The sequence below is a fragment of the Brassica napus genome, chromosome A7 (assembly GCF_020379485.1).
Source record: "Brassica napus cultivar Da-Ae chromosome A7, Da-Ae, whole genome shotgun sequence".
In the NCBI taxonomy this organism is placed as follows: Eukaryota; Viridiplantae; Streptophyta; class Magnoliopsida; order Brassicales; family Brassicaceae; genus Brassica; species Brassica napus.
Window position 1 is genome coordinate 22,074,599 of NC_063440.1, and position 50,752 is coordinate 22,125,350.

Below are 50,752 nucleotides of genomic sequence, written 5' to 3' on the forward strand. Positions count from 1 at the left end.
ACGACTATCATGTTATTAACTCATATCAATCAAACCATATCGATCGGCCTTTACTTTGAACCACTGATAACATATGTTGTTTTAAGATTGTGAGAGGCACGAGAGACGCCAATTGAAAAGAACTGTGAATTGATCAATAGGAAATAGAAGAATATGAACTCTTTAAGTTATATCCCATAAAGAACATTAAGTTTCTAGAATCATAAGTTAATCCAATCTAATGTTATAAATGCCATGAACATAAAGTATCTAATTAATGTTGAGTGTATGGCCGATTTGAAGTATACTTTATATATAAAAGTATAATGTTGAGTGTCATGTCGAGAAAATTAACATGACACTAAAATAACTTTTTTATTTATTTTAATTTAGCTGACCACTTAATATGGACTAATAATGTTATTGTTAGTGGATGACAAAAAAAAAATGTTGTTGTTAGTGGGTAGAGAAAATGTGTAGCTTGAATTGTTTGGGCATCACGCTACTAACTGGAGTGGGCCTGTGCTACACACTCTAGGGTTTCGGGTCCACGATTTTTTAGTCTTAACTCCTAACTTGTCATCAACTTACAGTTTTTTAAATAAAAAAAAGATAGACGCGCCAAAGATATAAATGGTAAACTTTCAAAGCAAAATATCCAATAAAAATATCCTCCAAAACTAAGAAAAAAAAAACCATAACCATCTTCAATGTCCTTCTGTTACTACTATGTACAACCATTTCTTTTAGTCAAAGACCAATGGTGATGTAAACCTAAATTATTTTTCTTTCCAAATACCTAAGAAAGATCAATACCAATAACTTTAGCTGGTTCTTCTCTTTCCATAACGTTATCACCAAGCTTCACCCCGAGCTGCCCTCTCCCGCCAGACCCAAACGCATATAATGTCCCTGACTCTGTCATTGCAAATGTATGACCAGTCCAGGGAAATGACACTGACTTTGTCAAACTCACATGAACCACACGCTCTTTTGTCTCCTTCAACGATGAAACCAGCCTCGGAGTAAGTGTATTCTCCTCCACATCCCCCTGCTAAAATCCAGATCATATCAAGACCATTGTCTCAAACCCTTATAACAAGAAAAAAAACAGACTTACCTGACCAAGATTGACTTCACCATAGCCGAATGAGTAAACCTGACCATCATCAGACACAACAAAGGTTGTGTACTCTCCAGCAGCTACGTGTACAGCTTTAATATCCTTTAATCCTTCAACGACCTTAGGAGCCAACTCCAACTCTTCTGTTCCGTGACCCAAGCAGCCATACCTTCCCCATCCCCAAGTGCACACTCTCCCATCTCTCCCAACTACAGCAGCATGCCATGCCCCTGCTGAGATCATAACCGGTTCCATCTTCAAAAGACTAAACTCCTCAATCAACCGAGGCTGTTTCTCACTAATTGTTGAGCCATGTCCAAGCTTCCCACCCAAACCGCATCCAACAGAGTACACCGACCTAAAAAAACAGAACAGTAAGCACATATTAAAAAACAAATGGGTGCAAACATTACAAGGAGACTCACATGCCAGTGGGGTGAAAAGCTAGAGCAAGAAGATAGCAAAAGCCAGCAGAAATTTGCACAACAGGGACGTTCTCCAAGTCCCCCAACAAAGGTTGAGGCAACAAACAGTTAAGGTCGGTTCCATGACCAAGTTTTTCATCCTTCCCCCATGATAATGTATACACTCTGCCTTCTCTAGACAAAATCGCTGTGAAGTGATATCCAATAGCAGCTTGAACCACGAAGATCTCCGTCAAGGACTTGACTCGCTGAGGAGTTGTGATGACCTTAGTTTGTTGAATCTCTAAACCAGGGTCGCTAAAACAATCTTTTCCAAAGGCATACACTTCACCTGCATCACTTATTAGCATTGTTCTATCAGCTCCAAGAGCTGCTTGAATGATTCTTATCCCATTAAGTGACCTGCAAAAACAATCAGGGCCGGATCTGAGAATTTAGGGACTAGAAACATTTCTAAAGAATTTTTTTAAAAGTCTAGTTAATTATGCTATTATATTGATGAGAAATATTACATAATCTGAAAACTTATGCTTATTACCGAACGGAAGAAGCATAAGAGAGATGAGTCACCTGATTGGTTGTGGCTGCCAAGTGTCTTCAACGGTTCCATGTCCGAGTTGTCCTGAACCGTTGGATCCGAATGAGTAAACAACGCCATTGGATGTGACGGCGATGCTATGACCAGGACCAGCAAGTGCCTGTGATTTTTCCCGCCTGTAACCAAATTCACCAGCTAGCAAGAACTTTAGAACCAGCTTCCACGAGCCTCCGCATTTCCTTTTGATTTCTTGGCGTTCTTCCTCTCCCATACGTTTAAATATCGCCCTCTTTTGGCAAATGTCAAGAGCTGCAACTTCGGAGATGGAGAGTTCAAGGTCTGGTGAGAAGTTTGCCGGTTTCCTAAAGAAGGAACATGTTGCCTGAAGAGAAATAAAAAACAATCAGAACAGCATCAACCACATGGGTTGAATGAAACATTAGTCTTGACGTCCATATATTAATTTTGAAGGTTTTTTACATATGTTGGCAAAATTAAGAAAAAAAATATTTTTATTAAAGTTTTTAAATAAATATTTATAGCCTCTAAAATCTCATATCAGAAGAAAAAAAGAGCATAGTTATCATCACTTGCCTCGAGTTTGGCAAGGTCACGAGGATCCAAGTCACATGTTGTGAGAACATGAAGGGCAATGGAAGGACAAGAAGCAAGGAAGAAGTCACCAGGAGCAGAGTTTCCAAGGAATTGTCGTTTCAGAGACACAAAGGAGGGCAACTCCATAGCTATTGTCGGATTCTCTGGGATGATGCTATGGAGTTGCAACGTAGCAGCAGGGCTAACACCATTTGATGTTGCAGTAGTAATAGTACTGTCCATTGGTCACTGCTCCAGTTTTGCAGAGCCCTAGCCAACTGTTTTAAACTCAATAAATATCAGTAAAAAAAAAATGATTATTGCTTATTAACTTCATTGCTCACCATTATTGGTTTGCTTTGGACTTAATCCTTAGGGGTTTTTTTAAAACTTTTTTTTTGTGACCCTTAAGAACATAATGGGGGTTTAATAGCAGATTCTGGTTCAATTAATTTGTAACCAAACCATCATTCTAGAAATGACATTTACATCTTTAGCAAAAAAAAAAAAAATCAAAAATCAATATGATCATTAAAATAGTGCATTGTTCAGTCAAATGATCTAAACTCCGTTTTATAACCAAATTCAAGATCAAAGTCACACTACCTTTGATGGTAAGTAGTGAAGAACACCGATCGTGAGAGAAATGCTGTTCATGTTTTTAAGACAATAATAAGATCACATAAACAGAAGATCATTACAAACACAACTGATTACAAAAGCAGTTTACAGTTACAACAAACCCAGATCATAACCACCAACGATGATCAAATAATATATTAAGCGATCAGTGAAAAAAAAAGACCAAACACAAACATAAAAGTTCTCTGTTCCTGGAGATCGTGATGATCGTGGAATATACAGAGAAGAGGGATCAGAAGGGACCCATCAAAAATTCACATGGATGGTTTCAGGGGACTCACAAGTTGGACCAAACAGATTGTGATTTATGCGGTGGAGTTTTCAGAGAGAGAGAGATAGAGAGGAGGAAAAGGAAGGGACTTGATGAATCTGTTGTTCGTTCTTCCGTGAATTTCTATAAAGAAAAGATTGTTACATTTTGGATTTTGGGTAAGCTTCAATCTTTTTATATATCTCTATACGTTTTCCTTAAATAAAGCGATTAGGTGTCAGCGTCAACAGATGGAATGGGATATGTAATACTTACAAGTCCACTTGTATACCAAAGCCCAAGTCCATTTTTTCTATCATTTGCCATTAATTACTTGGTGACAAAAAAAAAAGGTTTTGGTAAAAAAAAAAAATGGGCCACAGAAATGATCTTAGACACTTTTTGTTTATCAAAATGATCAACACGGAGTTCTTAGGATGGGGTTCTTAGCAGAAGTTAAGAAAATGTTTCTAAATTTTTAACTAAAAAGACTAAAAATCGGTTCTTAAATAAGAACTTTAAGAACCGGTTCTTAGTTTTTTTTAATTAAAAGTTAAGAAATAGTTTCTTAACTTCCGTTAAAAATTCCAGAACCCGAATTAATCATGTTCTTAGACAATTTAGTTGCGAATAAGACTTGAATTTTTCTCTAATAATATGAGAAATTTTCATTCTAGGACGGGTTTGAAATCCTACTTATTCAGGATAGTAAGATATTTTCTTCCGTGTTCTTAGGTTAGTTGGGGGTGATTAGAACAGATGGAACAAACGAAGGGCGTATGGTGGATGTTTATCATCTGGAGGTAAAGGAGCATGCATGCCCGTTTCTAAGCATGTGCATTTGCGTATGGCCAAAAAAGTTCTTTAAAAATTACTATTTTTTATACAACTATTTGGTTTGTTCTCATAAAACTAGAATTTGCTTAGGATCCACATAAACATTGAGACGTGCTTGATGAGAAGCATCTACTTATTCCAATAGTCGGAAATCCTTTTTCATTTGAAATCGTTCCCGGGATAGTTTTTTGTTCATGGTATCATGCTCATCCCATTGTTTTAGTGGATTCTATACAATTTTTTTATAAGAACAATTAAAAACAGGTTTGCCAAAAGTTATTAAAATTTCCAAAAAAAATATTCTAAATTTTAACCAAAAAAATTGTAAACTTTTGTATACCGTGCGCAAATGCACCTCTTGCACATGGAAAGAAATGGGCATGCATGGTATATTGTGAGTTCCACGAAAAAAGTAAGAAGTTTCTCTCAAGACTCTCTGATTCTTAGTTCAGGTTGATATAGTGAGAATAGTGTATTTGGGAAGTGAATATGGGTTGAGTGAAGAGCTTCTTTTTTTTTGGTCAAAGAGTAAAGAGCTTCTTATATGGACCAGAGCTCATACTTCTTGGGTCAGATTTAGCTGCAATAAGTTGGTCATAGAATCGTAAAATGAGTGAAACTGGAACTCTCTTTTCTACGTGATTTTATATTAGTGAAAGGAGTTCTTTTACCTTTTTACCTCTTCACGACGCTTCTTTGGGATCATTACTGCATGAAAAAACACTTAAATAGAGTGTGAAAAATTAGTAATCGGTTCATAAATTTTTCTTATTCGTGTAAACATGGATTTTTCTAATTTAAAAAAGAGAAATTTTATAATATAACACTTTTTTTTCTCATAAGTATACCACACAAAGATCAAAATAACCAAAATGTTTAATGTACTATAAGTAGCCAATATGTATTTCTTTGATGTATAAGCATTCACTTCCTATCACCGACTATTCCAAATAACATGACACAAATGCGGGTTTAGGTGAAGTAGCCTTTTTGGTTCAGTTACTAGATCATATGATCATTCAACGCTTAACAGATTTTTTGAGTCTGATGGTGTGACCACACCTCTTAGCTACAAAAGAATAGAGTCAAATGACCTTGTTCATGAAATTACTTAAACTAGTACATGTCTATATAATTATCTTTATAAGCAACCACCGCTAAATATGCATATAAAAATTATAAGTAATACTAAAAAAAATCGTGTATCTCCAACAAAAATATACTCAAAATATTACCTATTTATATTTGGACCGTATTATATTCCACAATAATCAAAATATTTCACCAAGTAGATATTTCACCAACATTAATTATTTCACCAATAGAAATATTATTATACTAGGTTAAGATCCGCGCCTTGCACGGGATAAATATTATATATAAATTATTTTCAAGTATTATATATTTTTTACATATTATGAAATAATAAATATATATTGAATAATTAAAAATTTAGTAACTATTACGTCTATAATTAAATTGGTACAAATACTTAAATAAATTTTATTTATCCAGACAAATATTTTTTGTATTTTATATATTATAAAATTGAGTTTAAATGATATTAACATAGATATATAGTATATTTTTAATATTGATATCTGTTAAAAATATTTTATACTCATATTATTTTTGATCGCTTATTTCTTTATAACAAAATTTTTAAATCAATGATAACAATAAAAAATTTATGAGATGTTTAATAGTTTTAGTAATTTATAATTTTAAGAACATTCAATGCAAAGTTTAAAATCTAAATATTAAATTGTCAATAATTGTTCAAAATGTTTATCAAAAAGTTTCAAATCAAATTCGAAATTAAAATACTTATGTATTTTATATGGTATATAATTTATTTTTTAAAAATATTAATATGCATATATATAATATTTATTAAATAAGACTTCCTAGTTCCTACTTATGTAATTTTGTAATCATTTGTATCTTGTTATAAGATAAATTTTAAACCATGGATCACAAAAATTTCAGTGTGAGATTTTTAACAACTTTAGTCATTTATATTTGTTTTTTAAAATTCAAAATATAACATATACGAAAAAATCTAAATTTTTATTATATAGTTAATGTTGTTGTTTAATTTATTTTAAAATGAATTAAAAATGATAGAGAATAGACTAATTTTTATCAAACCTTTATTATTCAAAATCATTAATTGTCATATATACTTTAGTCACATTAGGTAATTCCGTGATTTTTATATAAGGAAACAATGAAGAACATTTATGATTAATTTATGGTTTGTTTAATAAAAAATTTATTATATATTTATATGGACCAACATATTTTTTAAAAGATTCTAAGAATGATTGTGGTGATGACATGTGGTTACAAAAATATGTTGTAATGTTTCTCCTTTAATATATAGGGGATTAGCGGTGGTTAAAAAATTGTTAAAAGGAAATTCATCTTATTATTAATCATATGCTTATGGTTTACTCTTTTAAATATACTATTCATTATAACAAAAATACGTAATTAGTACGAATGTTGGCTCCATATTTTATTAAATAAATTTCATCCATATAGACACTATATAAACAAATTATATGACTCTTTTTAAAAAGTCAGAATAATAAAATAATATTATTAATATTATTGATTTAAAGGTGAAATGCAATAAGAATTACAGAAAAAAATGATTGACTAAAAGAAAAAATAAAGAAAATTAATTTAAAATTAACGTAAAATAGGGAAGATCAAAGTGATAAGACAGAGAAGCGTGGCATAGAATCAGTGGCTCAAATCTCACAAAAATCTCCAACTCTCCTCCTTGGATAAGAGAAGTATCCAGAAGCCTTTCACTTCCACTGATCCATCCTTCTAATATTCCCAAAACCATCTCACAAAACTCACTCCTCAACTCTCTCTCTCTCTCTCTCATCTCCAAGCCCCTCCGACCAATGGCGGCGACAATGGCAACATCAGCCACATGCATGTCCTTAAACCCATCTCCTCCTAAGTCCCCAAACCAAACCAAACCCATCTCCTCATCAAAACCCTTCATCACCCTCCCAACACCACCAAAACCCACCGTCTCTCTCGCCGTCACAAGCACCGCCCTCGCCGGCGCCGTATTCTCCACCCTCAGCTACTCCGAACCCGCCTTCGCTGCCCACCAGATCGCCGAGCTCGCGGCAGCGGCCGCGGGAGGTAGCGACAACCGAGGACTAGCTCTTCTCCTCCCGATCGTCCCGGCGATCGGATGGGTGCTCTTCAACATTCTCCAGCCAGCTCTCAACCAGATCAACAAGATGCGCGAGAGCAAAGGAGTCGTCGCGGGTCTTGGCATCGGCGGTGGTCTCGCTGCGTCAGGGCTTTTGACTATGCCTCCGGAGGCCTCTGCTAGTGTAGTTAACCAGATGGCGGCGGTGGCGGAAGCGGCTGCGAAAGGCGAAGACAACAGGGGACAGTTGTTGTTGTTCGTGGTTGCACCGGCTCTACTTTGGGTTCTTTACAATATATTGCAGCCTGCTTTGAACCAACTCAATAAAATGAGGTCTGAGTAATAATATATTATCATCGTTGGGATTCAAATGTAAAATTAATCCTTTGTTTTATGGACAGTTTTTTATGTTTAAAATTTTGGACATATCCTTTGTTATATATATCTCGCCTACTATATACTCGATGTCTTATAAGTTTTCAACCGCCATCACTAGTCCTTTATGCGATTTTGGTGTTTCAAATCCATCTATACCAGAACCTAGTGCTATGTCTAGTGACTATAACCTAAGGCTAAGGATAAAAATGCCCCATGTTATGGTATATGTTTGCATGTTTTTTCTTGATCTAGTCTAATGTCATATTCTGTTTGTGCTTGCTTATGAGATTCTAGAAACATCAATTTATTTGTCATTTTTTTAAAATCTTTCATATACAGCAGCTAATTGAGCCTAGAATGAACTACTTGCAAGTCGGAATTCATGTGTTGGTCATAATTAACCTTTTTGGAGATAGAATAAGAATGTGGTGCTCCTGCTATTTACAACTTGTAATACAAGAAATCATAGTGTGTTCGTATTTTTGGATCGTATTGTATTGCAAAGTGACACTACAAAGACTACAATTGCATATGTTTGCACTTGTAGAACGAAGTAACTTAACAAATATTCAAGGTGGATCCTGTTTCGTATCAAACCTTAAACCTATTGTTTTTTCATAATCCATACATAAAAGACACAATTAGCCCAATATAAGTCAAAGTAACCAAAGTTAGCTAAATACACATAGAGACTTAAACCTCTCTAACCAAGTACGAGGTGCATGGATTATTCGGAACAGTTCCTGCAAATATGATCAGTGTAAATCAATTTATAACAGCTTTTATTTATAGGCCTGCAAATATGATCAGTGTAAAATGAGTTAAAACCACATGATTCTTATTTACATCAAGTCTCAATGAAATAACAATTGTATAACATATTGACCAATAATAGAAAAATGTGATTAAGGATTCTTGGTCTTTGAAAATTATTAGATATGTTAGCTACTGATATTTCACAACAATATTCAGATAGTTAAAATGTCATATCTAAATCAATATATGAAATATTGTTATGAAATGAAAAGCTACAGAAAAAGGTAAAGAGATCGAATGAATTTCATGGTTTTGAATGAAAAAAGTACCACAAACTTGGGGTATGCTGAAGCTGAAGTCCTTAAATAATATAATACTCACAATTTAGTTTTAAGATTTGGAAAATAAAAGATAAAATATGGTTTTGTAATAATCTTCTTTCATACAAAATATTTCTAAGACAAGAAGATCGATAGAATAAGATATAATATAACATATCCTTATTTTGTAATATATTACGTATTTTCACATCAGCATTTTTAAGTCACATGCACTTTTTAAGTCACATGCACTATGTAAAGGTAACATTGACAGTATATGGTCAAAGTAAAGTTATACTTATAAATTTAGTATTTAGGTTTTATTGATATATCTTTGTGGTTTTATGATTTTTAAAATCATCTAATTCAGATTAACTAATTTATATATTACATTAATTGATAGACGAAGATCAACTTCATAAGCTCTATGATGAGATGTTTGACAAAAAAAATGAATCATGAAGTGTCAAACAGTGGAAGTTTTCTTCAGTTGTGCAACATATTTTGGTAATCGACTAGCAACTTTAAATGAAAAAATAATGATTTGGAGAGATCATTAAGCTCAGAACGTTGTACACAAACATCCCTTATATATTAAAAGAGAAACATTACAACATTTGAGATAGACATGTGTCATCACCACAATGATTCTTAGAATCCTTAGAGAAATAAGTTGGTTCATCTAAATATATAATAAACTTTTTATTAAACTAACCATAAATTAATTATTAATGTTCTCGATTTTTTTCTTAAATAAAAATCATGGAATTGCCTAATAAGGCTAAAGTATATATGACAATTAATGATTTTGAATAATAAAGATTTGATATAAATTAGTGTATTCTCTATTATTTTTGTTTAACTTTAAGTTACTAAAATAAATTAAACAATCACATTAACCATATAATAAAAATTTATATTTTTTCGTATATGTTATATTTTGAACTTTTTAAAAAATCTCACATTAAAACTTTTATGACCCATGATTTATTTATTTTTATGACAAGATAAAAATTACTACAAAAGCATGTAAGTAGAAAGGCTCATATATATTAATATCTTTTAATTAAATTATATACCATAGAAAATATATAAATAATTTAATTTTGAAATTTACTTTGAACAATTTTTTTTGGATAAAATCTCTGAACTAATACAAACAACTTAATATTTAAATTTTAAAATTTGCATTGAATGTTTATAAAAACTAATTATAGATTACTAAAACTTTCAAAAATATTGAACAATGAAAATTTGTTATCAGCGATTTAAATTTTTTGTTATAAAAGATACAAATAAGTAGAACACATCATTTAACAATATATACCTATTAAAAATATACTGTTTATCTATGTATATATTGTGTAAATTTAATTATATAAAATAGAAAATAGAAAAACTGATTGTTTGGATTAATAAAATTTATTTACGTACTTACACCAATTTAATTATATACGTAATAGTTATTGACTTTTTCATTCTCTAATATATATATATATATATTATTTTATAATATATAAAAGAATATACTATATGTAAAATAATTTATATATACGATGTTCATCCCGTGCAAGGCACGGGTCTTAATCTAGTGTTTTATTATAGGAAAACAAAATACTTGAACTTATATTTTCTAAATATTTTCGGCATATCAACAAAATCTAGTTTTCTGTAAATTCAATAAAAAGCCACTTTGGTTTATATTCTTAAAACGGTTTTTTCTTTAGGAAATAATACATTTTCATAATTATTACACAAAGCTTTCTAGATATTTTTTTTTACTATTATATTGTAAAGTGAGTTATACATCAATATCAGGTATCTGTACCAATCTATTAAAGAATGAGAAAAGCAGAAGCAAGAATAAATTGGTGAAAATCAAATAACCTGAACTATCGTAAAAGGGGGTTTTCATATTTTATACATAAAATTATCATTTTATATTGTATATTTAAAGGTGTTTGTAGAACCAAATATTTTAAGGGGAAAAACTATTTCATTAAAATAAGTATAAGAAGTATGAGAGAATGTCCAACAATAAGATAAGAAGGAAAAAATTCATCTTGATCGTTCCAATTTGTTGGTCACCAATCACACACAGACGCCTTTTTCTTTTGGTAAATATTTGTTAATTTGTCCTTGTGGGATAAAGTATTTTGTTAGTGGGAATTTTCCATTTCGTTACTTTTTATAATACTTATTATAACAATATAATTTAGAATCATTTTGAATATTGTATGTTTGTTTGAACGTAGAATTCATTCTCTCCCCAACCTCTCAAAAGTTTCACCTTTTAGCCATTCTATTTTTTTCCATTCTTTATTGAAAATGACTTTAAATTTATATAATCTTCTTGGTTATAATTTTTTGGGAAAATTGCCAAAAGAGAATAAAAAAACCAGGTTGTTGTCCCTTTGGTATAAAACTAGTTTTGTCCATTTTTTCTCCTTTTTACCCTTTGTATTTCTGAAAACTAATGAAATAAATAATTTTGAGAATCAAAAAAATTATTAAAAATATAAACAATTAATAAAACATCCATATACACAAGCTGGTAATTTTGTTTTGTTCAAAAACTTGGTAAATAAGATTTTTAAGATACGTTCTACTAAAAGTAGAATGCGTCTTCAACATAAAATAGTATAGTAGAAAACAATTTCTAAAATAAACACGTTCATCTACTTCTTTTAGAACGTCCATTTTACTATTTACTAAATTTCTAAAAAAGAGGAATGTGCATTCTACTAATCGTAAAGGTATCCACTTTCCTTCCGAATGCATCTTCTACGTTTATAAAGTATTCTAAATTTTAGAGAATGTGTTTTCTACAATGTACTCTTACGTCTACTCATAGTAGAAAATGTATTCAAAATTTTTATCATTCTTCTAAACTTTTAGAAGTCGTCTTCTACGGATAAGAATACCTGATTTTTTGCGAAAATTAATGAAATTTCAGTTAAGGAAATATTATAAAAATCTCCTAAAAATATTCTAACTTCCTAAAACATGTTATGGTCGATTTTACTTGAAAAAAATAAAGAAAAAAATGATTATCCCTTCTCTTCTTCATCAATCTATGGTTTTCCCATAGTTTTTCTTTTGATTCTTCTCACAAACTCTTGTTCTCTATGATGCATATCTATACTGTTTTTTTTTTTCGATTGCCTTTCAATTTTTTTTTTCATTTTTTCCATTAACTTCTATTTTAAATTCAAATTAACTTTTAAATTGTGTTTAATTAGATTAAATATAGGGATAGTTTTGGGATTATGAGAAAAATTATACTATTGAGACAACTTCATGTTGGTTTTATACCAAGGGGACAACAACCTTGTTTTTTTGTTCTCTTTTAGCAATTTTCCCTAATTTTTTTTGAGAGAAAGTAGCTTTCTAGTGAGTAATAAAACGTATATGAGTTAATCGCAGAAAACTGGATAATATAACGTCATTAGTATGTTTTAAACGTCTATAATAATGGTGAGCTTATTTTTAATGACTCATATTTAAAATTGCGTCAAATATCTTACTCGTTTTTCTAATATTATTCAAGAATCAAACTTGAGATTGAAATTAATTTTCAATTATTTTTAACCCCATAAAATGCGAGGTTTATATAGATGAATATCTCAAAAATAACAAAGGTATGATGTGCAGCTGAGTTTTTTTTTGAGTGGCAACCAAATGATTATAGAGACTTTTATAGGCAAATATTTATTGGCTCCACGACAGTCGTTCCATAAATGAACCAAGTCCTCGTTCCAAAATAAGCCTTAGCCATTTGCAATCTATGATTAGATCCGTAACTAGTTAATAAAGAACTAATCAAACCAAACACTTGTAGGCTTCCCATTTATTTATAACTTCTAAAATATATCTAAGTAGGTACTAAATTTGTAAAATATCTTAGGAGTATATCAGTATGCAGTAGGGCTGAGGGTTCAATGAATCGTAGGAGTAATAGGATTGTAATTAATATGGAAGAGGGATGATTAGTTATAAGTGCAAGGCACGTCGCAGAAATTGCGATGCTTTTATTCTTACAAAATTTAACAGTTAATTATTTGGTGATAATAAATAATGAAAAGATTGATTTTGTTTTTTGACAACAGAGAATCGAATGACTCTTTAACAACAATCTTTAAGAGCAAACAAGTAACAGAAATTGAAAGTAGATAAATTTTTATGTGGATGAAAGTTGAATATGGTACTAAATAAGAAGTATTTCACATTGGAAGGGATTTCTGAAGCAAGAAAAAAATATACCACTAAATATAAAAAGTGTATAGTGAATTGTGGTTAGAATTAGTTGTATTTTCTTTTGTCTTTCTTTTGGTTTTATATTTTAGAAATATGTGTAATATTTAGTTGTTACTGCTTAATTTAATTGTTATCATCTTCACACTGTTTGAACTTATTGTTTTACTTCTTTCTCATCGTTCACTTCTCTCTTTTTATTTATGTTTTAATAAATAAAAAATATGATAGTGTGATATATTTCTTCTTTTCTTAAAGTAAAAAAAAATAGATTTTTTTTGTTCTACAAAAATAAAATTTCTAAATTTTAAAATATTTTTGTATTTTTATTAAAAACATTAATTAAAAATATTAATCAAATATCTTTGGTTAATAGTTTTTGAAAATGTATAGTAAAATTAAATAAGAAATTTAATTGTAAATATTCATTATGCATTACTCTAGAAAATTCATAATCAAATGCCATTAACTCGACTGCAAACACCAACAAAAAGTTTAAGGATCATTGTATAGAATAGCACTTGGAACAAGATTACATGCCCAAAGTCTCTTGATATTTACATATAATGTGGATGTCCCCTTTATTAGGATGCAGTTGCACACTCATTGGTTTTCATTTATTATACTCTGCTTAGTTACATAATTAAAGCTCTTAAAATTAACTTCCAGCATCAAACCATTTATAATGGTGAATAAAGTAGTAAGAAACTTCAGTTAAAGGAACGATTAACGTTCATTGGTAGTGGTTTTATACTTGTACCATCCAATAATTAGAGGGTGAAAGCATTAAGCATCGATTTACATGCACATAATTGATGATTAGTGCCCTAAGCAGCGCGTAGATGACACGAGCCAACGTGCTGGAGACATTCTACAAATTAGGGAATTACAATTTGACACAAGAAGTATGAATTGTCGGCAGGTGATTGGAGAAATGACTCTATCAGACCTTTTTTCCTTTGGGTTGAGTGGGTCTAATCCGACCTTAGTGCATCTTTTGTGGCGCATTATTATAACCTCTATCTATTCTAGTATATAATAAGTTTTATTTAATTAATTGCGATGAATATATGCACACTCAAACCCATGTCATATTTGATCTTAAGTAGAGAGGTACCAACAAATACGTACGGAATAAAGCGTACGTCTTCTGCTATATCTCGTGCCCGCCACTAATCATCGCAGTGAGTCTCTGACTGTTTTGCCTCGGGGTTAGAGAATCAGGAAGAATAAGGTAAAAATAGTTTAAAAAAAAAGATACTCTTATGACTCCTATGTCAAATTTTATACACACACTAAGTACTGTCGGGTCTAGTGGCGTCTGCAAAGTATTTTATTTTCTCAGGAGTGAGACTCATGTTTCTTTAGGTGTAATGCCGCTTGGGAAAAGGTTACATTTACCTTGTTCGATCCCATGATGATCCACAAAGAGACGTACCACGTATGGATCTCGACTCTTAACTTCGCGGGCATGTAAATCGATGCTAAATGCTTTCACCCTCTTAAAAAAAAAAAAAAAACTTGGCTGGCATAAGAAATATCATATGTATGTCAACACTCCATTATATTACGAGAAAAAGACTAAGATAGCACCAAACCAAGTTTTTGTTCCCAAAGTAGCACTCAAGGCTCAAAATCACAAAAATAGATTTCATTAAAGAGATAAATATACACTTTTATCCCTTGGGTTAATTAATCCAAACCTTAAGGTTTAGAGTTAAGGGGTGGGGTTTTGGAATTAGGGTTTAAAATTTTATAAAAAATAAATACTAAAATAAAAAATAAAAATTTTAAAAACAGTTTCAAAAAGTATTTTTAATTATAAAAAAAAAAATTGAAAAAAAAAAATTCGAAAAAAAATTCAAAAAAAAATATAAAAATTTTGAATCTGAAAACATATAATCTGAAACTATAAAAAAAATTTCTTTTTTTCATTTTATTTATTTTTGTTTGTTTATTTCATTTTAAACCAAGAGTATTATGGATATTTTACCCTTTAATAAATGTCATTTTTGTTACTTTCTCCTTCTAGTGCTATTTTTGAGACATAAACTTCAAAAGGTGCTATTATTGACAATTGCCCTTATATTATATGTAAAACACACACAATTCTTTTAAAATAACATAAAGATGTATCAATACGTAAGTTTACAATTACTTTAAATTTCAAAAGAAAAGTTTACCCTTAGTTAACACTTAACAGATCAATTAAATTTAATATGGTTTATGACTAAACTAAAAAGTATTTAAAATAAATGATATATTACTTAATAAAGAACAATATATAATTATACTATTAATTTGAATTTTTAATGATAATCTAAAACATGGGTAGATTCCGCCTTGGCTGCGTAATGTCTACTTAGACTATATGATTCTTGCATGGGGCACAATAAAATGTATTTTAAATAATAAAAAAAATATTTATACCATTTCTTTGTTTGGTATTGTTCACTAATTTGTTTCTTATCATTTTAAAGGAAGACAAAAAACACAACCATAGAATATATATATATATATATATGTTTATTAATAAAACATCTAAAAGAAAAAGCTAAAAACCACTAAAAGAAAATAAATCTATTTCTTTTTTAGGAAAATGAAAAATAATTCTAAGTAAGAAAAAATAGAATTAAATATATTTGAAAAAATACATGGATGATATGATAGAGAAAATATACTCTAACTAGTTAAATAAAAAAAACATACAGAGAAGGGTAAAATATAGTCTCTTGATGGTAACCAGGTGGCATTTGCACCATCTTCCTATTACCTATATATCTGCCTCTGGCGTATAGGATGGTATGTAATTGGGAAGTCTGGCCACTGCGTAGCGTCTGATGCCGCCTAAAGAGCCGCTAGCCGGCTGCCTAAATCATAGTTTAAAATACTGTGAAATACCACTAGCAAAAGTAAAATTAAAATTGAAATAGTCGAGTGTATCGTTCCTTCAAAAGCAGGTCACGTGCATACATCGTTTCTAATCCCATGAACAGAAGATATACATGGCCAGTATACTGTGCACATCCACATCTCCCAAATAATAATACCACAATGATAACACTGATTATAAAGTTGTAATGCGTTTATCTTTTTCTTATTGGCAAAAAGGTTATAAAAGGAAAGGAAACAATAATGAATGAGGTATCTGTTGTGGTTTATCAAGTCTCGACAGGCCACGTCCTCATCCATAAAAAAGCTTTGTGCATGACAAGCTGTGTACCATTTTCCTTTTATTGTCTTTTACCTTTCTACTAATTTCGCCCAGTGTCAAACATTTAAAGAGTAAAGATCAAAACATATGAAGGCTTAAGGGTTAACCGCCACTATGTCAACTGGATCATGCGGATATTTAAAATCCATGTCCAAGCTGCAGTTTAAACAGTTTGATCTGCAGATTTGCTTGGACATGGACTTCGTCCAGAAGTAATCCCTGATGGTTTGCAGAAACCTCCTGTGAAAGAGCTTACTCAACCTTGGAAGTAGTTGACGGTGGTCTCTAGGTTCGGCTCTGAAAAGTCAACGACCAACTTAAGAAAAAGATATCTAGTTATTTTGAAGTATACTCTTGTTGCAATGAATAAATATATTATAGTATTATTATCATTATTATTATTTTATGCTAGTATGAATTGTTAAAAAGAATAATTTATGTATATCCAACAAATGTACAAATATGGTAGATCTATCTCTAAATAAGATAGATGATTGAAAAGAAAACAATCTGATTAGAATATAATAAAATTATAAGAGAAACTTATGTGTATATTACCAAAAGAAAGTTGTAGATATAGTTAAAAACTATTAAACATAATGAGTAATATAATCCATAATATTTATCGTGGCAATATTCTAAGAGCAATTTGAAGGAGCTACATTATTGGAGGAATATTGAGCAGTGAAATACATCAACTTACAAATCTAAAGAGAAAGAACAAAATAGAATTTCTAACAACTTTTTTTTTTCAGTGAACTTAGACCGAACAAAGTTCCTTCTCCGAAAGCAATCCTCAAAATTAAAAGAAAAACTATATTCTAATTTCTAATTTTAACTTCTAAGCCTAGTTTTCAAAACAGAGAAATGAGAGAGGTAAAGGTTAACATGCGCCACCAGTGACCGTTATCTAAACGGCGCCAAATATTCTGAGGGTAACTTTTTCACAAGGAAACGCAAACAAAAACCCCCTCTCCCACTTACTTCTTTCCAAAAAAAAAAGAACACTCACTCACACACACACCACTTTCTATCTCTCTCCCTTCCTCTCTCTCCTTCTCTTGCCAGCGAACATGGAGAAAGGCTTCTCTCCCGTCGGTCTCAGGGTTCTTGTGGTTGACGACGACCCAACCTGGCTCAAGATTCTTGAGAAAATGCTCAAGAAGTGCTCCTACGAAGGTTCCCTTCTTCTTTTTCTATGTTTTTACACATTGGGAGTCCACCTGCTTAATTTCCTCTGCTTTTGTTTTAACCCCGTTGCAGTCACTACCTGTGGGTTAGCTAGAGAAGCTCTGAGGTTGCTACGGGAACGTAAGGACGGGTTTGACATCGTGATCAGCGACGTGAACATGCCTGACATGGACGGCTTCAAGCTCCTTGAGCACGTTGGCCTTGAACTGGACCTCCCTGTCATAAGTGAGACTTCTATATATGATCTTGAGTAATAAAATAAAAAAACAGAAAAGGTTATTATTAATTTTGTTGTTTGCTTTTACAGTGATGTCGGTGGACGGTGAAACAAGCAGAGTCATGAAAGGCGTCCAGCATGGAGCGTGTGACTACCTGCTGAAGCCGATAAGAATGAAGGAGCTGAAGATCATATGGCAACATGTTCTTAGAAAGAAGCTTCAAGAAGTGAGGGACATCGAAGGCTGCTGCTATGACGGAGGAGCTGACTGGTTCACCCAAGGGCAGTTTCTTGGAGGTGGTGAAGATGTTTCTTTTGGGAAGAAGAGAAAAGACTTTGACTTTGAGAAGAAGCTTTTTCAGGATGAGAGTGACCAATCTTCTTCTTCCAAGAAAGCTAGAGTGGTTTGGTCTTATGAGCTTCACCAGAAGTTTGTTAACGCTGTTAACCAGATCGGATGTGATCACAGTAAGTACCTCCCTTTAGCATGTCTTCTTCATAGAGCAGTGATTTTTTCTGGTCTCTTTGTGTTTGGCAGAAGCTGGTCCCAAGAAGATATTGGACCTCATGAATATCCCATGGCTCACTAGGGAGAATGTTGCTAGCCATCTTCAGGTAAAACTTTTACCTTCTCTTTATCTAAAAGAGGAAGACTAAGCTTTTTTGTCACTTTTTTTTTTTTTTTTTTTTGTAGAAATACAGACTGTACTTGAGTAGATTAGAGAAAGGAAAGGAGATAAAGTGTTATTCTGGTGGAGTAAAGAATATGGATTCACCTCCAAAAGATGCTGAGATTAATTCAGGACATCAAAGCCCTGGCAAGAGCAGCAGCTATGCATTCCTTAAAGCAACAGAGACTGATCCAAAGCAACTTGCTTCAGCTTCTGTGTCTGACCCCACCAGTGATGTCCACATGCCTCCAAAAGCGAAAAAGACGCGTATAGGATTTGATCCTCCCATCTCATCCGGTGTGTTTGACTCTCTGCTTCCTTGGAATGATGTTCCAGACCCACTTGAATCCAAGCCTCCTATTCTGTACGAGAACAGCTTTCTCCAGCAACAGCCATTGCCAAGCCAAAGCTCCTATGTTGCAAACTCTGCACCGTCTCTCATGCAAGAGGAAATGAAGCCTTCTTATGTGAATCCGGATGAGTTTCTCATGCCACAAAACAAGAACTCTACTGTGATCCTTCAAGATATGGACTTGTCCGCTCCCTTCAGCTCCAATGCAACCAGCAATACAGAGTCGATTCCGGGAAGCTTGAACTGGGAACTTCCAGAAGCACATCATTCAGGTTCTTTAGACACTGACTTAGACTTCACTTGGCTTCATGGAGAGCATTTCTTTGCAAACAGCGGACTCCAAAACTTCCAGTTTCAAGACTACAGTAGTAGCACATCACTCCTGTCTGAGCTCCCTCCCCATCTTTGGTATGGAAACGACAGGCTGCCCGACCCTGACGAGTATACCCTAATGGTAGACCAAGGTTTATTCATATCTTGACTCTTGTTCCATTAACTTCTTTTCCTATATTGGTTGGTGTTATGCAGAAAGATTTTGTGGGTATACCTGAAAATAATAATCTTGCTAGACCTATCATATCTTGAGTATAAGATCTCTCTACACATTGTGTTTACTGAAAAACTTAGCTTTTTTTTTTCTCTCTTATCACACACCTTTGCATCTTGTACCCGTACACATTGGCTTTATGTATCCATCATCCACTGGACACTTGTAGCTAGCTGTTGAGAATCAGTCCCATAACCTTAGGATCAAAGAATGTGAGAGAAGTCTAACCAACAGCTCTTTCTTTCTAAGAAAAGTTGAACTCGCAAGTTGTAATCAACAGCTCTTTCTTTAAACAAATCTACAGACACTATATAAGTTTACAAGAGATTTAAGAGAAACTGTCTCTCTGAGAGGTGTATAAAAAGTAAAATGTGCACAAAATAGCGGGCATCTCGTCATAATATCCAGTGGACCTTCTGGATCCCATATCAAGACGGTTGAGATTGGAATCAGCCCACCAAGTGTCAGTTCTCCACCCTTGGGACCCTGGAAAATATAGTCACTCAGTATATGATTCTGCTGAAAAGACACCAATACATCTACTGAAGATGAACAGAGAGAAAACATTGTTACCTGCTTATACTTGCTTGGCTTTCTCATCAGGGCTTTCTTCAGTTTCTCCAGGATTCAAAGATGATATCTTCCCGAATGACTCTTTAGCATCCCCGAAAAAGTCTTTCACTTTGTCCAACACTGTTTTAAGCTGGTCCTGAGTTGGGAGCTGTGATATTACAGGACAAAAAATCAAATGTTTTAGAAGGAAAAAACATGCACCATTCACTCACACTCAATGGAGTTTGAGAGCTGATCTCAAAGTGGTTGTATAGCTCACCTCGATGACATCCGAGGTACTGAGTGCAGCTCTCATGTTCCCGTTTTCCTGAAAACCAAAGACTTCAGAGCTTGTAAAAGGAAAAGAAAACAGAGCTACTAAAATAACTGAAAGATGGAGAGCATTACAACAAGTTTGTAGCCATATCGAAACTCAGTGGCAGTCCGCAAGACACGATGCTGCTTTATTGCAGTCTTTTGTATCTCCTTCTCATCCTATTGAAGATGCAAAACAATCAGAAAATCACATCACAATCAGACAAAGTAAATAGATAAGCTCTGCTTATCTTACTTACTCTGTAAATAACAGCAGCAATGTTTCTAGCAATGGTGTCTTTGTAGATATACTTCCCCAAGAGGTTATCTTTCGCAGCAACCATGATCTTGGCAGTTGTACCACCAGCTATTATACTTAGTGGATACCAAAGATACACCTGTTTCAAGAAACACTTATTACATACACAACAAGACTTCAAGCCAAGTAAAACCAACCAAGGAGGTGGGAGGGAGGGAGAGACGAACATTGGCCATACGGATGAAGATAACGAATCTAGGGTTTCCGTCGTCTTCAATCTTAGGCATAGGAGGAGGTGTACGTTGATACTGACGAGCCGCCATGCCTTTCTTCCCTTTCGCTTCCACCACGAAAACCATCCGCCGTTTCGTAGATTCTCGGCATGGTGTTCTCGAGGTGAACAGAGAGTGTCTTGCTAAACCGACCTCTTCGAGTCTTCCTGTGTTCTTCAGTGGAAGCCGAGCCAACGCGTTGAGAGACATACTCACTTCCATTGAGCGAGCACCAATGAAGTCGTGTGCAATGGGGATGATGATTTCGTTGGATCGTACCTTATCCATTGTGTGTGCCACTTTGTCCTACTTGGTTTAATTGAACCGAAACTGTAAACCGGTAAAAGGATTTAGCCACTTATTATTCTATGTACCAGCTTGAACCACCTCACGTCACGTATGTGCGCCACTACAAACCAGGGCTGGCAAAATTCCACAACCAATTTTTTTTTTTTTAAAGAACCAGAATCAAAAGGTTTAGAACTCAAACCACATAATACAATAGCTAGAATAATGTAGAGATTTATATTATGATTTTTCTTAGCATTTGAAATTCCATACTGAGTCTTCCACTCAATAAACAGATGTCTCCGACAACAACAAAAAGTTGTTCAGCTTGGCAAAACAGTATTTTCAGTTTTCACCAGCCGACAGATTCATTACAGGACATCCTACTGTTAAACGCGTAGATATCACAAACCATACTTTGTCCGGCTCTCAATGTAAGCTTGTGTTGATGGTTCCCTTCCAAGAAAACTGGTGAGAAGTTCCATGGCTTCTTTGCCTCCTCCCTGGGCCAACACCTAATAAGAAGAATAGCTGGCGTTATACTCACAGTCACAGACCACTAAAATTCAAGAATAAACACAAATACGCTTCTGGTTATCGTTTACTTTGTCTCGGAACTGCAAGCCCATATACAGATTCGGATGCCCATCCCCAAACTGCGAAGCAAATATATCAGCAGCAAACACCTGTGGAAAAACAGATAATAGGATTCTCAGATGGTAAGAGCAATCAGCGCGGAGTGCAAATCAATCATTACCTCACTCCATAAGCGGCTGTAACACGTTGCTTCAGAGCCAATTACAGCACGTGGGAAACACGAAGCAGGGTTTGTTCCTTCCACCACTGGTAGCCCTAACATCACCTATAGACAGAGAGACACAACTACATTTTAAGACAATAGCCGTTGCAAATAAACCAGATTGCTTTGAGAGTCTATGCCTTTACCTTTGGATGAAGACTCCTGATTAGCTGGCTAAAGTCCACATCATCCTCCGAATATATTTTTTGATCGAATAAACCTGATCATCAACGTTTCAAGCATCATTAGTCAGTGCCACATTGTACCTTATCATAAGCTTCTTACACCGCTATAATGCCTCTTAGTAAACTTATAATAAGAACCACACAATCTACTGATCTTAATAATAAACCATTAGTCCTAACGATTGTGGCAAAATAAAAAATTTAAGTGGATACACTAAGATAAATCAAAGTTGAGAGGCATATAATCATCAAGATAACTTTTGACTGTAGCAATAAAAACTCTATTTTGATAATGTTTTAGAAAAGAGAACCGAAAACACGTGCAGAGATGTCTCACAGTATAATATCTCCTGAAGCGACTTGAGTGCAGAGAAAGAATATCGCCAACGTTTGAGTGTTTTGCAGACTTCATCAACCAGTGGCTTGGTGATATCCTGCAATTCCAACAAATTAGATAAACCAGTCAGGCTCCAAGGCAACAGGAATAAATCCCAAGTCAACAAATTTGGTGCGAAATGCACTCACCTGGCGATAACCTGATATTAACTTCAAGGTGAAACTCTCATAACACCTAGAGATGCCATAATCATATTCCATCACTGAGGATTTTTGATAATACAGAAAGAATAACACAACTATCAGTTTACTTGCCAGTTTTCCAATAATTGAGATGGAATCTCCCGAAAGTCAGGGTCAACACGTAGGCCTGAGAATCTAGCAAATGAAGCACGATTGCAGATATGTTGGACCTATTTGCCAATAGTTACCAAGGATCATCAGTTCACCACATCCTTTGATATATACAAAAGATATACCAGAGAATTTACACTATTATTCCAACTAACAAATCTCATTCACGTACCAAATGGCCAAACTCGTGGAAAAGATTAACGACCTCAGAGAATCCCAATGGCAAAGCTTCACCACCACCATCCTTTGAAAACTGTGCAATAAGCAACGCAACGGGAATCTGGAGACAAAAAGAAACAAGATAAATGCCAGAACAGGTCCAAATAAAGGTCCGACATGGATGTAAGATTGTCACCTGACATGCACCATTGGAGAACAATGCATTGTTCTGAAGACTCACCACACAGCTGTGACTAAATTTCCCTTCTCTGTCCAACAAAATTGTACTTACAACTAAAAATAAAATGGAGGCTTTGAAACTGAAGCGAATGATGAGCTAAGGTTAATGACGAACCTTGTAAACATGTCAAGATAAAAATAACCCAAAAGCTTTCCAGACCCGGAGTCAAACACGGCAAAAGCTTGAACATCATAATACCAGACATCCGTTTCTGTAACCTCCTCAATTTTTATTCCTGAATAGAGAAATCATAAGATCAGTCAGTAAGCTGTGAGCTTATGACAAAGCAAAAAAATATTAAGACCCCAGAAGATGTATGTGCTCAGACTCTTAACTAACCGAAAAGATCCTGACATATTTTAAAGATTCCGGAAAGGACCAAACTGACAGGGAAATATTGTCGGATATCTCCGAAGTCAAGATCAAACTGCAGCTCCTCTACTCTCTTTATATAATATAAAATATCTTCTACGCCAAATGGAAGCTCCCCTTCTTCTTTCCTCTGATATAGAACCGGACAAGTTAAGTATTCAGAAAGGCATAACCTATTATATGAAATACCAACATTTTATTTACCTTCAGATCTTTCAAAATGGAAAATTCTCTAATAGCCAAATCCGTTAAACTGGAAGAGATGCCCTCCAGGAATCTGATCACCTGGACACAAGAAGGGCCTCAGTACAATCGAGGATGTGAATAATGATAACAAACCACGTGAAGGATCTTTCACAAACCGTTGTTGATGTCTTTGACATCCTATGATCAAGAGCATAATCAGCGAAGTGTGCATAACCAAGTAAGCGAGCTAATCTATGGCGCGACTGAACCTACAAAGACAAGAACATTACGAAGTCTGCTGGAGGCTCCTGCCAAGGGTTTCTGGAGTAAACATGCAAGTACCAATTTTTGTAACACCGGAATATTGGCATCCCCACATCTCTTTCCATATGCCATAGCCACTGTCTTCCTTGTTTTGGCTATCTGCAAAGTTTAAAACAACAGCCAAAATTTGTTGGCCTGAACATAGAGAGATGTTGAAATTGTTCTCCAGTTATACAAAGCTAGCATCAAGAACTGGAAGTGTATATTCCACATTTTCTCTAGCATAGCAATTAAAAAGAAACAAGGGAATTGTTACCTTGCATAACTCTAGAATAGCTGCTACGTGACTACTTTCCAAGGTGAGCTTAAATTCTTTACTTTGAGTTTTATCCAAACTCTGCAGGAAGAAATGCAGAAATGAAAAATAGTTCAGAACAAGTCAAGTCCGAGACAGGTGACGGATTTGCATGTGACAGAGTAAGCTAAATAATATTCAGGTTAATCACCTGAAGAAACTCTACAGGCAAACCAGCAAGCTCAGCCTCAGTAAAGAAAAGACAAGAACTATCTTCATTTAAATTCTGAACGTATCGCAAGCTTAGCTCATCAATTTCATCTTTCAATCTCCCTACTTCCTCTCTTTTTGTTGTCGTAAGGTTCAGACCATTGTGCTCGAAGTCTCTAACCTGTCACTGATTAAACATAAATCAATACTTAACTCCCACAGCTTAGCAGAGACAACAGAAGTCTGCAAGCAACTCTCGCAAATGTAATAAGGCTCATTATCCCATCCGCTTTCTTCTAGAGCAAATGGAGGACGATCATGAACACAAAACCCTAAAGAGTGCTATTTGCTAGTCCATGAGGATAAGAAAACTTCAAAAGTATCAAATTTGCAAGTGAACATGTTGTTAAAGCAACTCAAGGCTGATCAATCCACTTTCAACAATACAAAGTCATGGACTAAAACAGAAGTGTGAAGAAGTATCTGCGAGTCTGCGACAGCCAGTAAAAAGCATATGATTCAGTTTTCCTTACCAGGTACTGTAGGAAGCATTTAGCTTCAGGAGCAATTGATTCTCCCTTTGCAGCATAAATTCTGATAACCCGATAAACATCTTCACGTTTCCTGATAAGCTTGCCACAAAAGATACGATCATCAGTTTCAAAAAAAACAGCATTCCATGCCCCCATCAAAACAGAATCCACAAAACACCTGCAGGAGAGAAGATGAGCGTCTATCTTCAGCTCAGCTTCAGCGCTAGCTTTACGAACATTATCCTGAGGAGATATCATCTTAGGAACCACACAGCATTGTATAAGAGGAAGCAGCCTCGCTTCAAGCTCCGCCAGCGGCAACACAACGTTCTCATAAGAGAGCTAACAAGATTAATCAAACATTCAAGTCAGTAACATTTTTTTTCCATATTGGTGAATCGAGTGATTTCGAGTTACCTTGTTTAGAGGAACCGAGGCAACAGCGTCGTGAACTCGAGTGGACTTGGAGATGATTTCGTCAGCTAAATCGAGAATCTCCTTCGCGGATAGGTTAATGCAGACAGAATCGCATCCGGGGAGACCTAAATTGAGAATCCGTCGTCAGCATTGTGAGATATGGATTCAAGAGAGAGAGAGAGAGAGTACATTTCTTCTTGGATTTTTGCTTGTGAGAGTTGAAAGCGAAGATGGCGAAACTGACGGCGAGTCCTAACAGCCCGGCGGCTCCGGTGAAGGTTACGAGTTTGAGCTTCTTACGGTTAGATCCTTGCGTTTTCTTGTCGTTTCCTTCATCGTCTTCTGACATTTTCGCTATTTTTTTCTCTTTCGGGAAAATAAAATTGGGAGTGGGAGGGAAACGCTTAGAAGGTGTAGTGTGTCCTCGGCTTGCTGAAAGTGATAGACGGACGGGATAATCTTCGTGTGGAGACGTTAAAGAGAAAAAATGGATCATGGTAAAGGCCCATTAAAAGCCCATGAGTATCGTCCTCTTCAAATCAGAAGCATCCATCATCCATACGTTGAAGACAACAAAACATGCATCAAACCTTTCTCTAGCTCCATCTCCGTTTTCTTCTTTCTTCTCCCAGCAAAGCCATCGATGGCTCCGAAATCGAAAGAGAAACCCAAAACCTCACAGCCTCCTCCTGCAATCGAAGATCTCTTCACCACTCTCGATAGGCACATCAATCGCTCTGAATACGAACAAGCCGTCAAGCTCGCTGATCAAGGTACACACAGCTTCTACCTCACTCCTACAATTCTCAGGGGAAATTGAAATTGTGATTTGTTGTTTACAGTTTTGTCGATTGCACCTGCCGATGAGGACGCGATCCGATGCAAACTTGTCGCTCTCGTCAAAGACGATAAGATCGATGATGCTCTCTCCGTCATTCACTCCTTCCACAAGCTTCCCATCGATCTAGGTTTTCAAAAGGTCACTTCTCATAAGAGTAATCGAACTACATTTGTAAAGCTCTAACGGTTTCTCGATTATTGATTTGATTTATCTTAATCAGGCGTATTGCTTGTACCGTCAAAACAAGCTAGAGGAGGCTATTGCGTGTTTAAGAGGCCGAGAGAGAGATTCCGAGACTTCGCTTTTGGAGGCTCAGATTCTCTACCGTCTGGGGAAAACAGATGCTTGCGTGGATGTGTATAAGACGCTCAAGGACTCTGAGATCGAAACGGTAGATGTCAATTTCGTCGCCGGTTTGGTTTCCGCTGGTAAAGCTTCTCAGGTGAAAGGAGCGTTGGAGTCTTGGAGGATCAAACCAACTAGTAGCTTTGAGTTGGCTTTTAACACTGCTTGCTCTTTGATTGAGAACGGTAACTACGCTGATGCAGAACAGCTTTTGCTCACTGCCAGGAGGTATATTAATTATCTCTCTTTTTCTCTGAGAGGTTTAAGACATAATGTTATCAGGATTGGATTGCTCATTATCTTTATCTCCTAGGCGATTTTTTCTACTAGTAACTGTTAATAGGTCTCACACTTCTTGAGGAACACTGGACCTTACTGTTTGGTCTCAGTTCTTTCTGGTCTTATCATCACTGCCAACTGTTTAGTCGTATTATCTTGCTTTTGATAAAGGGCATCAGTCTAGTATCAGGGATGTATTAGATGATCCCCTTTCTTCTTTATTTGTATCAAAATGTCAAGTACATTGATCATTTGGCTACTGATTTTCTAAGTTTTGTACAGTATACACATTTGCTGATAAAGATGATGTTGGTTTGAGACAGAATTGGTCAGGAAACACTCACGGATGACGGTTTTGCTGATGAGGATATTGAGAATGAGCTGGGCCCAATCTCTGTTCAGTTAGCATATGTCCAACAGGTTTTTTTTTTTGCTGCTCGTCTTTTCTTTAAATTTCTGTCAGGATATCTACCATTCCTTAGTAACGTGGTTTTTTCTTCATCAGGTCCTTGGACAAACTCAAGAATCCACCAGCTCTTATGTAGACATCATTAAACGAAACGTTGTTGATGAGTCGTCACTTGCTGTTGCTGTGAACAACCTGATCGCCTTGAAAGGTTCCAAAGATGTTTCTGATGGCTTGAGGAAGCTTGATCGGCTGAAAGACCAAGACTCCCAAATTTTTAAGCTTTCTCAAGCACTTGATGCGAAGCTTTCAAAGAAACATAAGGAAGCTATATATGCCAATCGCGTCCTTCTGCTCCTCCACGCTAATATGATTGATCAGGTTATTGTAACTTGAAATCTTTATTTATGCCTCTTTTTTATTCTTCTTTGCGTATTCGGCTTGACCAGTTAGAAACTGTTTCACCTCAGGCACGAGAACTTTGTGTTGAGCTGAACTGCCTGTTTCCTGAGAGTGTTGTGCCTACATTGCTTCAAGCTGCTGTTTTGGTGAGAGAGAACAAGGCTGCCAAAGCTGAAGAACTTCTTGGACAGTGTGCTGAAAAGTTCCCGGAGAAGTCTAAGTTGGCTCTCTTGGCCAGGGCTCAGATTGCTGCTTCTGCCAGTCATCCTCATGTAGCAGCAGAGTCCCTGTCCAAAATAACTGATATCCAGCACTTTCCTGCAACTGTTGCCACCATTGTCGCACTCAAAGAGCGTGCTGGGGACAACGATGGTGCTGCTGCTGTTCTTGACTCAGCAATTAACTGTGGTCAAATTCGATGACTGAGAACAATAAGCTTAGCATATTGATGCCGGAGGCTGCTCCCTTCAAGCTCAGGCATGGTCAAGAAGAAGAGGCTTCACGGCTATACGAGGAGATTGTGAAAAAAACATAAAAGCACAGATGCTCTGGTTGGTCTCGTGACTACACTTGCTCGCGTCAACGTCGAGAAAGCGGAAACTTATGAGAAACAGCTAAAACCGTTGCCGGGGTTGAAAGCTGTTGATGTGGAGAACCTTGAAAAGACATCTGGTGCAAAACCTATGGAAGGCGCTACTGCTTCAGCGATGCAGGAAGAAGTGAAGAGCAAAGAGAAGGCAAAGAGGAAGAGGAAGAGAAAGCCAAAGTATCTGAAAGGATTTGATCTGGCAAACCCGGGTCCACCTCCGGACCCTGAAAGGTGGCTTCCGAGAAGGGAAAGGTCAAGTTACAGGCCCACGAGGAAGGACAAGAGAGCAGCTCAAATCCGTGGCTCGCAGGGTGCAGTGACCAAGCAAGATAAACAAGAAACAGCTCCTTCAACTTCAAAGTCAAGCCAAGCGACTAATAAGAGTGCAGGTGCTGATCATTCGAAGCCTTCTTCCTCTAAGGCCTCGAAGAAGAAGTCTAGGAGATGAACAGTTTACTAAAAACCCAATAAAGGACTAGTTAAAATCACAACACAAGAGCTGGATTTATCAAGTTTTAGGTTTTTGTTTGTTTGTTTATTATCAAATTTTAGTCGTCTTGGCCCTCGAAAGATTTTGGTTCATTTCTTCTCTCTTTTGCATTAAACAAAGAATCGTTTCTCTCTGAGTGGTCAAAGCTGCAGCTTCCGTTGCTAAGGCTGACTATGTTTATATATCTATTTGTTTTCTTTAAGTTTTGCTGTGTTTCCTCGGAGGTTTTGTTATAGTCTTAGTCTTGTCAAAATAGAACCTGTCTCTCTATCGAAGTTTATGCATTTGCAAATTTTGATTTTTATATTTGAGTGTTTCATTTTGTCGCTTGCTGAATCTTTGTTTTATAAGAATTCCATGAAAGCATAATCCGAGAAATATGTGGGAGATGAAGATAGAAAACGCTTTTAACTTACCTTAGGGCTTTCTACATTCGATTCTAGATAGATTTTCACCATCTTTTAGATGCAAATGGGGATCTCAAAGCTCAGTAATCTATGTAGCTGTATCACCATTCCCCAAGGAGAGGAATGTGTACATGATGCATTGCAGGAATACACATTTGGTGTGTGTTACTTTCCTGGTCATTGACCTTGAATACAACTCTACCAGTGACTACAAATACCGATTTCCACAGATTGTGGAGCGTTCATGCTAGCTATTGTGCACGTTTAAGGAAATTAAAATGAACTATCTCTCTCCCTTCGGAGATGCTGAGAGCATTGGCTGTTTTAAAAGTAACAATTTAACTATTGATTTGGCGGAATGAGCCAGGCCCGTGCAGTAGTGCAACGCATGGGCGACTCATAGAGACTCAGATAGCAAGCTATCTTGATAAGTCTCTTCCCTTAAAAAATAGAGTTAATATCGTGTGATCCAATGGACCACATATCAGATATTAAACTGATAAGAACAGATACTACACTTGATCTTAGCCAAAAGGCCGAGAAAGGTATGATTTGAAAGTTAGACTCAGCTTCCTTTTTATAGTGCCAAGCTTATGCCCAACGCTTCTATACTTAGCGATGTGGGACGTTGGAAATAGCCTTTTTAGTTTTCTTAGGCATCTTTTCTATCTTCAACCAAACAAGTGGGCTTCATTTACTTGAACCCAAGTATGGTCTTCCCAAGACCGCTTTGCTTCCATATTCTTACTTCTTCTTCTTTTTGCTCTCATCCTCTTTCGTTGGAGGAGGGTCATGGTTTGTGTAGTACCATTGAACAGCCCACGATAGCCCCAAATCAATGTTCTTGTCTTCTTGCAGATCTTTTCAGAATCAAAGAAACATTAGCTAAGAGAAACATCTTTGAACTATTTATTTCTAGCTTTCTTGTTCTTGTTCTTGCTATCAGTTTTCAGTTTTTACATTTCTTTTTGGTAACCAACTCCAGTTTTTCCTACGCATCTCTCTGTTTCTGGTCATCTGCTTGGTTGGCACAAAGAATCAAATATTTCTTACATTTTTTGTTCTGTCTGAAAATTAGACATCTTTGGTCAACTTTCTATACATATTTTTAAAATGAAAATGGATGGGTTTGATGCAACAGAAAAAGTATCGATCAAAATGTTAAGAAGTATGAAATGGATGGGTTTTCTACTGCATCTTCAGAACCAACAGAAAGAATCTATGATGACAGAGGACTCTGGTCTGCAAATCTACTCAAACATAGATGTAGACATGTAAGTGCCTATTTTTTTCTTTCTTGCATCAAGTTTGACTGTTTGAGCACATGTATTCTTTAAAAAGACATACAAACTCTTCTGATCGAGGCTTTTGGACGTGATTCCAGAATATACATGTATTAATAAACAAGTATTAACGGTTACATCCGGATCCATTTGGTTCCATAAGCAGATCAAAATATTACAGTTACTCTACCGGGAAGTCAGCTGGACATGTGACTCCTTATGGCCGATAAGTCGAAAAGTTTGTGGTGAAATTCAACATCAATAATGTGTCAGCGCAGGGAGAGAATGGACACAATAGTGGTATAGAAAAAAAATGAGGATGATATGATCATTAAGAGAGTTCAAACGAGCCGTATGTGTTCTCTAAAAGTCAATGGCTCTGGACCTGAACCTAGTTTCAGGTTCATGTATGTCAGATCGTAAGGAATGCAGATGCATTTGTTGCCTACGGGTAGGGATGTTAACAATGGGTTTTTACCCATAGGGTACCCTAAACCCGGTTGGAATTTAAAAACCAAAACCCGTATATTCAGTTTTCAAAATTCGCGGGTTTATTTTGGGCGGGTCTTGATTTATAAATTACCCGTTCGGGTTTTACCCTATCGGGTTTCGGGTACCCTATGGGTTTTTAAATATATATATATTTATAATTGAAAGGACGACTTTTACCCTAATTTTTAAGGATTTAAATGATTGAAATCAAAAATTAGATGTATAAATCAAAACATACAATGCCCACTATTAAATTTTGCACTCTCTATAACTTATTTATTTACTTACATTATGGATATAGTATAAATTTGCAAATTGAAAATTATGAATGATGAAAATTTTATTTGTTACTTTATACAGAAAATAAATTTGATAATTGAAAATTAATCAAATTTAATACAAAACATGATTAAAATTAAATATTCAATACATATAAATTTAAGTTAAAACTATAAAACTTTAACTAAAAAACCACAAAACTCAAAAAAGAGTTTTTTCGGGTACCCGTGGGTAACCCTAAAGTTCTAGGGTTTTTCGCGAGTTACCCTAATAGTACCGGGTTCTTTTCGGGTTTTATAGTTTAGGGTATTTTCTGGGCGGGTTTAGTTTGGGTTCGGGCCGGGCCGGGTTTTTTTGCCCATGACAACATCCCTACCTACGGGTTACAAGGAACAGGTGGACTTAAGTAGTAAGTGGCAAGACACCTAATCACAAACCAGAGATATAATTTTGGTTTTATGGTCTAATAACTAATGATCTTCCAATCGCATTCATACGAGAAGAAAAAAACCGAAGACTTGAGGTGTATAAGAAAAAATCAATCAAAGCCTCGCCAATAAAAGCTTATAATACACTGTACACGTAAGCAAATTAATAGAAGCTCATGACAAGTTTCTTCTCCTCTCAAAAAAAATTAAAAATGTTACATATGTGGCAAAAGGGTTAAAAGAAACTGTGTATGATACACCAAACCTTTGTTTTTGTTGTGGTCATTCAGAAGTGAAAACTACAGTCCTCCCAAGTACAAAGGTAACAAGAGAGAGCTCAATGAAGAATATTGTGTTAATCAGATGCCTGTCTACTGTCCATCCGAATATCGTTATCCCACCTGGATTCATCTGCAAATACAACACTGCAACACAACAATCATCTATAATCAGCTCATCATGACCTGTTTGACGCAAAAGGAAAGAAAAAAAAGGGTGAAACAATCCTCACCGAAAGCTTGTCTTCTGTGATATGAAGACATGGACATGTATGAAGGAAAGTGGCTGTTATTACAAGCAGGCATCCGCATGTAGTGATCCATTGATTCCATATCACTTTCTGAATTGGAAATCCGAAAGGAGATGGGTGGATTCGTGGTGGCTTCCAAGTGAACTCCACTCGGAGAAGCTCTTATTTGAGTTGAATCCGTAGATGAGCAAGAAATTAGCGCATGCCACTTACTTGCAACTGATGCTATTGCTTGAGCTCTGTGAGATATCTTCGTTGCTGCGTGTAGACATAATATGATTCCAACAACTTGGACCACCGCCGAGACCTGAACATAAACCTTCCAAGCTTAACCTCACCAGAAAAAAACATTAAGAGCATGAAAGCGCTTGAACTCAACTGTATTTCACACCTTATAAGTAAAAAATAGATTTACTCTATAAATAAAATAATTTATTTATTTTTATTAATCATTCTAGTTTTACTCCAAAATAGAATTACTTTATTTCGAAGAAAAAAATAGAGTAAACCAGTAGAAAAACTCTAACCAGTAACGAAGAAGAAGAAGGTGACTTACAGCAAAATCACCACCGTTTATATAAGTGATACGCCCACTGTACGCAGTGGTTTGGAAAAGTGTAGTGAACTGGCTAGCTGTAACAACCAGAAACTGCAGAACCAGAAAGATGCGGAACCTATGGCTTATTTTGGATAGGTAACGGCGCAAATTAGTGTGCTCGCCGATGAAAAAGGAGATTTCGGACTCCTCATCTAAGAGCTTTGCGTAATCTTCAAAGTGAATGACTTGCAAGTTGCAGACCAAATGAAACATGGAGCTTGCAGCTAGAAATATAGTGCTTAAGTAAGTCCATGATAAGATCATAGATAAGAGGATAAAAACAGATAGCCACGGCTGGTCATGAGGTACATATAACATCCGAATAATCTCTCGAACAGCTTTCAGAACAACACATATGAGCGACCATAGTCCAAGCAGTTTCACAGAGTTCTGCAACGAGGTAAAAGAGAAGAAAAAAATCAGCTTTCCACATCAGATGCTTACTTTTATCACAAAAAATCCCGAAGTTCTGATTTCAAGCAAAATAAACACTTCATGCAAAGTTTATAAATTACAAGATCGAGTTACAATTGAGAAAATAAAAAAAATATTAGATGTTGTGATTTCAGAGGATTTCTGGAGGATTACAAGATTTGGTTTAGAAACTCCTAATAAAGGGAAAAGTTAGATACTATATAATCAGACATTACAAATTTTTTTTAACACTAGTTAAATTACCAATTACATCATCATCACATAATCTTTTATTCTATTACGTATAATGATCAACTACCTGCAACATCAGTATACTATCGTTTTGGACATTAGAAAAGGACTCCGGCTCAAAACCTCTTCCTAATCTAAAAAAAAAATACATTCTAGAATTAATGTAAAAATACATTAAGAACAACCGATAATGTTCGGGACAAAACTAGCACTAACATGTTGTGGTTTCAGACATTCAAAGACGGTGTTCGGTCCAAAACCTCCACCTAGAAAAGCACACTAGAGATCTAGATGTCAGTTTCAGTTCTCAAGATTGAAACACACATTCTAACAAGAATGTGTCACAGCAGAGGAAGAAGAAGAAGAAGAAGCAGATCAGATCATATGATATGTAGAACCAGTGATCATTCACAATCAACCAAGAATCATCATCACATAAAGAAAAGAAAAAAGAGTAGAAGAAGAAGAATAAAATCACCGAGATTTGCTGCATATAGTGATCCTTGAGGCGTCCCATACGACCACTGAGTTGATCAACGAACAAAAACTCCCTAATCCCATACTTCCTCAAGTTATGCGAAACGCAGAGCAGAGACACACCAGCCAGACACGCCTGCGAGACAACGATGTTGAGCTCAAAGCTCTTGTTCTGATACCTCTCACACCCTTTACAATGTCCTAACTCCAACACTGTCACCGGAAGCACCAAACCGATCGTCAAAAACACGATCCACGACAAGACAAGGCTTCGCGTTGACGACTGGTTAAACCCGAGGAGCGCCAGAAACATCTCTAGCCTTTGCAGTGTTTGACTGAGGTCGTCGTCTTCTTCGTCTGGCGGAGGTTGTTCTTGATGAAGCAACGGAGTTTCAACGGGTGGTGATTGGTCACTAGACATCAGAGCTTGAATACGTTTGTAGAAACCAACGGCGACGGATACGATCTCATTCAAAATCGACATCTGACCGTTCAAACTCCCCGTCGACGGCTGTGATTCATCTTTCCGGTTAATCGGAATTTTGAGAATCAGAAGAAATGAGGGATTGGTAAATTAGAGGGGAAAGTTTATAAAAAATTAAATTTCTGTGTTATGTGGTTTTAGACCGTTAGATTGGGTGTTAGACTGAAGATTCAACGGTCGATGAGGAACAGACAATGCACCCACCTGATTCTTCGTTTGGGACGTGGGAAAGCATAATACTTTGGTACTCGATATAGATTTAAACTTACTTTATAATATTTTTGCTGACGGTCACAGTTCAGAGTGTAGAACGTTTGATTTTTTTTATTTTGGTTGACCAAATATATATACAAGATTATCTATGATTCTTTCAATTGTTTTTCTTAAATTACATCTTTAATTATAAAATAATATTAAAATATTGAAATATATGGAAATTAGAGATGAATTTCACTATAAAGAATAGATAAGCAATAAAAATTGTTGTTTATATTTATATAAACTTTATATAAGCTCTATATACGGTAATTGTTAATTTATGATTTTAGTGATCGATTCATATATTTATCAAAAAAACAAATTATATTATTATTTTGTGGAATTATGTCTATTAATTCAATTTAGAACCATAAAATCATTAACTAATCAAATATTTGAGATTATAATTCAATTTAAGTACTAATTCATATCTTGGGTTCAAAATTTTCAATTTTCAAGCTTTAGAAGGTTTTAAATAAGGGCAATTCTCAATAATAGCACATTTTGAAGTTTATGTCTCAAAAATAGCACTAGAAGGAGAAAGTCACAAAAATGACATTCATTAAAGGGTAAAATATCCCTAATACCTTTGGTTTAAAATGAAATAAACAAACAAAAATAAATAAAATAAAAATAAAAAAAAATTAAAATTAAAATAAAAAGAAATTTTTTTTATAGTTTCAGATTCGAAATTTTTATAAATTTTTTTCGAAATTTTTTTTTTGAATTTTTTTTATTTTTTTTTTCAAATTTTCCTTTTATAATTTAAAAATAATTTTTGAAACTGTTTTAAAAAATTTTATTTTTTTATTTCAGTATTTATTTTTTATAAAATTTTAAACCCTAATTCCAAAAACCCACCCCCTTAACTCTAAACCCTAAGTTTGGATTAATTAACCCAAGAGGTATAAGTGTATATTTACCTCTTTAATAAAACCTATTTTTGTGACTTTGAGCCTTGAGTGCTACTTTGGGAACAAAAACTTGGTTTGGTGCTATCCTAGTATTTTTTTCTTTAAATAATACATAAACCTTTTTTTACAACATACATAAACCTTTTTTGAAGTGTCAAATAAATCTGTTCAGATGTTTTCATAAATCAGACTGGTATGGATATAGTTTTTTTATTCGGGTTTGATTTAGATCTTAGATTCAATTATAAATGCCGAGGTCTAATTCGCAGATACCACCAAAATCCGTTTCTTTATCTCCATGAAGATCATTACAATGAAATAAAGTTGAGGGCCTGCAAATCTTGAGTGGTTTCAGTCCTTCAGAATCAGATCCCATCTAGTATTGCATTTTCCTTTTCCTGGTCTAATATTATATTGGATAATTGTCAATAATAGCACCTTTTGAAGTTTATGTCTCAAAAATAGCATTAGAAGGAGAAAGTTACAAAAATGACATTCATTAAAGGGTAAAATATCCCTAATACCTTTGGTTTAAAATTAAATAAATAAATAAAAATAAATAAAAATAAATAAAATAAAAATAAAAAAAATGAAAAAAATAATTTTTTTTTATAGTTTCAGATTATATGTTTTCAGATTCGAAATTTTTATAATTTTTTTTTTGAAATTTTTTTTTGAAATTTTTTTTATTTTTTTTTTCAAATTTTCTTTTTATAATTTAAAAATACTTTTTGAAACTGTTTCTAAAATTTTTATTTTTTATTTTAGTATTTACTTTTTATAAAATTTTAAACCCTAATTCCAAAACCTCATCCCTTAACTCTAAACCCTAAGGTTTGGATTAATTAACCCAAGGGGTATAAGTGTATATTTACCTTTTTAATGAAACCTATTTTTGTGACTTTGAGCCTTGAGTGTTAATTTGGGAACAAAAACTTGGTTTGGTGCTATCCTAGTCTTTTTCTCTATTATATTTTTATACGTCATAAGAATACACAAAAAATAAACTATAAGATACTATTGTGTGATCAGTTCAAAATACTCCATGGGGCATTATATGAGGAACACGAAGCGTCGAAGCCCAATGTCTAAGTGCCGCTACAAGATCTCATAGGGCGACCTGCTAATAACACCATTTTTTTCTCCAAATAAACTTTTATCTGATTACGAAACTGATTATGCTATTAGATATGGGTTCTGCAATGCACCATGTAAACAAAATGACGATAAGGTAAAACATGGTCATATTATTACTTGTTTGTTGGTAGTTGGAACTATAGCTGGACAGTAATTGTGAAAAGGTACTGCTATCAGCGCGCCGTTCAATATTATATCATAGTTGCTAGGTAAAAAAAAATTAAACCTTCAAATTTTAATTTTTAGGTATTTTAGTATTTTTTCCTTTCAAGTTTTATAGTATTACTGATTTTGTTATGAGTACTTACATGTATATTGTAAATAAAATATATTCACTAACGCTTTTCAATAAAAAACCTTGTACTATTTCTAAAATTTATATTATTCACAAATATAAATATATAAAATCAGGAACTTTGATTATTACAACACCAAATTGAATGTGTGGTGTGGCACCCTTTGCCCCCTCCTCAGCCGGCATTGACTGCGATTACAAAGACAGCATACAATGACAACATTGACAAGAAGCATACGAAGTGGTTTCTGTAGACTATTGTGGTGTTTTATTATTTGCAATTTGGTTTTCGGTGTCCCAAAGTATACTTTACTATGATAATAATGATACCCATTTACAGATTTTATTTATTTATCAGAAAATGCCCGTGTCGGGAAAAAAATAGTCAAGACCATTTTCCACTTTTTTTAATTAGCGATGAATTTAGCTTTAGTCCACTGTCAGTCCTAAATTTTTATAAAAAATATAAATTTATGCAATACGATACAAGTATAAAACTTCTTGCATTACTACCATGATACATTGATAAACGAAGAAGGAAAAAACATAATAATCCTCATATATATTTTACAGATATAGACTCTACCACCAAAAAAAAACCCATACAACATAATAATCACATAAACTATATGGAAATGCTATTTGGAATACCACGGCCAGTGACTCCATGTGGTGAAGTAGGTAGAAGTAGCTCGTAAGGAGGCATCCCAGCACCTGTTCTGTTCTTCAGTTTCTTATCTTTGTTTCTCTTGTTTATCTTCTTCTCTACCTCCTCAAGCTCCTCCGAAAACTTGCTAAAATACTTAACCACTTCCTCATCTTGAAACCAACGTCTCTGATTCTCTTTCAGGTCGATCAAGTACTCTTCGTCAGCGGAATGCGTCGAGAGCGTCTCTTGCACCGCCATCACTTTCGTTGCTTGCAGTTGTGTCGGCAAAGAGCTTAGGAAGCTGTACTGAGGGTTTCTCATGAACATTTCGTACTCCGGATCGTTTTCTTGTGGTATAAGTTTCCTCAACAGCGTAGGTCGGTTCGGGACGTACCCTCCGAACGGGTACTGACCAAAGTTGATGGCTGCGTGTTGTCCCGAGGCGATCCATATCATGTTGGTTAGGATCTCGGTCAAGTCTTGTGCTGTGTTGAGTTTAGGCCACCAAGGCTCGTCTTTCTTGTCGTAGTGACCTTTGTTCTTGATCTCATCCCACCAAGCTTGGAGCTCAAAGTCGGAGGCTATGGATTTGGGATCAGAGTAGAAGTGTTTCACATAGGATTCAACTAGGTTCTTGATTGCTTTCCAGATCAAAAGACCATCTGCTGCGTATGGATAGTCTTCGATCACAAGCTTCACACCACATTCCTCTGAAGCATCCTCCTCTGCCATTCCCCTATATATGATGTCATATCGCATTAGATAGAGAGACATACAAACTTTAGCATAAATGGCTATAAATAAAAAAAATCATAATATCATAAAACCCTAAAACAATAGAATTAATTATCTTATTAATAAGTACTAAACTAGATAATCAAAATATTTGGAATATTTTCCAAATATTCTCTCTGCATCACATCTGACCAAACTAAAAGAGTGTTGTCTTTTATTAACCTTCGAACAAGATCAGCAGGAAGTCCTTCCATGTCAAACCGCCACATACTCTTGTATGCCGCAGAGCTTAGTTCCATCGAGTATTTTCCTGGAGTGAAGCAACTTTCGATGATTCCTCCTCCATTGATTAGACTCTTACGTGCACGTGCATTGATCTCTAGCGTGTAGCGCATGTGAGGGTGAAGCAGCTTGTAAACCGGATGCATTGTACTCAACTGTCTGTTGGTAGCAATGATGTATGGCTCCATGGAAGCGTGAGTCCTTAGCCTGAGGGTTGCAAAAAAAAAGACATGTCTCTTCAATACATCAAGAGAGACCACAAAATCAAAGCTCAAGTTAACTTATGTTACCAGTGGTTCACTAGTTGATGAACACCAGCATCATTTGAGCAGACATGAGCTTTGGCTAGTTTCCACATCCAGTGAGTGGTAGCGTCATGTCCATGCACATAAACGAACTTGTTATCGTTATCCGGCGTGGGAGGCAACGAGAGCTCTATAGCCAACGGCCTCAGTGCACCCGCCTTTGAATAGAAGAAGATTGTTCTTGATGCATATGTTTTTCTTGGATCTTCTTTGAGGGAGTTTATCTTGTCTACAAAGGGTAAGAGCATGTCATGGTAGTCCAATAGAAACAACCTCTTCTCTTCAAACGCCTGAATTCACCAATATATTAACCCTTTTAGTTTTGTGATCAACAACATGAGAAGATTCTTATAGTACACTATTACAAAACCTGTTCCAAAGTCATTCCATAGTGTAAAACTTCTTTAGCAATCACTTCTTCTGTGAGAGCAGATTCTTGTGATCCATATATATCAGGGTCAAGCTTGCTTCGAATTGGCAGCTCCTATCAATACACACAACAAATTTCATAAGAGAAGTACCATAGGATAGCATTAAAATACATTTTTATTCTAAAAATAGTATATAAAAAACAATTTCAAAAGCATTAATTTAAAATTGAAAAGACATTTTTATTTTACATTTTGGGTTTGAGTTTAGTGAATAGGGTTTTATAGTTTAATATTTAGGGGTGGAGTAAGGGTTTAGGATCTGAAGTAATTTAATTATTAACTGATTGAAATACTATATGTTGGCTACCATTTTTTAAAAATACATTTAATCAAAAATACATTAACATTTGGGTTTATTATTTAGTAAGTATTCTCTTTTTATGTGATTTTTGTCATACCTTTTTGTGCTATAAAAGGCATTTGACATTTCCGAAACTCTCACAGAATAAATTTTTGATTTTAAAAATGGTGGAAAATAACATACCTTCAGAAGCTCAATGTTCACAGGGTTGACACCAGCGAGAGCCTGACGTCCAAACTCATTGTCGCGCAGCCACGCAAACCTGTCAGCTGAACAACCAAACCAGAAAACACATAATATGTATATATTTCAAGAATGATTACACTCTGAATGAGAGACCATTTCAAGAATGACAAAAGGTTACATTTAATAACGGCAGGAGTATCGTATTTTAGTAGTGTTTCCCCAACGTTGAGGATCCCATCCACGAAACCGCCAAAAACCCCGCTAATGCCTGTGTCTTTTGGTTCAGTAGGTCTCAAGACAATGTCACATTTGTATAATTTATCGATATCCGAGAAGCATGTGAATGGAATGTCTAAGTTAGACAATGCAGCTGCAATAGATGGGACTAGGTTGTGAAAGAGAGCTTTTAATCTCCCAGCTGTAAAAGTGTCTCTCTTGATATCCTCGAATTCTTCGTCTCTTGGAACATAAAATTCTTCCTTGTCTTTACCTCTGCTCTCACAAGGTGGATCTGAATGATATAACCATGCAAGTCAAGAACCAAAGACAATATGTTAATATATTTTTTTGGTTTAAATGTTAAATTATATATATGTTAATATTACTTAGTACTATGTAAAGTGAGTTAGAGAGAAGAGAGATGGATCACCTCTTGAAACGAGAGTCCGGCCAGACCTGCAGCGTCTTGGATACGGCCTCTCTGGTCCACCAAGAATAGGCCTAACTCGATCTTTTTTACGTGGATCGCCTAAATCGTTGTAAACATCGTAGTCATAGATCCTCTCATGAGGCTTTCTTTCGCCTTTTCCGTTACCACGGACACTCCTCAAGTCCTTTTCTCGTAGTTCTTTGATCCCGGCAGGAGTCTGGGAAGGTAAGCATGGCTAGTGAAACAACATCAAGAATAATAGTTAGGTGAAAGATGTTTAAAGAAATAAAATGAACTTTGATGATAAGAAGAAGTGTTCTCACTTGACTTCTGAAGATTATTCTGCCTTCGGGGTTATCATTCCTGGAGTGGATCCAAGTGTTACCAGGGAAGAGAATGGTGTCACTTCCGTCACGGATGATAATCTCCGACAAGCAAATCTCTGAGGAAAGGAGGTTGGTGACAAGAATGGCACCTGGTTTACCAAAGTCAGTCGGTACAGTGAAGGTGGCGGTGAACTCAAGGTTTCTAGGATCATTCCGAGCCTTGGGGAGTCCTAGCACTGGAGTTTCTAAACTCCTCCTACCTGAACCAGTTTCTGTAACATATAAAAAACAAACATTGTGTCACCGACTCACCATCCAAGTTAATATTTAATAGAGAAGAAGCCTGTGCTGGTAAAAATGTTAACCCTATTGATATCCTTTTTTACTGCAACTATAAACATTTAACTGGACATTTCCAATGCCCAAAAATAATATTGTAATTTTCAATACTATAACACTATTATTTTCAATATAATCTAATTATTTATTAAATTTTATATAAATTAAAAAAATTATAATACAACATGTGGCAGATGAGTACAAGTTTTTAAAGGATACTGATACTCTGAAAACATATAATAAGAGATCTAAATAATGTTGTGTTAAAAAAAAAAAAAATCTAAATAATGTAGAACGGAATGAAAAGTCAAGTATCGTTTTCTACATTATTTAATACTCTCACTAGCTTATTATATAGTCTTAGAATAAATGAGAAACCGGATTTGATAAATTCACAATCTGGCACAAAAATACACAAACTAAGATATTCATACAATAAAAGTAAGAAAGAAAAAAGTCAGATCTAGCGAGGAAGATGAAAGATTCAGTTTTGCAGCAAAGTGATCATTACAATGACCAACTAGTTCCGACAGAAGGGCCATGGCAGCAAAGAGGGAGAGATAAGAATTGTGATCATTGTGGTCCTTTTAACTAACAACCAACCACTTATCAAAATTTAATAACCATGTAATTATCTTAATTATACACGAGTGAATAGCTGTGATCTTGAGTTTAGCACCAAAAAAAGATGAAATCAAGAATCAAAACCTAAGTCCAGGATAAATCCAAGAAAGGCAGAAACGACCAAACTGGTAAAAACTGGGACTGAATCTATGTGTTTGGTTTTGTTCTCTAGCTCAAAATAGTGATAAACTGATTTGTATTTTTTTTTAAAGCAAATATAATTTTAGAAACAAAAGAAGTAAGTGAAAACGAACCAGGATCTATATCTTCACTAACAAGCTGAACCAACATCCCTTGACCGACAGCTTTCATTAAAAGCTCAAACTGATGCCCGAGCCTCTCGGTTAGCTTCTCCCTCATCTTCCTCCTGATCTTCACGACCGCCATAACCGTTTTTGTTCCTGTATACTTAGATCTCTGCCATGGAAACGCAGGAGAGCTACTATATACGACTGATCTGTTTATACTTTTCTCATCTTCTTGATCCACCGCCTTTTCTTCCCGCGAGATCACAGCTCGAACTTGTCTGGAGAGAGGAACTCGGTGTTGTAGCCTACGTGGAAGTACGGGAAACGCCGGAGATCTCACTAAGCCGACGCCGTATAAGTTCGTTTTCACCGGAGACGCTATAAACATTTTTATTTTATTTTTTATTTTTCTCTACAATTGGAGAGAGAGAGCGAGCAAGAGAGCTGATAAATAACGCCAGCGTGAATCGTTTGTATCGTGGACCTCGTGCTAGAGGAATTCGGACGTGTGAAACGACTGCGTTTTGGTAAATTTTCAGTACACATTTCCCAACTACGGTAAAACTAAAATGACGACAATTCTTACGGTCAAACAAATGATCCTGTCCGAGCCAAAATATATGCGTGTAAGAGCGCGTGAGTTACATTTTCCACAAGTAGAAAGCCACGTGTATGACTGGTCAGTGGGATAAGCGGCATGGAAGTTTATGAGTTTTTTTTTACTTCAAAACGCGACAAAACTTCCTTGTCAACGCAATAAAAAAAGGTCAGTGGGATAAGCGGCATGGAAGTTTATGAGTTTTTTTTTACTTCAAAACGCGACAAAACTTCCTTGTCAACGCAATAAAAAAAGGAACAATTCTGTATCTTTTTTTTTTTGGGTCAAAAACAATTCTGTATCTTTTGTGTTATGACGTACGTATGTATCTATCTAGTATAAAACAAAACACCGAATCTTAGGGCTGGGTAACTTTGTTGCACAAAAAAGGGCTGGGTAACTTCTCGGTCTTTTGTATGTTATTTCATTAAATTTGAAAATTGTTTTCAATATATACTCATCACCAATTGACTGTGAGTGAGAGAACGGATAAGAGAGAGAGAGAAAACAGATCTGTCATAGGGTCCGGCGACGGGCAGCGCGTTCGCGCGCGTGCCGTCACCGGGGCCCCCAGCCATTAGTAAAGCTGCCGTTTCAGTTTCGGTTTCGTCTCCTCTTCTTGCCGCCTTGCTTGAGCTCTGGAAAAAGGTCGTCTATGGCGGATCTGTCTCTGACACAAGGGCGCGGTCGGGGTGAGGTAGGCGTGGTGAGGTTTCCTCGTTCGGTCTTTTGGTTTTGTCTCCGGGAGGCGGAGGCTCTTTCAGCTCCGCCGACGCCGGTTCCTGTCCCCGCGTGGTAGAAGCTACCTTAGCTCTGACGGCGTCGGTTTAGATCTCGGGGGGCGAAAGCGTTCCGCTGCTTTGCCTCGCCGCCTTGGGTCCCTAGGGTTCGTTTTTTAGGGTTTGTTCTCATTTTTCTTTTAGTTTTAAGGTTCTGGTTTGTTTGGGTGGGGGGAGATCCCGTAGGAGGGTGATCGAAGCTCGACCATGGTTAATGGTGTTAGGTCGCGCGAAGCTTCTATCTCGGTGATGGGTTTGAACGGTTTCGGTTGAGCTCTCGAACTATCGATTGACGCTCTCCGAGTTTAGTTTTCACCGGAGAGGAAGGCGTTTGCGGTGGCGATGTGTGGATTGTGTGGTTTCCGATTCTCTCTAGTTAATCGAAGGTTGGTCTACCTGGTGATGTGCCGAAGGGGGGCGACGTCTGAGCCGTAGCGTGTGTCCGCGCGGCGACGGGGCTTCTTCGAACTGATCGGGTGTCGTAGGTGGGCTTTGGGCCCGGTTGGTGATTTGCGTTTTTTTGGACCCGTTTATTTGGCCTTTGTATTGTGTTAGTTGGGCTCCGCCCGTTTAGTGAAAATTTCAATTTGACGGAAAAAAAAAATACTCATCACCAATTGAACATTTGGGTTTTCGTTCTAAAACAAAATTATGAATATATAGTACCTATTTTCACAAATTATAGTGTATTAAAAACAGAATAAATCACATTGCCTAACCCGTATAATAGGATATATACAGACACATGCAATATCCTAAGTTTTTTTTTTTTTGCAATATCCTAAGTTGATAACGTACGTCTATTTGAATTTTTTGAACCTTTAAAATATATATGAATGGTTAGAAACAAAATATACATGAAAAGATAAAATTATAATTATATATTAATTAATAAAATAGTTGTTATAAAGTAATACAAATACTTACTTTAGGTATTTGAAGTGTTTTGTCATCTCTCTTATTTTATATGTTTTCACCGTTCGAATATTTCATTTTCCTATAATTTTATGACTAAAGTTATAATATACCTTCTATCCCCAGATGGCCAGATCTATCACTAGCAGTAAAGAAGAGAGAAGCAAACTATAAGCAGGGATCAATTTTAAACTTAATGCTTAAATTAGTTCTCAAAACAACTTTAAAGCTAAAATTGTAGAGCAATTCATAGGAGTTCACACAGATACGCCGTCCAAGAGTCTTCTAGGCAATTCAGAATTAAAAACAGAGAATGAATGAAAATATACTTCATCATAAAGTGAGCAAAAGTCGTTCAAAATTTGAGAGAGTTAGTTTAGGGTGGTCACTGAATAAGGAACCGCGTCACTTCTGTCAGTTCACAAAATGTCCGTCTCAACATTTTTAACATAATTGAAGCATCTTGATCTTCTTGATGGACTGAGTAAAAGCTTCCATCTCAAAATATAGCTGCGAGAGAAATTCATCGTTAGCCATTTGGCTTCTCACGAACATAGGCTAGGGGGACAAATAAACCAAATCTAAAAATTTGAATAGAATTTGATCCGTGAATCTGAACCGAACTGAATCCGACCTAAATATATAATGAATCTTGTTCTATGATATTTTGGGTTATAAGTTTTATATATCCGTTTAATCAAAATTGAACCCAGATTGATATCCGAAAAAAACACTAAAAGTTTAAATCCCAAAAGAAACTTATAGCAGACTGAAATTCAGTCTCAGATAAGTACATATTGCATGAATAATTAATTTAAAATTTTAATTTAATATATATTTTGGTATTTGGTTGCATTTAACCTTCAGTTATAATAGGTATGCTTTTAAAGTTTAAATAGTAGTATTTTATTTTGAAGTTAAAGAACTTAAACTAAACAATTATTTTTAAACAACTTTTTGAAAGATCAATCTAGATGTTCAAAAAAATAGTCTAAGCACCCCTTAATAATCCTTTATATACTAAAGCACAAGTCACCTGACGAATCATAATTTGCCACATAATAAATATTTACAAATTTAAAAAGAAAATTAATTAGAACAAAAAAAAAGCAATCGTATGTTGGTAAAAAAGAAGCAACCGTATAGCAGTTCTAAACCCACTACTAACTACACCAACGATGTTCCACCTTATTTATCTATAGATTTGTTTACTTTTCATGTCTACATAAACAAAGAAACTGTCAATCGATCAGAAACAAAATATGAAAGGATACTCTTATTTACAAGCAGAAGAAGAAGACGAGATCAAAACTTAACCTTCCTTTGAATGAGAGAGATAGATTGGGACTACTAAGTATATCTCTTTTGAACAGGTAAAGTTTGAATTTCTTCTGTTGCAAAATACTAAGTATATCTGCTATCTTCTATAATGCTTCCCTTTGTTATATGTTCGTGTGTTTTTCAATATAATGGTCACTATCCCCTTTTATGCAAATTCTTTTACTGTGTTTTCAAATAAAATGGTTCAAGCGATAAAGATCACAAATTCTTTATAACATGCTAATTTTTTATTGTTCATTAGATTTATAATATTAGTTTTTGTAAATGGAGATACTGAATGAATTAATAAATGTAATTAGCCAATGAAAGATAAATCATACAAAAAAGCTTCAAACTAATATTATAAATCAAACAAGCTAATTAACATCAATGTAAAAATAGTGAAACAAATCTATAATTTCATTTTCTACAGTATATGTGTGGTTAGTTAATGATAAGTGTGTTAGCATTCTCTTATATATATCAAAGTCAAGTAATACATGTTATTTTAGTTATACATAATTAAAATTTTCTTTTATTTGAAATAAAAACATTCACATGTTTTTACCAAAAAAAATATATATATTCCCATGCATAGCATGGGCTTAATACTAGTTTCATATAAAACATTTAACAGTCATCTACCGATTTCTTGAGCATTATATATAAACTTTTTTTTGTCAGCAACATTATATATAAACTATGCATTCAGAATTATTAATTTTATTGAATTGGATAAAATAAAATATATATTAGACGAATATGAAAACTATTCCTTTATATACTAAAGCACAAGTCACCTGACGAATCATAATTTGCCACATAATAAATATTTACAAATTTAAAAAGAAAATTAATTAGAACAAAAAAAAAGCAATCGTATGTTGGTAAAAAAGAAGCAACCGTATAGCAGTTCTAAACCCACTACTAACTACACCAACGATGTTCCACCTTATTTATCTATAGATTTGTTTACTTTTCATGTCTACATAAACAAAGAAACTGTCAATCGATCAGAAACAAAATATGAAAGGATACTCTTATTTACAAGCAGAAGAAGAAGACGAGATCAAAACTTAACCTTCCTTTGAATGAGAGAGATAGATTGGGACTACTAAGTATATCTCTTTTGAACAGGTAAAGTTTGAATTTCTTCTGTTGCAAAATACTAAGTATATCTGCTATCTTCTATAATGCTTCCCTTTGTTATATGTTCGTGTGTTTTTCAATATAATGGTCACTATCCCCTTTTATGCAAATTCTTTTACTGTGTTTTCAAATAAAATGGTTCAAGCGATAAAGATCACAAATTCTTTATAACATGCTAATTTTTTATTGTTCATTAGATTTATAATATTAGTTTTTGTAAATGGAGATACTGAATGAATTAATAAATGTAATTAGCCAATGAAAGATAAATCATACAAAAAAGCTTCAAACTAATATTATAAATCAAACAAGCTAATTAACATCAATGTAAAAATAGTGAAACAAATCTATAATTTCATTTTCTACAGTATATGTGTGGTTAGTTAATGATAAGTGTGTTAGCATTCTCTTATATATATCAAAGTCAAGTAATACATGTTATTTTAGTTATACATAATTAAAATTTTCTTTTATTTGAAATAAAAAACATTCACATGTTTTTACCAAAAAAAATATATATATTCCCATGCATAGCATGGGCTTAATACTAGTTTCATATAAAACATTTAACAGTCATCTACCGATTTCTTGAGCATTATATATAAACTTTTTTTTGTCAGCAACATTATATATAAACTATGCATTCAGAATTATTAATTTTATTGAATTGGATAAAATAAAATATATATTAGACGAATATGAAAACTATTCCTTTATATACTAAAGCACAAGTCACCTGACGAATCATAATTTGCCACATAATAAATATTTACAAATTTAAAAAGAAAATTAATTAGAACAAAAAAAAAGCAATCGTATGTTGGTAAAAAAGAAGCAACCGTATAGCAGTTCTAAACCCACTACTAACTACACCAACGATGTTCCACCTTATTTATCTATAGATTTGTTTACTTTTCATGTCTACATAAACAAAGAAACTGTCAATCGATCAGAAACAAAATATGAAAGGATACTCTTATTTACAAGCAGAAGAAGAAGACGAGATCAAAACTTAACCTTCCTTTGAATGAGAGAGATAGATTGGGACTACTAAGTATATCTCTTTTGAACAGGTAAAGTTTGAATTTCTTCTGTTGCAAAATACTAAGTATATCTGCTATCTTCTATAATGCTTCCCTTTGTTATATGTTCGTGTGTTTTTCAATATAATGGTCACTATCCCCTTTTATGCAAATTCTTTTACTGTGTTTTCAAATAAAATGGTTCAAGCGATAAAGATCACAAATTCTTTATAACATGCTAATTTTTTATTGTTCATTAGATTTATAATATTAGTTTTTGTAAATGGAGATACTGAATGAATTAATAAATGTAATTAGCCAATGAAAGATAAATCATACAAAAAAGCTTCAAACTAATATTATAAATCAAACAAGCTAATTAACATCAATGTAAAAATAGTGAAACAAATCTATAATTTCATTTTCTACAGTATATGTGTGGTTAGTTAATGATAAGTGTGTTAGCATTCTCTTATATATATCAAAGTCAAGTAATACATGTTATTTTAGTTATACATAATTAAAATTTTCTTTTATTTGAAATAAAAAACATTCACATGTTTTTACCAAAAAAAATATATATATTCCCATGCATAGCATGGGCTTAATACTAGTTTCATATAAAACATTTAACAGTCATCTACCGATTTCTTGAGCATTATATATAAACTTTTTTTTGTCAGCAACATTATATATAAACTATGCATTCAGAATTATTAATTTTATTGAATTGGATAAAATAAAATATATATTAGACGAATATGAAAACTATTCATTTTTTTTAAACATATCTTTAAAAAAATACTAAAATCACTCAAACTTATCTAAATTGTGATTCATCCTGAAATTAATTTGTAGTCGAAGTTTGAATACTAATTCTAGATGTTCTGAGTTTCTAAATCCATTCCATTATCCAAAAAATTATCATGTTTATTTATCTAAAATACTTTAGATAGTGTTTTGATATTATTATTTATCTGTTGTCATTGTTTTGCTTGTTTTTTCAGATTTCCAAAATAAAGAGATTTATATTACATGCACATATGAAAAGTTCATACTCTTAAAATAAGTTCATAATCTTGGATTATTTTTTATATAAAAAATCAATATAAGACATATCAAAAAGTATTCTTCAACCACATGCATGCAGACTCATGTTGGGCAATGACTATCTCTAAATTATTTTTTTTCCATTAGCTCTAAGCTTGTGAACTTGTAGAGTTTAAATAATTAAGCACATGTTCTTCTGAAAACTAAGCATTTACATGGTGGTTTCCTTGGACGCTGTAAGATCCTTAAATATCTCAATAATAATATATTCAATCTAATCGGTAGATATTTCGAGAAGACGATATCGATGGATAGTCAATTAACAATGGCCTCTACCTATTTTACCAAAAAAAAAAAATGGCCTCTACCTCTCTTTTTCTTTCTTTTTTATATAATGTTTTTGTTTTCTAGAAGTACGTTTTTTAATTGGCAACCACTGACACTGTTGTAATAAGACTATTATAAAAATAAGAGTTTTCCTGAATGATTGGATTTGATGGTTGTTGATTATCCATTCAAATTGTTACACCTCCAAAATCTGAATTAATTAGACGAACCGTGTGAAGTGTGAACAGGTCATGTGTGATCGAATTGTATATGCACAAAGACAATGACTTGAATTCATGTCACACTAACCAAACTATTGCTTTTCTGCGAAAATAATATAAATTAAGTGAAGAAGAGAACACAATATCGATTATCGATTACACACATAATATGTTCCTCGTGGGCAAAAATCTTATCGGCGAATCCGCGACGGTATCATTTATGATAAATTTAAAAAAGGAAGAACACCAAACTTATGATTACCCAAGCCCGGCTTCACGTAGCTTCCTGATATGATCCTGTACTTGTACTTTATTTTATTTTTATTTTGATAATCCTGATCTTATAAGAGAACGAAAGCATAAACAACTCTCTTTCGGTTTTAAATTACGAAATATTTTATTTTATTTGTATTATTTATATAAAAGACAATCATCAAATTGGAGATGTTAGTTGGACTAAGCTTCAAATAGCTCAAGATGGTGAAGAAGGTAATACACATGAATAAGATGGTGAATCGCACCATTTAATAGTGAGATGAGGATAATCATATCAGAATCTGTTGCTGATGTAAAAGCTATTACCCCACAAGGGCACATGAACAAGGGAAGTCCACTAATGGCTCCATGCCAGTAAAGAAAGAAAAGAAGAAAGAGACGCCACTTTATTGTTCCATAATGGATCCTCTTGTCTAACAACATTTCTCCTTGATCATATATTACCACGTTTCCTTGCCAACTTATATTTGCTTCTCTAACTACTTTTTTGTTTTTTTGTTCAGAGAAGCTTAATGTATGTATAAATCGGTATGGTGTTTAAGGTGCTTCATTTTAGTTAGAAATGCCTATGTATATTTGTGACTCCTTTGGACCACCCAATAAAAGGGCTTCATTTAAAATAAATGTGGTTAATAAGAATAAACAGAAAGTATAATCTAACAAAATTGTGAATAAATTGATTTATGATTTATACTATTTTTAATATCCAAACAAACTGTAAATAAATCAAAATGACAGAAAATTACCGGTAGTTAAAAGCATTTTGTGAACAATCTTAACTGTTAGCTTGTTGTAGCAGTTTCTATATCATTTTACATCTACTAGTGAATAAACTTTATCTTTGACCTAACATTAAGCATACATAATACTATCTTGTGCTAACAAGATTGAAGCAGTACAACGTGTGTGGTC

General features: G+C 34.5%; 7 protein-coding genes, 1 non-coding gene and 1 pseudogene across 13 annotated transcripts; 3 read left to right on the forward strand and 6 right to left on the reverse strand.

Moving 5' to 3' along the window:
• Window positions 1–605: 605 nt before the first annotated feature.
• On the reverse strand, window positions 606–3,761 carry LOC106379692 (ultraviolet-B receptor UVR8-like). 4 transcript variants are annotated; one of them, XM_022689058.2, is made up of 7 exons: window positions 3,583–3,761; window positions 3,266–3,308; window positions 2,660–2,937; window positions 2,098–2,447; window positions 1,528–1,929; window positions 1,100–1,460; window positions 606–1,030 (listed from the first exon to the last, which is right to left on the reverse strand). In XM_022689058.2, exons 3-7 carry the CDS (start codon window positions 2,900–2,902, stop codon window positions 779–781), a joined length of 1,608 nt encoding a protein of 535 aa, XP_022544779.2. In that variant the 5' UTR covers window positions 2,903–2,937; window positions 3,266–3,308; window positions 3,583–3,761; the 3' UTR covers window positions 606–778. The 4 variants fall into 4 exon arrangements, with proteins under 4 accessions (XP_022544779.2, XP_013675121.2, XP_013675177.2 ...); XM_013819667.3 differs by having other exon boundaries at window positions 606–1,033; window positions 3,583–3,755; XM_013819723.3 differs by lacking the exon at window positions 3,266–3,308 and having other exon boundaries at window positions 606–1,033; window positions 3,583–3,756.
• A 3,191-nt stretch (window positions 3,762–6,952) lies between these two features.
• Window positions 6,953–8,012, forward strand: LOC106380007 (photosystem II core complex proteins psbY, chloroplastic). Its single transcript, XM_013819869.3, has one exon. It carries the CDS (start codon window positions 7,310–7,312, stop codon window positions 7,913–7,915), a length of 606 nt encoding a protein of 201 aa, XP_013675323.2. The 5' UTR covers window positions 6,953–7,309; the 3' UTR covers window positions 7,916–8,012.
• A 9,324-nt stretch (window positions 8,013–17,336) lies between these two features.
• Window positions 17,337–19,599, forward strand: LOC125576273 (two-component response regulator ARR11-like). 2 transcript variants are annotated; one of them, XM_048735926.1, is made up of 5 exons: window positions 17,343–17,673; window positions 17,758–17,910; window positions 17,993–18,370; window positions 18,441–18,517; window positions 18,597–19,599. In XM_048735926.1, exons 1-5 carry the CDS (start codon window positions 17,568–17,570, stop codon window positions 19,404–19,406), a joined length of 1,524 nt encoding a protein of 507 aa, XP_048591883.1. In that variant the 5' UTR covers window positions 17,343–17,567; the 3' UTR covers window positions 19,407–19,599. The 2 variants fall into 2 exon arrangements, with proteins under 2 accessions (XP_048591882.1, XP_048591883.1); XM_048735925.1 differs by having other exon boundaries at window positions 17,337–17,910.
• A 92-nt stretch (window positions 19,600–19,691) lies between these two features.
• LOC106410393 (protein HHL1, chloroplastic-like) lies at window positions 19,692–21,173 on the reverse strand. The gene is made up of 6 exons (XM_013850887.3): window positions 20,826–21,173; window positions 20,600–20,737; window positions 20,433–20,519; window positions 20,305–20,352; window positions 20,046–20,193; window positions 19,692–19,958 (listed from the first exon to the last, which is right to left on the reverse strand). The coding sequence occupies exons 1-5, from the start codon at window positions 21,156–21,158 to the stop codon at window positions 20,050–20,052; spliced, it is 750 nt and encodes a 249-aa protein (XP_013706341.1). The 5' UTR covers window positions 21,159–21,173; the 3' UTR covers window positions 19,692–19,958; window positions 20,046–20,049.
• A 199-nt stretch (window positions 21,174–21,372) lies between these two features.
• LOC106410390 (probable thimet oligopeptidase) lies at window positions 21,373–25,930 on the reverse strand. Of its 2 annotated transcripts, XM_013850885.3 has the most exons (20): window positions 25,699–25,930; window positions 25,510–25,634; window positions 25,271–25,434; window positions 25,093–25,183; window positions 24,561–24,740; window positions 24,371–24,451; window positions 24,133–24,213; window positions 23,967–24,059; window positions 23,809–23,889; window positions 23,572–23,734; window positions 23,347–23,467; window positions 23,188–23,260; window positions 23,005–23,112; window positions 22,794–22,891; window positions 22,668–22,713; window positions 22,480–22,576; window positions 22,104–22,177; window positions 21,916–22,020; window positions 21,764–21,844; window positions 21,373–21,673 (listed from the first exon to the last, which is right to left on the reverse strand). In XM_013850885.3, the coding sequence occupies exons 1-20, from the start codon at window positions 25,856–25,858 to the stop codon at window positions 21,563–21,565; spliced, it is 2,133 nt and encodes a 710-aa protein (XP_013706339.2). In that variant the 5' UTR covers window positions 25,859–25,930; the 3' UTR covers window positions 21,373–21,562. The 2 variants fall into 2 exon arrangements, with proteins under 2 accessions (XP_013706339.2, XP_013706338.2); XM_013850884.3 differs by having other exon boundaries at window positions 23,005–23,260.
• On the forward strand, window positions 25,909–31,184 carry LOC106410392 (annotated as a pseudogene).
• Window positions 29,622–29,817, reverse strand: LOC125576777. The gene has a single exon (XR_007315203.1). It is a non-coding gene; the product is annotated as a U2 spliceosomal RNA (small nuclear RNA).
• An 84-nt stretch (window positions 31,185–31,268) lies between the features above and the next one.
• On the reverse strand, window positions 31,269–34,876 carry BNAA07G24940D. The gene is made up of 4 exons (XM_013849842.3): window positions 34,022–34,876; window positions 32,836–33,267; window positions 32,262–32,586; window positions 31,269–32,175 (listed from the first exon to the last, which is right to left on the reverse strand). The coding sequence occupies exons 1-4, from the start codon at window positions 34,502–34,504 to the stop codon at window positions 32,033–32,035; spliced, it is 1,383 nt and encodes a 460-aa protein (XP_013705296.2). The 5' UTR covers window positions 34,505–34,876; the 3' UTR covers window positions 31,269–32,032.
• Window positions 34,877–37,596: 2,720 nt separating this feature from the next.
• On the reverse strand, window positions 37,597–42,706 carry LOC106410673 (lipoxygenase 6, chloroplastic-like). The gene is made up of 9 exons (XM_048735927.1): window positions 42,190–42,706; window positions 40,970–41,244; window positions 40,647–40,881; window positions 40,176–40,508; window positions 39,995–40,080; window positions 39,450–39,563; window positions 39,065–39,369; window positions 38,715–38,981; window positions 37,597–38,493 (listed from the first exon to the last, which is right to left on the reverse strand). Exons 1-9 carry the CDS (start codon window positions 42,569–42,571, stop codon window positions 37,734–37,736), a joined length of 2,757 nt encoding a protein of 918 aa, XP_048591884.1. The 5' UTR covers window positions 42,572–42,706; the 3' UTR covers window positions 37,597–37,733.
• Between the last annotated feature and the right edge of the window lie 8,046 nt (window positions 42,707–50,752).

Bases quoted from the DNA above. Each gene is read 5' to 3' on its own strand.
- LOC106379692 (XM_013819723.3), bottom strand. From the start codon at position 2,902: ATGGACAGTACTATTACTACTGCAACATCAAATGGTGTTAGCCCTGCT. The intron at 1,461-1,527 runs GTGAGTCTCCTT...CTGTTTTTTTAG, and splicing joins GCTTTTCACCCCACTGGCAT to GTCGGTGTACTCTGTTGGAT. The intron at 1,034-1,099 runs GTAAGTCTGTTT...TCTGGATTTTAG, and splicing joins GTGAAGTCAATCTTGGTCAG to CAGGGGGATGTGGAGGAGAA.
- LOC106380007 (XM_013819869.3), top strand. From the start codon at position 7,310: ATGGCGGCGACAATGGCAACATCAGCCACATGCATGTCCTTAAACCCA.
- LOC125576273 (XM_048735925.1), top strand. From the start codon at position 17,568: ATGGAGAAAGGCTTCTCTCCCGTCGGTCTCAGGGTTCTTGTGGTTGAC. The intron at 17,911-17,992 runs GTGAGACTTCTA...TTGCTTTTACAG, and splicing joins ACTGGACCTCCCTGTCATAA to TGATGTCGGTGGACGGTGAA. The intron at 18,371-18,440 runs GTAAGTACCTCC...TGTGTTTGGCAG, and splicing joins CCAGATCGGATGTGATCACA to AAGCTGGTCCCAAGAAGATA.
- LOC106410393 (XM_013850887.3), bottom strand. From the start codon at position 21,158: ATGGATAAGGTACGATCCAACGAAATCATCATCCCCATTGCACACGAC. The intron at 20,353-20,432 runs GTAATGCTCTCC...TTTGGTTTTCAG, and splicing joins GATATGGCTACAAACTTGTT to GAAAACGGGAACATGAGAGC. The intron at 20,194-20,304 runs GTGAGCTATACA...GTAATATCACAG, and splicing joins GTACCTCGGATGTCATCGAG to CTCCCAACTCAGGACCAGCT.
- LOC106410390 (XM_013850884.3), bottom strand. From the start codon at position 25,858: ATGTCAGAAGACGATGAAGGAAACGACAAGAAAACGCAAGGATCTAAC. The intron at 25,184-25,270 runs GTGTTTTGTGGA...CAAGCTTATCAG, and splicing joins GCTCATCTTCTCTCCTGCAG to GAAACGTGAAGATGTTTATC. The intron at 23,735-23,808 runs GTAAATAAAATG...GTTCTATATCAG, and splicing joins CCATTTTGAAAGATCTGAAG to AGGAAAGAAGAAGGGGAGCT.
- BNAA07G24940D (XM_013849842.3), bottom strand. From the start codon at position 34,504: ATGTCGATTTTGAATGAGATCGTATCCGTCGCCGTTGGTTTCTACAAA. The intron at 32,587-32,835 runs GTAAGTCACCTT...GTTTATGTTCAG, and splicing joins TAAACGGTGGTGATTTTGCT to GTCTCGGCGGTGGTCCAAGT. The intron at 32,176-32,261 runs GTGAGGATTGTT...GTTGTGTTGCAG, and splicing joins TCACAGAAGACAAGCTTTCG to TGTTGTATTTGCAGATGAAT.
- LOC106410673 (XM_048735927.1), bottom strand. From the start codon at position 42,571: ATGTTTATAGCGTCTCCGGTGAAAACGAACTTATACGGCGTCGGCTTA. The intron at 40,882-40,969 runs GTGAGAACACTT...TTGTTTCACTAG, and splicing joins GAATAATCTTCAGAAGTCAA to CCATGCTTACCTTCCCAGAC. The intron at 39,564-39,994 runs GTATGTTATTTT...GTGTATTGATAG, and splicing joins TGAACATTGAGCTTCTGAAG to GAGCTGCCAATTCGAAGCAA.